The sequence below is a fragment of the Solanum dulcamara genome, chromosome 1, assembly GCF_947179165.1.
Source record: "Solanum dulcamara chromosome 1, daSolDulc1.2, whole genome shotgun sequence".
Taxonomy (NCBI): domain Eukaryota; kingdom Viridiplantae; phylum Streptophyta; class Magnoliopsida; order Solanales; family Solanaceae; genus Solanum; species Solanum dulcamara.
The window spans coordinates 73225105-73285005 of record NC_077237.1 but is presented as its reverse complement, the minus strand read 5'-3'; the positions used below and the strand labels follow the sequence as shown (position 1 = coordinate 73285005).

General features: G+C 34.7%; 1 protein-coding gene and 1 pseudogene across 1 annotated transcript; both read left to right on the top strand.

Moving 5' to 3' along the window:
- The first annotated feature begins 21630 nt into the window (after positions 1–21630).
- LOC129894053 (uncharacterized) lies at positions 21631–39474 on the top strand (annotated as a pseudogene).
- Positions 39475–42831: 3357 nt separating this feature from the next.
- LOC129899867 (probable inactive ATP-dependent zinc metalloprotease FTSHI 2, chloroplastic) lies at positions 42832–53980 on the top strand. The gene is made up of 11 exons (XM_055974889.1): positions 42832–44407; positions 45530–45702; positions 46102–46203; positions 46299–46463; positions 46620–46760; positions 47247–47405; positions 48554–48639; positions 49002–49080; positions 52702–52824; positions 53115–53171; positions 53300–53980. The coding sequence occupies exons 1-11, from the start codon at positions 43105–43107 to the stop codon at positions 53513–53515; spliced, it is 2604 nt and encodes an 867-aa protein (XP_055830864.1). The 5' UTR covers positions 42832–43104; the 3' UTR covers positions 53516–53980.
- The last annotated feature ends 5921 nt before the right edge of the window (positions 53981–59901 follow it).

Below are 59901 nucleotides of genomic sequence, written 5' to 3'. Positions count from 1 at the left end.
TTGAAATGTTGACTTTGGTCTAGAACGACCCTTCATTTTCTTTCTGAAGTTTTTGGTCTAATTTCGAAGCTCGTTGTGGAATTTGACTTTAAATGACACTTAGATGTGAGGTCTACTTTTTATTAAAATGACCTTGTATGATAATTTTGAATACGACATTGAGTCTGAAACATCAAATTTAGTGGGGATAGCATATCTGGTTTATTTTTATCGAGTTCTGAATGAATTTTTGAGGGTCCGTTTGGAGACTTTAAATAATGCAAATACCAGAAAAATCTAATATAAAACTGCAGATTTCTTAGATTTTTCTCTCAACTTTGAACCCTTATTTCTTGAGTTTTCAAGTCCAAATCTAGTGATTCAAGAGTCTATCTTCAAGAGAAATTCACGAGGAATTCGTTGGTTAGCTCAGAATCTTGAGAGGAGGGTTGCGACTGAGGTAAAATCTTGATTCTAGTTGCTGCAATATCCATTTTTGGAATTAATTTTTAAAGAATTTTGAAAATTTATTTCTTGGTTTATATAAATCCGATTTTAACAATTCAAGGGTCTAATTTCAAGAGATTTTTGTGAGAAATTTGCTGGTAAACTCGGAATCTTGTGGGGAGGCTTCGTGTGAGGTAAATTTAAGAATCTAGCTACTGTTTTGGCCATTTTCGAATTGAAATTGTGTGAAATTTTGAAAGATTGTATCTTGATCATTTAAACTCCGTTTTTAGTGATTTTTAGGCTAGATTGTGGGGGGTTTCTCAAGAAACGTCATGGTGTAATTTGTTTGGATAGGAAGGGTCTAGTTTTTTCAGAATTCGCTGATCAAGAAGCTGCTATTTTCATGTTTTAGTTTAAATTTTGTAAATTTGGTTGCATGCTCATCCCGCACAAATTTTCACCCTGAATTATATTATAGTATTGATTTGTAAGCTTGGAGTGACGTTTGGAGCCTATTGTTGGACTCAAATCCGAAATTCAGGTTGTGGGTCCCACATTTCCTATTTTAGATCCCCAAAATTAATCTATCTCCAAAAATTATAAAATTAGTGTCTATATGACCGTATCGATGTTGTGCTTCTATTTTTACAGTGTGGCAGTATTCTGAGACCGCTCGGAAGGAAAAGGCTCTGACGCTGTGATTTGGAGCTCGCTTGTTCAGCCTACAAGTAGATTATGATTTTCCTTTCTTTAGATTGAGCTGGAATGTGTGAAAGCATGTTGAAATAGTTAGAATTTGGGTTGGGTAGCTTAACGGTATATCTTTGGTGTTAGAAATCATGTTTTAGACTTATTATCGGATTTTTCGAGTATTTGGAAGTATGCGTGTCTTACCGTTATTGTTAGTATTATAAAAAGAGTTGAATGAGAATGTTGTTGATATTGTGGAGTACGTTGGCCTTAGTATAGGTTGTAAACCTACTTTAATTTCCTCGATGTCGCTTCAGTGGGCTTAGATCCTTGTAGAATAGAGTAGCGTGCTAGTGCCTGGTAGTTGTTCTTAGCTAGGCGATACCCTTGCTCTTAATAACACCCTCATCATGACTCTGAGATGCGTCGACAATACTAGACTTCGTGATTGTTTGACTTCGGCTCTAGTTCAAGTTCTGGCGACATATTAGTTGACACATTGGGGAGGAGATTCTCGATATTGTTGTTGTCTAGTTGGAAAAAAGAATATTCGGCAACATGGAATAAATTATGTGTGAACATCTGGGTACCTAGTCCCGACCCCAGTATGAATTATTTTCGAGCATCTGGGTACCTAGTCTCGACCTTCTTTTGGAATCATCGGAGAGCATTCGGGTACCCAACCCCAGCCTCTACCGGCTTGCTAATATAAAGAGCATCAGGGTACCAAGTCTCGGCCTTGGCCATGTTGGACATTCGGGTGAGTATCTGGGTCTCAGTCCCGGCCTCGACCCCTAAGGCACTCCCTTGTTCGTTGACTCCTGGAGATTCTGGGTTTGGAAATGATGCAGTTCTTCATTCTTGACCTCGCTGATTCTTAGTTCCCAACCTTGATAGTTGTAGCTATTTTGTGTACTCAATGGGCTTATGGGGGTTCATCCGGATTTTTATTTAACTTGCGCATGAATGTCCCTACTGGGCTTATAGGGGCGCAGTGGGATATAGTTAGCTATAGTTCTCGTAGATAGTACTTTTTTCACTTTAGATGCTTATGTTGATTGATATTTTGGCTTATTCTTCTTTTTTCATATTGTTTTTACCTTTTTTGCTAAGTCGGCCTATGATGCCTACTGGGTACCTGTTGTCTTGATACTCATACTATACTTTATATCTACTTTCGTGATGTAGGACCGAGCATCAGCTACCGCCTTGGATAGATCGAGCCTATTGCAGTCAGCTTCGGAGACTAGGGTGAGCATTGGTGTTTTTGGATTATTTTTGTCTCCTTCAGTATGGATGACCCATCTTTTGCCTTTTGAGACTACCCAGTTGTTGTATATATAGTTTCGGTCTATTTTTGGGACTTGTACTCATCTTTTAGTTTATAGCAGCTCTGTACTTTTGACTTCCAAGTTCTGGGAGGGATTTTTAGTTGTTTATATCATGCTTTGGTTTACTTCTCTTATTCTTTTTGCTTATCTTTATAATTGTCACTCTTGTTTAGTTTCTGCCCTCAAACCTATTACTTGAAGTTCTAGGTTGATGGATTGACTTACTTATTGTTAGGTTATAGTAAGTATTATCATGACTTGAGAAATTGGGTCATGACACTATGTGAGGCCCCCATTGGTTCCGTTCTGAGGTGATCAACGGATGTGTATCATTAGGGGAGACATGCATCACAATATGTGATATTGCATTGCATTTTGTTGCATCATACATCTTTTGCCATTGTGGACGGTTTTACCCCGATATTCCCCTGATCTGTATTATTGATTGTGCTGATTTGCCTGCGAATTGAATTGTACTATTGTTGAGGTATATGAATATTGTGCTGTTAGAACTGTTAGATTGGACTAATTTCTGTGTAGGTTGTAGTCTGAGGGTTAGATGGTGTGGTAGGAGTACGTGTATTTTACTAAATTTACTTAGTCTTAGTTATTTACTTGCTGGGTACCGCGTTGCTGGTACTCACTCCTTGCTAACTACAATTATGTAGGTTCTGAGCCCGAACAGTGATCCAACTTTTTTTATTTTTGTCCCAGGCTTCTAAGGTGATTCTAGAGGTAGCTATTGATGTCGACCATCTTTTTTATTCCTCTTTACTTATTACTCTGTTCTATTCGAGAGACAAAGATTGAGACTTGTATTTATTTTGTATCTTGTAATTAAAAGGCGTGTACATGTGACAACTAGTCTGTCATATGACAACTAGTCAGTGGGGAATTTTGTAGTTTACTAAGTTATCACTTTATCTATATTTATTTATCTAAACTGTCTTCTGCTTTTACCTTTCGCATTTATTGGGTTTAGGCTAACTTGTTCGGTGGGAAAGGACAAATGTCATCACACCCGAATTTTGAATTGTGACAGTTAGTGTACTTCTTGGTGTACGTGTTGGCGGATTTAATTTGGTGTTTTAACCATTATTGGTGAATACACCTTTATAATGATTAAAAACATGATTGTTTTTGGTGTACGTGTTGGAGGATTCAATAATTTTATAAATCATACCTATGTAGTGATGAGGTTGATAAATTTTTTGATTATATTATGATTTATGTGTTTATGATTCGTGTTTTTTTGGATTACATACTGATGAACAATTGGTGTATAACGATTTATAGTCATGATTTATTTTTGGTGTATGTGTTGGTTCATTTTTTGGTGTACGTGTTGGTGTATTTAATATTTATATAAATAATATCTATGTACTAATGATGCTAATAGTTAATTAAATTACTATAAGGTCCATATGATGAATGATTGTTGATTTGGTGAATATACTTTTATAATGGTTAAATAAATGGTGTTTTTTTGGGTGTATGTGTTGTTAAACTTTAAATATAACAAATATGTAATTATCAATTTGATATGCTTTTGATTATATATTTTTATAATGGTTAAATTCATGATTTTTAGTTAGTGTACTTTTTGGTGTATGTGTTGGGGTTCGTGTTGGTGGATTTAACTTTATATTTAATCATTATCGGTGAATACACCTTTATGGATGGTTAAAAATATGATTTTTTGTTGTACGTGTTGGTGGATTCAATAATGTTATAAACAATACCTATGTAGTGATGAGGTTGATAAATTTTTTATTATATTATGGTTTATGTATTTATGATTGGTGTTTTTTTGGATTATATACTGATGAACATGTCACGATCCAAAATGAGTCATGAGTGGAACTCACAGTTAACCTCCTAGGTGGGAGAACCAACGATACAAACCTCAACTTACATTAACGATTCAACTTATAAAACACGGCAATAATGCAGAAGCTCAAACCTTATTAAAGTAAGAAATAACAAAAGCCACTAAAATCTATTACGTAACGTTCCCCAAAATCTGAAAGTCATCACGTAAAGGACATCTAAATTCTAAAACTAAATCTAGAAATATCAAACACTAGAATAAATAAATAACATAATGTGTCGAAAAACTAAGGACACCATGCCATGACCGAGAGAATCCATCACGAGCTAGAAGGGTAGCTCACCCTGCAATCTGATGAACTGGAGACTAACTAAAGCTGAGGTCGAGTCGAAGTCGATGAAACACTCGTTGCACTCCACAAAATAAAATAAAGAAGAATACAAGTAGGGGTCAGTACAGGACAACATGTACTGAGTAGGTATCATCGGCTGACTCAAAATAGAAATCAATAGTCATAAAGTAATAATGGAAAATGAGTTATTGGAGATTGGTAGAATTAAGTCATTTTAATTTGTTTTCCTTTAGTATTACTATGCCGGAACGTTACACCTGATCCAAATATATCGTGCCAGAATATAACACCCGATCCAAATATACCATGTCGGAACGTGACATCCGATCCAAATATAATTAATTCTTTATTATTACATTCCACTTCATTAACAATATGTCATCAAGCCTTCTTTATTTAAGGCACCATTTTATATAAGGCAAGTTCAAGATTATGGATTTCACAGTCTTGGATTTTTCAGACCAATCACAACAACATACCAACCATTCAAAACACAACAATTAAATGCATAGTAAACTTCACATACTACTCAATGACTATCTATTGCTATTAAGAATCCATCTATGATATAGAATAAAACCATAACCTACCTCAACCGAAGAACCGAGGTCAAACAAGCTAATTCACCAATGGTTTTCCTTTCTTCTATTCCTCAAAACGTTTCCAATCTATCAAGTATATAATATTCGTAAGCAAACGAATCCATAGACACCAATATTATATATATGTTTAAACTAGACCCAACAACTCATCCAATTCTATAATCAAATTCCTAAATTCCAAGTCTAGAGCTAAGTCTTAATTTCTACAAATAGCATAATTTTAATGATTATCATATAATACAATATACCTAATATTTAATTACCTATCTTATATATCAAGATGTAACCTGTATGAACTAAAAAAAAAAAAAAAGAAAAAAATAATAATAAGATGGTAATACAGAACCCAATATATATATATATATATATAAGGCAGACGTTCCAAATTCATTACATATGTAATGGTGATGAATGAATATTAATACAAAAGTAAGACTAAGTTACCATTTGGGGTCAATCATTAGCTAATGATGACAATAATTTTTTTAATCAATTTCCAACCAAAACAATTTACCCCAATATTCTCCCTTCTCCTTTCACCTCATAATACACACATTTATACCTATTCAAATGACTACCACTAATAAGTGCATACAGAAAGCAAAATTTGGCTACAATTTCTTACCGTTGTTCCTTCTTGTCCGCCGCACAGAGTTCCTTCCCCTTTTCCTTCTTTTTTTTTCTCTAATCTTTGTGTATTACAATCCATAAACCCTATCTTTTTATTTTAATAATTGGTATAGAGTATTAAATAAATTATTAACTTAGCCACTAATTAAATTAGTTATTTAAATTTACTCCTTAACTAATTAACCAAAGTTATCCAAAAGTCCAAAATACTCATTAAAAATTTACAGAATGAAGCTTTTAATAAATAAAAGGTCCTAGTACTCAAAACGACCTAATGGGTTATTACAGAACAATTGGTGTATAACGATTTATAGTCATGGTTTATTTTTGGTGTTGGTTCATTTTTTGGTATATGGAGTATTCAATAATTATATAAATAATACATATGTACTAATGATGTTGATATTTTTTTTGATTATAATAAGGATCATATGATATATGATTGTTGATTTGGTGAATATACTTTTATAATGGTTAAATAAATGATTTTTTTGTGTACGTGTTGTTAAACTTCAAATATAACACAAATGTAATTACCAATTTGATATGTTTTTGATTATATATTGGTTAATGTGTCTTTGTAACACTAACTTGCAATGTGATGCAGGTAAATATGTAAATTATAAGATTGAAGGAGTAATATTTGATGCAAACACCAAATACGAAGGATTGATTACCACTATTGCTTTTCAATTAGGTGTGGACACGAACATATTTGAGTTGGTTGAGCCTAGGGCTCTTTCTAGTTGGAGTAGTTTCCATGGTGTATTTCTTTTTAATCCTTTAAAAAAAACTAAAAATCTGATAAACTATGATGAACTTGTAAAGAAAGAGAATTGTTGACACCCAATTTTGACCCTCCACAACCTAAACTTATTATCGAGCTTCAATTTTAAACAATTTGAAGTAATTATTTTTTTTTAAAAAATAATCTAAAAAAGAAAAATATTTTCAAGTTATTTTTTCAGTTTCTTTAATGTTGGAATGATATATGTATATATATATATATATATATATATATATATATATATATATATATATATATATATATATATATATATATATATAATTATTATCTTTTATTAATATTCAAAAATCATCTCAAAAAGATTTTTATTTTTAACTAAATATTATGTTAATTAGGTTAGTAAAGAGAGAGAAATGTTGACACCCAATTTTTATCCTTCACAACATAAAATAGTTATCGAGCTTCTTCAATTTTAAACAGTTTGAAGTAATTAGTTTTAAAAACAAATCTAAAAAAGAAAAATATTATCAAGTTATTTTTTCAGTTTCTTTAATGTTGGAATGATATATATATATATATATATATATAAAATTATTATCTTTTATGAATATTCGAAAATTATCTCAAAAAGATTTTTATTTTTAACTAAATATTATGTTAATTAGGTTAGTTTAGTTATGGTTATATTTTTAGTTAATTATTTTAAAATTAAGTTAATTATTTTATTTTGTTAAAATTAAGAAGATCGTTAACTAAGTAGTAAATTCATCTTATTTAAATTGTAGCCGAATCCATTAATTAAATTTGTTTGGTTAAATTAGTAATTCGATTAGCTATAATTGAAATCATTTGGCCATTTTTTTAATTAATCTAACCCATTTTGACTCATGTTAAAGTACTTTTTAGCCACTTTCTATAACAACAATTCAAATTCTCATATACCCATTACAGAAACCCAAACCCATTTCTAAACACCTCCTAACATACACTAACTGACCCTAATTTTTCTTTGCCCAATTTTCATCACACCATACATGTGGCAACAACAATCAATTATACAACACCATTTACTACAATTCATTACCTACAAACATTACAATTGACCAACACCTGTACAATTTCTTATAAAACAAATACCAACCCATATGCCCTATTCTTTTTTCCTTTACAGCTATACAACTAACAAAAATACCAATTTCTCCATTTATTCAATAATACCCAACGTACCCTGCTTGTAATTTTCAGCAACCTATCCCATTCCCATCAAAACAATTCCACATACATAGACTATATTGCATAAAGCAGATCAGACACCACTCTCTCGATTTTCTTCTCTTCATTATCTTCCCAGTCGTTGCTGCCACCCCTAAACCACACAAATCTCTTTTCCTTTCTCCATTTTCAGCCAAATCTAAGCTAGAACAACACTAAACACATCTCCAAACAACTCACTTCTCCATCGAAATCAAACCAAACAAATCACCAACCTTTTTCCTTTTCTGTTTCTTCAGGCCACGAGACCTCCTCCCCAACGTTCAGCTCCTTAAAGATAAGAAAAACCCTGATATTCTCTATTATTCCTCACAAAGTCTTCAAGGAAGTTTGTCCTTTCAGTTAGAACGAAGCAACCCCTCTCTTGTGGTAATTACACCAGATTCGGTTTTGAAACTGTGTAGCTGTTAGTAATTTTGGCATATCTCATTGTATAGAGCTTTGTTTTTAGTAAATAAATATTTTTTGGAAAGCTAAAATACGTACCTACAAGTCCTATATTTATGTTGGAGCCTATATCTACTGTTATTGTGTCAAAAAATAGGACGCAACATAGGATAAGTTCTGTCCAGATTCTTGATTTAAAACTTCCACATTCACAACTGTTAGTGTTTTGATTATATCTTTTTGTACAAAATGTATTATGTGCTGATTCATATTTTTTTGCACATTTAAGACATATATATACAACTTTCATGAAGGACACAAAGTCAAGTTTTTCATTTGAATTTTCACAATTTAGGTACAACATGAGGTATTTGGCTGGCTGGATTTACTGTTTTTGTAGCATAATCTTGTTTACATCTTTTTGTGTAGTTATTAGGAATTATTTTATAGGTGTATGTCTTTGGTGCTATGCATTTCACTGTTTCTTGATGTGATATTTTTACTAATGAATTGATATTATATTAGGTGAAATTCATTACTAACTTTTGAGGCATTTTTTTGTTTGTTATGTTTTTCGTTTCTGTCAAAAGTTAACTTAACCATTAGTTTATCCTTATTATTGTTATTTCATCACTGCTCGTTAGTTATATGAATCTTGTTATTATTATCTTCACTATTGTTATTATTATTTTTTATTTTATTATCATTGTTGTTGATATATTGACCCATTTTGTTTGGGACTGATTTTAGATTTTTATTTACTTATTGAATTCCTCTTCTTATTAGCTATTGTTTGTGAATGTCCATTGATGATCATCACCTTTTTCATTATTTTTTCTTGTTTTGATTTATTTTATTTAGTAATGTTATTGCTGTATATTTTGTTTTATATGATTTCTTTTAAGTTAGTGGGATTGATTATACACAATTTATGTTTTGATTTATTATATTTAGTGATGTTGTTGCTCTATGTTTTATTTTATATGATTTCTTTTAGGTTAGTGGGATTGTTTATACACACTTTATGTTTTGATATATTTTATTTAGTAATGTTGCTGCTGTATGTTTTGTTTTTATATGACTTCTTTTAAGTTAGTGGGATTAATTATACACACTTTATCTCTAGAATTTTAAATAAGTTTTGTTGTTAGGTGTTAATACTTAGTTATTTTTATTATCTTAGGATATTGATTACTACTTGGATAGTGCATATTATTTTATATCATTTTTGTTAGTTTTGAATATTAGCATTTTTAGCAGATTTAAAATTGGCCATGAAAAAATATCTCCTCCGATTTTTGAGGCCTTTCCATTTTAAAAGACAAAATTTTTAGTTTAAGTTTACATTATACATTATATCTTGTAAGTTAGAAGTGCCTGATAAAGAAATTACCGTCGATTTTCAAGGCCTCCGATGTTCATAAGACAGGTTTTATATTTTTAATTATTATTATTGTTATTGTTGTTGTTGTTATTATTATTCATATTTATTCATTACTAACATTTTACCAAGTGTTTGTACAGGTACTTAGAGATACCTTTTGAAAATGATATTCAAAAAAAGTTTGAATTCTATGTTTATATCTTATTCTTACAATTGTACAAAAAAATAAAGCATAGTGAAAACTTTACTTTAGGGCATCGGGAAAAAGTATCATCTATTTGTAATCCTAGCCGATTTCCTACCAAATTTCACAGCTTCCTACACTTAACAATTTTCAACCCAACCGACCCCATCTTTTTTATTTCCTACAACCTACATGTCCAATACCCAATAACAACAACAACCATTGCAGACAACAATACATGGTCACTAGCCTACCAATTTTCAACTAGCTACAATATTATTTTTCAACACCTATATACTTATACATTATTATTTTTCCACAACTAGCCTACCAATTTTCAACTAGCTACATTATTATTTTTCAACACCTATATACCTACCTATACATTATTATTTTTTCAACAACTAGCCTACCAATTTTTTTAACACCTATGCACTATTAATTTTCAACACATATATAGTACCAAATTTTTCAACACGTATAAATTATTATTTTTCAAACTAACCTACACCTCAATTCCTACGTATCCAATTCCCACTAACCCATTCCTTACAATACACAACAATATCAATTTTCTTTTGCAACAAAACTCAATTTCAATTACCATTTCTATTTCAATTCACCGTCCTTAATTCCCATAAATTCAACAGCATACCCATCTACTCCCACATACATACACCCCTTCATGCGTCCTCCTCAACCTACACACTTAGATAAAATTTAGGCCATAAATATTTACATAAAGAAAATAATTGATTTAACTATTTAATCAGTTAATTCACATTTTTAGACAATATTAAATAATCTTTTTCCTTTAAAATATTTTTCATAATTTATTCCCTCATTGATATTATATGTTTAAAAATGTTATTTGAGAATACTTTTTTTCTTCTATAAAAGAAGTGTTTTTCTTTTCACACATTACAAAATGTGTTTTTCTTTTCATATAGTAAAAGAGTTTTCGTTTCTCATATTAATAAAGGGCAATTATTTAATATTGCATAAAAGCTATTTTTTAATATAAATTTATATCGTATTTCTCATTTTTTTCATACACCTAGTTGACAATAATATACATTATTTACTTGATACATACCTTTTTATACATATATTTTTATACAGTTTTAGTACATATTTCTTTACATATATATGTGTTATACTTGCAAATAATAATTTCCCCCTCTTTGATAAATTAAGTCTAGCGGGGTACCACATTTTGTGGATTTTGACGGGTGCCTAACACCTTCCCTTTGGAATAATGTAAACCCTTACCTAGAATTTAAATTGATTTTTCACAGATTGAAATGTGAGTCATACATGTCATGCATCAAATAGGTTTCCTTAATATATTAGGTGGCGACTCTATACAATAATTAATCCTTTTAGAGTTTATAAGTTGTGCTATATCTAACCTCGATAAAAATAGGGCATAACAAGAATTTCTTTACAAATATAAAAAAATATTATTAAAGTTGGTAAAAACTGCATTGATGCATGACATGTATGAATCATCAGGTAAGACGGGATCATTAGAATACGAAACTGCCTAAAAAAGTAAACTGTATCAACAAGAGCAATCGCAACTTATTCATCGAGAAGCCACTCACGTCACACTGAGTAGAAATCATCTGCGAGAAGGTCTTCTGGTAATAAGAGGAGAGATAAACTCTTTACCTTTGATATATCCCATGTAAAAGCTATAATTGAAACTACATTAATAGGCTGCTATTAATGAATATAAAAATAAAGAGAGAGAAAAGAGTTTTATTCTGTAATGACCTATCCCCGTTGTTAGGAATGGGGCAATGAGAAAGGATTTCGGGCTAGAAAACTTCAGATAGTAACTTCAGAAAACTTTAGCCTAGGCCAGATTTAGATGAATTCTAAGTCAGGTGAAGTCTAGGGAAAGCATGTGAATTATGGGAGGTCAAATCTCTAATTTGATTGGACAATATAATAGCCAATACGATATGAAGCATTTACGGCTTCGCGGAATCGCATTCGGGCGAGTAAAACTCCCGAAATTAAAGTTGCCGTGAATGGTATATTTTAATACGTCTTTAGAAGGGGTGTGTTGTGAAATGGGGGCTTGGAGAAAAAACTTGGAGCTTACTGTTACCGCATATCCCGCCAGATCGGGATTATTCCAGCCAGAGCGGAATGGGTTTTGCCAGAGCGGGGCAGTCGCGACAAACCCCAGAAATGGTTTTTTTTTGCAAAAATAGTTTCTAGAACGACAAGAGGGGGCGATTTCTATTGATTTTCATGTTTAAGATAAGAATTTTACTCCCTAAATTTATCCTTTGATTCGTAGAACCTAGAAGTTATAGGTGAAAATCATTAGGGGAGATTTTGAACTGAAAACTAATGGTGAGAAATAGCCCTATGATGGGGTTAGGATCATGGGTTTTGCCTAGGGTGTGAATTGTTTATATTTTATGGTAGTTAGGCCATTGTGTTGATCATTTATACGTATTTACTGTTTTCAAAACCAAGAACAAGAAGAACAAACTTGGAAAAGGGAGGGCTATTGCATTGTAAGGTTGTTGAAGCTTGAATTTGAGGTAGGTGATGGTCTAGTTTTTTGTATATGTTTCATATACTTGTTAAATTGCTTCATGATATGCATGTATGTATATGAATAGGGAAACATGCTAGATTATGTGTGAAATGATCATTTGCTGGCCTGTTTTTGTGATGAACCTGTTCTTGATGACATAAATACTGTAAATACTAAATGTATTTATGATTGTGGTATGCTTGGATCAGGTATCACATTCTGACACATATTTGGATTAGGTGTCACATTCTGACATAATATATTTGGATCGGGTGTCACGTTTCGACTCAAAGTTGATTGTTTGTAGGTCTCTTGAGAGGATTTGTGTGAATTATAGAATGTGGAAGATATTGAGTTGTGATATTGCTGAATATAGTTGAACTTGAGATTAATTGACTTATTCTATATATGTATATGCCTATTGTGTTGAATTTACTTATCTATGATCCACATACTGGCTAACCGCATGATCCTACCAGTACACCGTAGTTTGTGTACTTAAACTACTCTTGCTCTGTCTTTTGTTGAGTATATGGCATATTCAGCCGGCTGTAGAGAGACCTCGGTTAGAAGAGTAAGCTTGTTCGAGTTCAAGGGTGAGTTGTTTGTTTCAAGCTGCCGTGAAGTCTTCTCTGTTCTTGTCCCCTATTAAGTTTTTCAGGACATAAATTTTCAAACACTATCTTAGTTTTTATGACTACATTTGGGAGTGCTTCCCTTTTTATTATTCAGATGTTTTTTTTAGAGTTTTTGGTACGGACGACTTTCAGTTCCTAGGGTGTTTTCAAAATTCATTTTGGTTGATTAAATTATTTTATTGAGTTTATGGAAACTCAGTCTTATTCTGATTTTAATCCTGCTTCCGCAAGTCTTTAACTGTTTATCTTGTAAGTTTGATAATTTGGGCTGTAGAAATGCTTCTACCACTAGAGGATTCGTGTGAGTGTTAGTCACGACGGATCGGGATCATGACATATTCTTATTGGGAATCCAAAAAATCATTAAGTATCAAATCTCTAAAAATTAGCACATAAATCAATAAAAAATGAGAAAAAATGAAATTAATAAAAATATATAAAAATAATTTTAAGGTGGGTAAAAACTAGATTGATGGTAATAAGAGGAGAGATAAACTTTTTACCTTTGATATAACCAATATAAAAGATATAATTGAGACTACATTAATAGGTTGTTATTAATGAATATAAACATAAAGAGAGAGAAAAGAGTTTTATTCTGATTGGAAATTCAAAGAATCATTAATTATCAAATCCCTAAAAATTAGCACTTAAATCAATAAAAAATGAAAAATATTAATAAAAATATACAAAAATAATTTCAAAAATTAATTTATTGTTAAGTTTGTAATTAAAACCTTGGTTTTGTAAATAAAAGAAAATAAATGTATATATTGTTAATAAGGATCTTAAACTGCATATTCTTGTAATTTTTTATTTTACACTGGGTAGTCACGAGTACAATACTCAAAGTGACCACAACACTCAAAAGAAATAACACTCTTTTGATTTCCACCTTACTAAATTATCGCTCATAGTCTATTTTTCTTCATAAACGTTTCTCTTATATATAATCTATGAAAACTTCAGAACTCTCTAAATATTTTTCTCTTTGTGAATTGGTGTGTCTTAAATGAGAAGCTAAAAAACTCCTTTTATTGGTGAAATTTACATTTCACCGTTCACAATTTGTCAAAGAAATTGGGTCAAAAGAAATTGTGTCAATTTCCACCGAAGGTTTGCATTGCTGCACTTTGTTGACAAAAGATGAGTGGGCTGCAGTTGCACTTTGATGACAAAAGAAAAATATAGTGGATGGACCCCACAAATCTCCCCCTTAAGTCCTATTTACTAGAAGGAGGTATATTCGTCTTATTAAAGAGAGATCATGCCAACAAGTTATTTGCACAGCTCGAACTTGTCCCTTGTTATCACTTTGGTCATCATATTTGTGGGATTCTCATTTATATAGATCTTTTCAACCTGCATATATTCATCTTTTATCTTTTCTCGAATTCAGTGGTATCTCATGTCTATATGTTTCGTCCTTGCATGGTACTAGAGTTCTTGCTCAAGTCTATTGCACTATGATTATCACAATACACAACATACTCCTTTTGATACAAACCAAGTTCTTGAAGAAATTGCTTAAGCCATATCATCTCCTTGCCAGCTTCAGTAGCCGCAATATACTCAACTTCAGTTGTAGACAGTGCAACACACTTCTGTAACTTTGAGTGCCATGATATAGCTTCTCGTGAAGAAGTAAACAAATATCCAGTAGTGTATTTTCTATTATCAAGATCACCTGCCATATCAAAATCTGTATAGCCCTTCAAGATTGCATTTGATCCTCCAAATCACAAGCATTTATCTGAGCTTTTTCTCAGATACTTGAGTATCCACTTTACAACTTTCCAGTGTTGTTTTTCTGGATTGTCGAAAAATCTGCAGACAAAACCAACTGCATGAGCAATATCAGGTCTAGTGCATACCATTGCACATATTAGACTTCTGACGATGGAGGGAACTTTGATCGCGCTCTCTTTTTCCTCCCTAGCTATAGGACATATTTTCTTGCTCAACTTCATATGACCAACAAGAGGTGTACTAACAGGCTTAGCATTTTTGAAGCACTCTAGTACATGTTCAATGTACTTCTTTTGTGACAAGTAAATCTTCCTCTCTTCTCTGAGATGAGTAATTCTCATGCACAAAATTTGTTTGGCATGACCCAAGTCTTATATAATAAAAGATTTACACAACTCTTTCTTCATCTCGTCAATCTTGAAAATATTGTTGCCACAGTCAACATATCATCCATATATAGTAAGAGGATGATAAAATCGTTGTTAGAAAATTTTTATACAAACATATATTGATCTGAAGAAAGCTTCTTGTAGCCTTGCTCCCCCATTCAAACTTTTTGTACCACTTTCTAGAAACTTGCTTTAGCCCGTACAGACTCTTTTTGAGTTTGCACTCAATTTTTTTTACCATTTACTTTGAAGCCCTTCGGTTGTTCCATATAAATTTCCTTTTCTAGTTCACCGTGAAGGAAAATTATCTTCATATCCATCTGCTCAATTTCTAAATTAAGACTAGCAACCAAATCAAGAACTGTATGAATGGAGGACATTTTTATGATAGGAGAAAATATTTCGTCAAAGTCAATACCCTTTCTTTGACCAAATCCCTTAACAACCAATCTAGCTTTGTATCTTGGCTTCACGCTGTGTTCTTTAACTTTAACTTTGAATACCCACTTGTTCTTCAAAGCTCTCATGCCTTTACGCAATTTCACCAACTCATAAGAGTGGTTCTCATGTAAAGATTTCATTTTATCTTACATGACCTCAATCCATTAATTATTATGCTTATCTTCAATGGACTCCTCATAACACTCAGGTTCACCCCCGTTAGTGAATAACACATACTCATTGGGTGAATAACGAGAGGAAGGAATACATTGTCTTGTGAACCTCCTAAGAGGAATATTTGATTCTTCCACAACTTCATGAGCAGGAGCATTATCAATAACAACATCATTGTTATCATCAATATCAATATGTTGATTAGGGACTTGATTCTGAGCATCACCATGATCTTCAAGCCTACCAACGTCATGCACACTTGTATGAGGAACTTGACCAAGATGGAATACTCCATATGAAATTGAAGATTTTAGCTTCTCCACTATGTCAATATCCTCAATGGTTTGATTTTCCATAAAAAAAATATCGTGGCTTCTCACAAGCTTCTTTCAATTGGATCATATAGCCTATAACCAAATTCATCAAGGCCACATTCAATGAAGATGCACTGCCTAGTCTTGGCATCTAACTTTAACCTCTCATTTTTTGGCATATATACGAAAGATTTGCAACCAAATACTTTCAAATAGTCATAGGAAACATCCTTTCCATACCAAACTCTATTTGGAATATTACTTTGTAAAGTAACTGCGGGAGATAAGTTAATAATATGTGCAGAGTTCAATAAGGCCTCACCCTAAAAGGTGTTCGGCAACTTTACTTCAGAAAGCAAACATCTAATTCTTTCCATCAAGGTCATGTTCATCCTCTCAGCCAACCCATGATGCTGAGGAGTCTTCTAGTGTCTAATATCTTGATGCTTGCAGTATTCGTCAAATGGTCCACAATATTCACCACCATTATTAGTACGAATATATTTCAATTTCTTTCTAGTTTCTCTTTCAACTAAAGCCTGAAAATGCTTAAAAACACCCAACACTTGGTCTTTGGTCTTCAAGACATAGATCTAAAGCTTCCTTGAGCAGTCATCAATAAAAGTGACAAAGAAGAGTGCACCACCTAAAGTTCCTGTCTTAATTGGACCACATAAATTAGAGTGCACCAACTCAAGCAACTCTATCTTTCTTGAAGGAGGGTTAGACTTAAAGGAAACTCTATTTTGTTTTCCAGCCAAGTATTGCTCATACTTTTCTAATTTAGCACTTTAGAAATATGATAACAATTTCTTTTTGGCTAGAACATTAAGTCCTTTCTCACTGATGTGGCTAAGCCTCTTGTGCCATAACATTGAAGAGTTATCGCTCTCAACTACATTTACCATATTGGCACAAGTAGAAGTCGTAGTTCAGTATAAACCACAATGTTTGTTACTACAAGCCACAACCAAGAAACCCTTAATGAGTTTCCACTTTCCACCGCCATTGATACTAACATATCTTTCATCATCTAGAACACCAATAAAAATTAGATGCGGACGAACATCATGTGCATATTTTACATTGTTCAAAATTAGTTTAGTTTCCATACTAGTTTTCAAACAAATTATACTAACACCAACCACCCTAGATACAGTCTCATTGCCCATAATCAAGGTTCCAAAGTCAATAGGAGTATAGGAAGAGAAAAGATCCTTATTTGATGTCATGTGAGATGCGGCACCAGTGTCCATAACCCAGCTTAACTCATACAAGCAATATTTATCAGATTTGCATCAAGGACTGTAACAAGATCTTTGGTGGATATGGTGGCTAGACAATTTTCATTTTCATCTTCTTTATTATCCTCTCTGTCTTTGTTATCTCTTTTTAATTTTTGGCAGAACTTCTTTGTGTGCCCTTTCATGCCATAATGATAGCACTCAATATCCTTAAGTCTGCGTTTGAATTTTCTCCTGCTATGTTCTCTATTTTGAGAACCACAATTTTTATTTCTCTTCCTTGGAACCAGTTACTAGGATATCTGATGGAGAAGAACCTTGAGATTTTCTTCTCATCTCTTCATTCAAAACACTAATCTTGGGGGAATCCATAGAGATTACACCATCCAGAGAAAAAATTGACAATGATGTTCTAAATATTTCCCAAGAATTTGGTATGGAACCAAGTAGAAGCATGCCTCGAAAGACCCTCAGCTCAATAGAAGCATAGAAAAAGGTCAGACAAGAATATTAAAAGTAGGTAAGTAGATAACAAAAGCGGTTCAAACAATATTATAATCAAAGCATAAAAAAACAGTAGATATTGGTAGATAATAACATAAATACCATAAATAACATAAGATAACATAACATACATAATAGAATACAAGAAATCATAGTGCATTAATACGCCTACGGATAAGGGGGAATAATGCCACTATGTACTAGCCTTCTACCCTAATGTGTGTCCTCCACACCCTTCTATCTAAGGTCATGTCCTCGGTAAGACATAAATGCACCATGTCCTGTCTGATCACCTCTCCCCAATATTTCTTCGGCCTACCCCTACCTCTTCTAAAACCATCCATGGCCAACCTCTCACATGTCCGCACTGGTGTCTCTGGGACTCTCCTCTTCACATGCCCAAACCATCTCAGTCGCGTTTCACGCATCTTGTCTTCCACCGGGCCACTCCTACCTTGTCTCGAATAGCCTCATTTCTAATTCTGTCGCTCCTGGTATGCCCACACATCCATCTCAACATTCTCATCTCGGCAACTTTCATCTTTTGCACGTGGGAGACCTTAACTGGCCAACACTCCACCCCATATAACATAGCTGGTCTAACCACCACTTTGTAGAACTTGCCCTTAGGTTGTGGTGGCACCTTTTTGTCATATAACATACCGGAGGCGAGCCTCCATTTCATCCATCCTGCCCCAATACGATGTGTGATATCCTCGTCGATCTCCCTGCTGCCTTGCATGATAGAACCCAGGTACTTAAAACTACTTCTCTTTTGGATGGCTTGGTCCTCGAGCCTAACTTCCGCACCAACCTCCTGAGGAGTCTCACTGAACTGGCACTCTAGGTACTCTGTCTTGGTCCTACTCAGCTTAAACCCTTTAGACTCCAAGGTGCGTCTCCAATCTTCTAGATTAGCATTAACTCCACTGTGAGTCTCATCGATGAGGACTATGTCGTCCGCAAAAAGCATACACCATGGCACCTCACCTTGAATTTATCGCGTTAATACATCCATTACCAAGGCAAATAGAAACGGACTAAGAGCTGATCCTTGATGCAACCCCATCACAACTGGAAAGTGTTCTGAGTCCCCTCCTACTGTCCTTACCCTGGTTTTGGCACCCTCGTACATGTCCTTGATCACCCTTATGTACGCTATAGGTACACCTTTAGCCTCCAAACATCTCCATAGTATCTCTCGTGGGACTTTATCATAAGCCTTTTCTAAGTCGATGAATACCATATGCAAGTCTCTCTTCCTCTCCCTATATTGCTCTATTAGTCTCCTCATAAGATGGATGGCTTCCGTAGTTGAGCGTCCCGACATAAATCCGAACTGGTTCTCTGAAATAGACACGTCTCTTCTCACCCTCATCTCCACTACTCTTTCCCACACTTTCATAGTATGGCTTAGAAGCTTGATACCTCTATAGTTGTCGCAACTCTAGCTATCTCCCTTGTTTTTGTATAGAGAGATCATGATACTCGACCTCCATTCTACGGGCATCGTTGCCGTTGTAAAGATGACATTAAATAACCTAGTCAGCCATTCCAAACCTACCGAGCCCGCACTCTTCCAAAATTCTCCAGGGATCTTGTCAGGTCTGGTCGCTCTTCCCCAGCGCATCCTATGAACGACACCTTTAACCTCATCGACCGTAATACTCCTACAACCCCCAATATCGTGACTACTTCTTGTATGTTCCAAATCTCCCAACACAATTTCTCTGTCCCCTTTGTCATTCAAAAATTAATGGAAGTATGACTGTCATCTTTGTTTGATAAGGGTCTCCTCTACCAATACTTTTCCGTTCTCGTCTTTAATGAACTTCACTTGGTCCACATCGCGTGCCCTTCTCTCCTGGGCCCTGGCTAGCCTGAATAATTTCCTATCCCCGCCTTTCTCTTTTAGTTCAGCATAAAGGCGTTCAAAAGCTATCGTTTTTGCCGTTGCAACCGCCGACTTTGCTTTCTTCCTCGCTATCTTATACAGTTCCCCATTCGTCCACTTCTCCACCTCATCCTTGCTCTCTATCAACTTAGCATACGCCACCTTCTTTGCTTCCACTTTCCCTTGTACTTCTCTATTCCACCACTATTCCCCTCGATGTCGACTACGACTACCTGTCGAGACTCCTAATACTTCCCTTGCTACAGCCCTAATACAACTAGCTGTCTTATCCCACATATCGTTCGCATCCCCACTACTATCCCAGGCCCCCATATCCTTCAATTTCTCTACCATCTCTAGGGCACTAACCGTCATCAAACTCCCCTATCTGATCCTAGGTCGTTCTTCCCCGACCCTCCTCGTCCTCGTCATCTTGATCCCTAAATCCATCACTAAGAGCTTATGTAGGGTTGTAAGGTTGTCGGTCGGGATGACTTTACAGTCTTTGCACAAACCTTTATCATCCTTCCTAAGGAGTAAAAAATCTATCTGAGTTTTAGCCACTGAACTACAAAAGGTTACCAAATGGTCCTCCTTTTTTGGGAAACTCGAGTTGGCTATCAACAACCCGAAAGCTCTTGCAAAATCCAAAAGTGAGATTCCTCCTCCATTTCTATCCCCGAAGCCAAAGCCCCCATGCACATCATCGTACCCTCCTGAAATAGACCTGATGTGCCCATTGAAATCACCTCCCACGAAAAGCTTCTCAGTAGGTGGTATGCCTCATACTAACTCATCCAAATCCTCCCAAAAGCGCCTCTTATCCTCCTCGCGTAAGACCACTTGCGGCGCATAAGCACTAATAATGTTCATCGTGATCGCTTGAACGACCATTTTAATCGACATCATCCTATCATTGACTCTTCTAACCTCCACCACTTGATCCCTTAAATCACTGTCTATTAAAATGCCTACCCCATTCCTATACTTCGATTTACCAGAAAACCAAAGCTTATACCCGTCTACCTCCTTAGCCTTAGAGCCTACCCATTTTATCTCTTGGACACAGGCTATATTAATCTTCATCTTCTTTAGAATCTTAACCAGTTCTATGGATTTACCCGTTAACGTCCCAATGTTCCAAGAACCTATTCTCAGTCTAGACGCTCCTTTAACCCACTTACCTCTCCCTACCCTCGTTCCCGTCCATGAGCGAGAACATGACCCTAGTCTACCATCACTATCCAAAGCCACGAAAATGCGTATGAACTAATAAATTATTCAGGGGTCTAAAGTCGACAAAATATAACTACAAGTGTATGAACAAAGGATAAATATATAAAGATATAAAAACCGGGGATACCAACTCCGATAGAAATGAACCTGGTTGCCGCCAAAAAATACTTCTCACGTTGGAATATTGTTCACATCGGCATAAAGGGTTGAGTTGTAGCGGTTGTTCGTCACCGGGAATACAGATTTGTACACCTATAAAAAAAAAGGAGCTTCACCGGAAAAACTGAGAATCAGAGGTACCAACTCCAGTTGTAAGAGTTTGGTTCACACTGGGAAATACTGTTCACACCTAAAACAATGTTCACATCGAAAAACACTGTTCACGCCGAAAGACGAAAAATCACTAGATGATGCCGAAAAATCTCTCTGTTCTACTTGTGAGTGTGGGAGACTAGAGCGGTCGACGACGACAAGTGAATCTGTACATGATGACTTTTAGTAGCAGCTTAAAGAACAGATCTGGAGTACTTGCTAACTTGCTGGAAGGAACCTGCAAAAATCAAGGCACAAGCAGAAAGACAGAGCATAGAAATTGACAAATCCAACAATGTATGAGCCTCAGTAGTTGCTAGATTTGCAGGACAACAATGGCGGTTTCGTTGCCGGAGCTGACTCCAGGTCTTGGCTTTCCGGTGATGACCGCTCCCCTACTGTCCGGCGATCTGCTGCGAGTTGAGAGACTTGCTGCGACGGCAACAATAGAAGAGAACAACGAATCCTGGCCGTTGGATCAAAATAAGGAACAAATTTTCGAAAAATGGAGAAATGGGTATTGTAGTTAATTAACTGTTTTAACTAAAACAGAGCAAATTTATGGAGATTTCCATGAACACAAAAGCAAAAATAAAAGATCGAATTTTTGGAGAAAAAAAAGGAGCAAATTTTCGAAAATGGAGAAATGGGTATTGTAGATAATTAACTGTTTAACTAAAAGGAAGCAAATTCACGGAGATTTCAATGAATATAAAAGAAAAAAAATTTGGAAAAAAACAGATAAAAAGATCGAATTTTTGGAGGAAAAAGGAGCAAATTTTCGAAAATGGAGAAATGGGTATTGTAGATAATTAACTATTTAACTAAAATGAAGCAAATTTATGAAAATTTGAATGAACAAAAAAGCAAAAAAATGATAAAAAGTAGACAAAAAAAGATTGATTTTTTTGGAGGAAAAAAGAAGTTAAAAAAAGATTTAAAACTTTTTTCTTTGCCTCTTTCAGTCTTTTGAGACAAGAATAAAGTTGTGACTGAAAGTTTTCTGGCAAGTAAACACACGGCGGCGAAAGGGGGTGATTTTAGAGAGAGAAAGAGGAAGAGGAAGAGGAGAAAGTATACCACATTATTCACTATAATAAAGTATTAGATTGGTAATATTGATTTGTCTTAATATAGTTATCAAGTGCTCTTCTTATTAATATCACTTGATAATAAATAAGTATTTCATCGCTGTAAAGAGAGACAGAGAGTAACAGAATACTTTTGTTTCAATATAGTGAATGTTACGATTTCTATAAATTTTCTAGTTCTTCTTTACAAAAAATAAATTTAAGGGTGTTCGAGTTTAATTTAATTTTGAATCTAAAAGGTCTAGGAATTTAAACTAAACATTTTCTGTTTTTTGTATGTGTGACATTAAAAGTTTTCACATTTACATTAAATTATCTCCAACTACCTTAAGTACTAAATGTACTTGAAATTATTGTTAAATATTACAGCTAATGATCTGAAACAGATTATCGTATAAATACTGCTCAGAGTCTTCCTGCTCCTGGCCCTTTCGAAACAAATCACTACAGAGAATTTCTCTTTATCCTCCCTGTAAGAACGCTAAATCCTCACAAAATTATCATATAACTTAGCCCTTTGTTTCAAGGCAACATAGCTTACTGATCCATCTTTGATTGCTTCAGATTGAGCTTGTCCCATTAAATGAAGGAGAAAATAGACATGAATTAAACTTTTATACACTGTCATGAAATCAAAATATTAACATCACATAGAAAATAAAGCGAAGGTATAAAGATCCTGAAGGTTGTTGTTTATTTATTTTTTTGAAATTGAAAAAATAAATAAGTATCAACTTTTAGTTAGGCCACAAATATGCTTGAGTCGTTCCTATACCAATATATAGCTAGAACACCAATTGTTGCTCACAGCCCTCATAAGGCTCCAATCAGCTGGCAAAGCAGTCCTCTATCCACTGCTTAACAGTGTATGACATAAAAAGATATGAATGCTAAATCCATAAAAATATGAAGGAATTCAACACAAAATAAGATTAAAAATCAATTTTACATCATGATTAGGAGCCCATTTGGATTGACTTATAAGTTGCTTATAAGTTGTTTTCAGTTTTTAAGTGTTTGACTGACCAACTTAAAGTTATTTTGTGCTTAAAATAAGCACAAAAAATAATTAGGTCTATTTTGGCTTAGCTTATCTAAAGCAACTTATAAGCAGAAAATAATTTATAAGCCAAAAAAATAAGTTGGGCTACCCCAACTTATTTTTTTCAACTTATTGTTTTTAGTTTATAAGTTGTTTTTAACTTATGAAATGTTTAAAATAAGTTAAGCCAAACAAGCATTAATTCAAACGTTAGTTTTACATCTTAAATCACATCTACAAATGCAATATATAAAAAACTTTCAAACCAATTCCAATAGTAGTTTATCACAGAATCCTCATCACTCTTTAATAGTTTCAAACAATAATCAATATTGAAACTCATAATCTTGAAGAACAAAACTTCAAACATGTACTACTAATTCACAACTATAATAGGGAAAAAGAGGTAGAAAGCATACTTGGTCTCTTTGGCATTAACCTATTAGAAGTGATTTTTTTCTTGGCGAGGTAGATCTATAGATGCTAATAAGTTTAGGTTAGTATCAGTTGTAAACCTCTCCAGTGATGCGATGGATGTCGAGGCAGTGCGAGAACTAAAATACCTGGCGACACCATCCAACTTATTGTACGGTAGGATGAATAAGAATCAAACATTGTCCAGCAGAATTACTAAATCAGAATGAAAATTAAAGTTACATAACAAATAGAATAGAAATTAAATCAACTTATCCGAATTATTATCTTCTGATCCATAAAGGTCAAATTTCCACAGTTCAGTTTTCTTTGTCGCTTTCACTGTAACATGAAATATTTTGAGATGTTTTGTCTTTAAACTTTCTATTGTTGGCAAAACACAAAACAAAAGAGGACAGAAACCTATGCAGCGGTTACTGCGACAGTAGGATATGGTAAAAAATTAATCCAAAGCATATGACAATAGTAAGTACTTACCAATTTTACAACAATTTAAAAGATTTATTCTTCTCCTTAAGACAGTTTTACACGTTTAACATTAAGCAACGATAATGCATTTTAGAAACTTTAGTACATCTCTAATTTTTGCAAAACACCTATAGAGATATTATTCGTCTATCCAAAACTGCACATCCCAATTCAAAGTGTCCAAATATAATTGGCGCTGATTGGCTGAGCCAGCGTCATGTAACCTCCAACACCAACCTTGCTCTGCAGTTCTAATATATATATATATATATGTATCATTTAGTATGACGAAAACCATTTGTTGAGGATCTGTTTCCTCAAGAATATATTTGTAACGAATTGTCCCCATCGTTATGGATAGGCCAATGGGAAAGGAAATCGAGCTAGAAAACTTTCGAATAGTCACTTGGTGATATTGAGCATAGGCCAGACTTGAACGAAATCTGTCACGATCCTGATCTGTCGTGACTGACACCCACACTAACCCCCGGTGGGAGAACCATTCTCACAGCTCAAGCTATCAACACTTAATAAATATAATAATCTAAGATTTGTGGAAGCAAAATTAAATCAAGAATAATTTTGAGTCCCCATAAACTCAGAAAACAATCTAAACAACAATAGAAAAATATGAAAATATCTTAGGAACTGAAAGTCATCTACCAAAACTCTAAAACAAACAAGTTTAGAAAGGGAAATGCAATTCCCAAAAGAAATCATTAAGAATAAAAATTGTCAGAACATCTAAGTTCCGAAAGAAGGACTAGAATAAACGAGAAAGCCTACGACAGCATGACAAAATAGCTCATCCTTTGACCCAAACAAGATCACTACTCCTCTAGACTAGGCATGGCCGACACTAAGAAACCATCTCGGGCCTCTGAAAGAACCACTTGTTCTCATCACTCATTCGTTAATCAATGTAAGACTTAAGTGAAAATAAGAATACTTATGTGGGCTCACCATCATCAATATCAAATGAAAGAAATAATCCATAGAAGAAGCAGTTTCAAAGGAGAACTACTCCAATTACATTATCAAACTCTGTTCATTAAGCCTCCAACACTATCAGACGATGCCAATGACATGCCTATGGCTACCTCAAAAGAAACATAATACTCAACAATAATAAAAAGATGAAGAATTCCTATGAATTCAAGAAGGACTCACCAAATAGATGGAAAGTAATGATCTTTAATGATGCGCCTGTTGAGGATCTCTAATACCTGTATCTGCATCATAAAATAATGCATATCGAATGACATCAGTACATGGAATGTACAAGATGTAAAATGACAGGAAAGTAAGGACAGATATCAAGAAACTCCTCTAAGAAAGACTCGACTCAGAACTCAACATCATCTCAATATCAATATGTAATGCAAATTTAAAAATAATAATAATAAGCAATGCTTACTCAGTTGGGAGTTTCTCTAATCGAAAACCATCACTAATGAGCTAGTGATGATACAACGAAGTGATGTCGTTGCCACATTCACCCAATACCTTGACAGGATAAAGGACATCACCATCTTGAATCTAATCATCAAAGTCCTCTCTTTGGGACTTAAGAGGTATAACCTCTATCCTACGCTGGCTATGTAGTTCTGAGATTTGAGTCAATTAAACTCTTACCCAACTCAGTGCTCAATACTACTCCCAAAATATGTGCTCATATTAACCTCATCGTCTAGTCTTATTGGACTTTTATTTAAAATATCAAACTGATCTCATTACCTCTTCATCAATCATTATACTTCAAACCATCATTTACATCTCATCAAAACATCTTGCTCAAAACATCATCAAGAATCAAATTCATTTAAATCCAATTCTCTTGCTCTTTCAAAAGTCAATAAAATGCATATATAGTATTAATTCAAATCACTCTTTTTGTCAATGAATATTAAAAGCTAATATTTTTACTCAAAATACATGTAAAAATATTCATGAACATCAAATCAATTAGGGTTCATGAGAAAAGTAGCCACGAACAATAATTTCAATAATATGAGAGATACATATAATAATAATCTTAATGCATAAATATATCTAATTCAATAGAAGAAGAATTAACTTATTTAGAATTCAAGAATTAGGGTAAAACTCAACTATAACTCAATTATGATGAATTTAAATATTGGGCACATGGATGAACTCAATCCAATACTATGAATAGCCTTACATACCTGGAATTCAAAGTTTTACTCCAAATTGAAGAACTCAATAAGCATTCTTGAATCTCTAGCCTTTTCTCCTCATCGGAGTATTTTGTGTACTACCCATTGTATAAAAATCACCGAAATAGTATTTCTACACTACTAAAAACTAAAAATATATTTGAGAATGAGTAAAGAAATATATAGAGAGCTAGAGTTGATTAAGAAAACTTGGTGAATGAAATAAGAAAATAAGGTGGATATTTATAAGTGTGGATAAGGAACCTAACAATAAATAAAAAGAATTACAAAGGATGATCTTTAAAATTCAATGGAGGATTGTGATCTCATGGATGATGTCAAATAGAGGACTATTGATGTCATAGGTGATGTCAAATGAAGGACTATTTATGTCATGGGTGATGTCAAATGGATATAAATCTTTCCATGGTTAGTGAGATGAACCTTCTTTTAATAGAATACCTTTTTCAGAGCAGTGTTTGAACAAGATAACTTCCTAATTAAGATTTGGTGTCTTCATATGAATTATAGATATAGAAGTATACTTTCATTTCATTCAATAATCAACTAAATTAGAATATCCTACCATGCGATATGATGTTTTTCTACAAATACTCCATTTCATCACAACACCATGTCTTATAAAAAATAATTTATTTGACTTACGTATCTTTCGAAACGTAAGATATGGTCTACATAAAAGTTGTAGATAATTCTATTAGAATTATTCAAAAATTTGAATCACCTAATTTGGACTATTCTATAAAAAGTTATTTCTAAAATATAGAAGCAGTATCATTTTCATCGAGAATTGAAACACAACATACAACATTTTAGGGGGTGTTACACGAGGTCTCTCCGTAGCCGGCTGAATATACCATGTTCTCAAAAAAGATAGAGCGAGTGTAGTATCAGTACACAAAATCAATAGTATACTGGTAGGATCACGCAGTTATCTAGTACGCGGATTATAGACAAGTAATCTTGACACAACGAACAAACATATATAGAATAAGTTAACCATTTCCACCCAATCCAATAATAAAAAAATATCACAGTTCATACAAGTCCATATTATGCAATTTCACATAAAGGTCCTCTCATGGAACCTACAAACACTCAAGTTGTGTCAAAATGTGACACTCGATCCAAGGTTTCTATTGGAACGTGACACTCGATTCAAATGTGTGTCAAAACATGACAATCAATCCAATTTATATGTCAAAAAGTGACACTCAATCCCAACATACAACAAGCACAATTTCATTCATTATTTTATTATATCACAAAGAATATGTTTATCACAAAATAGGCCAACAGGTGATCATTCCGCATATAATCTAACATGTTTTCCTATTCATATACACATATGCATATCATGAAGTAATTTAAAAGGTATATAAAATACATACGAGAAATAAAACCATCACCTACCTCGAATTCAAACTTCAACCACTCTAAAATGCAAGAGTGGTTGAAGCATATGTACTTCGCGAAATCGTATTCAGGCGAGTAAGACTCCCGAAATTTGACTTGGTGTAAAGGGTATAATTTAATACATAGTTTTTTAAGACAAAACCCTCCCTCAAGATCACCCACCATAGATTATGGGTTCTAGATATCAATTCACAAGTTTAGGGAGTAATTTACTTACCTTTGCCATAAATTGCTATGGAAATCAATAGAAAAGCACCCTAGTCCATTTCTGGTGCGTAGAGAACAAAGTGGGAATAAAATAAACCGTTTGGGGGTTTCTTCCCGACTTATCGTGACTGCCTCGCTTTGGAGGGACCATCCCGCTTTGGCGGGGTTGCTCTAGTAGGAGAAATCCCACTCTGGTGGGGTGCACTAAAATAGTGAGCTCGAAGTTTGAGATCCAATCCCCTAATTCACAACACACCCCTTTCCAAAAATGTATTAAATTATACCCTTCACACCAAGTCAAATTTCGGGAGTCTTACTCGCCTGAATACGATTTCGCGAAGCCGTAATTACTTCGTATTATCTTAGCTATCAGCTTATCTAATTAAATTAGAAATGTGATCCCCCACCTTTCATAAGGACACCCTAGACCTCACCTGACTCAGAATTTGTCAAAGTCTGGCCTAGACTAAAAAAATTTGAAGTTACTACCCGAATTGTTTTAGCCCAAAAATCCTTTTTCGTTGGCCTATCCATAATGATGGGGACATGTCATTAAAAATCTAAGTCAGGTGAGGTCTAGGGTAATTCGATAATGTATCGAGACTTCAATTGTTAGTTTGATTATTTGGGTTGATAGCCAAGACGATCCGGAGCCAGTACGGCTTTACATAATCTTATTCGGCGAGTTAAACTCTCTAAATTAAACTTGGCGCGAAAAATAGATGTTAGAACGTCATGGGATGAGGGTGTGTTGTAAAATGAGAGTCTTGGGACTCAAATATGGGTATTTTGTCTCCTTGCATCCCGCCAGGGTGGGGCCTCTATAATGGGATGGTCCCGCTGTGGTAGGATAGTCGTTATTAAAATTGGGAAAAAGTCCCAAACTGTTTCTAGTCATCCACTTCATTCTTTAGAGACCAGAAGTGATCTAAGGAAATTTCTTACAATTTTCTACCATATTTTGTGCTAAAGGTAATTTAATAACTCCCTAACTTGTAACACCCCAATTTTTTTAAGGTAAGATCTGAACCATTCTTCATATACGTATAAACCCTAACACGATGATTTCTAATTGTATATATATTTTAGGATCAATTCCTAAATCTTTGAAGTATATTAGAGGTGATTTAGGGTCATAAGAAACCTCTAGTATTAAGTCGAGTTCAAAGATCCTTTATCGATAAAGTTTTCGTATAAGATCTTAGAAGGGTCAATTTTAAATAACCATATCTCTCATAATATTAAGAATTCGGTGGCCCGGGACCTATTAAATTAAAGATATATGTGTCTTATTTTCAATTCCACCAAATTTACCTCATTTGTAGTTTGAAGTAAAAAGTTATGGTTGTTTTACTGAATCATGTCTGGACCGGACAATTCGACGAGTTCACCTGCCTTTTTGGCAACTCGTCGAATGGTTCGGCTTCTTGCCAATTGAGCTCTCCGAATACACTCAAAAACCTCTAGAAATTGTTATTTTAGGCGATATAAAGTTCCCTTTTTGTAACTCACCAAATAGTTTGGTGAGAAGACCTCCAACTCGCTGATATGGCCGACGAGACTCACTAAAAGGTCATTTTTTTAAATCTTTATGGTTTTCCTACGTTCTTAAAAGGATATTATTGATCTTTTACCCTTAATTAACTTTCCTAAGCCTATCTTATATCCTTATAACCTCCCAATTTATTCCAATCTCTTAGACAAATCAAATTCACACGTTCTAAGTTATTTCAAAATGAGAAAAACTATGGTTCCAAGAGCATTCATCGAGTTCTTCAAAGTTTTTCAAAAATCTAATTCTTCCAAGTATATAAGACATATCATAACGTGGATTGACTTCGTCCACGTGCCTGATTTGAGTTGAGTTTCGAGGTTCCATGAATTGAGTTATTGAGTATTTATAATTTTTATTAAGTTTTGTGTATAAATTTCATGATGTTCTTGTGTATATTTTAATATTCTTTGATGACTTTCTTGTGTTGAGTTTTGTTGAGAGTATCGATTCATGTTTGCATTCACATGAACCCTAATTGAGATTTTATTTTTTATTTTATGTATCGGTGGAGTTTTTAAAGAGTGATTTGTGAACGTTTTTGCATTAATTATTTTATGCACTATTTTTAGTTTAAAGAATGAGTATTTTCATCTTTGATTGAGAAAGAGTTTGAATATGAGTTGAGTTTGAGAATTCACTTAATTATTATTTTGAGCTTGAATTTGAGAAATCCCTTAATTATCATTTTAAGCATGAGTATTTTGAGTATAAATGAGTTGAGCATTATTACATTAAAATATCTATTTTGAGGTTGAGTTTAGGAGTTAAATTATGCTTTAGATGCATTCATTGAGTTTTATCCATTTAAAACGTAGAATAGATGAGTTAAAAAGAGTTGAGTTTTGAGCTAAGTCCAAAAAAGGACTAAATGAATTAATTGAGTATTTTTACTCACTTGAGATATAAGAATAATAATTATATTTTTAGGAATAGTATTGAGCACCGATTTGTGTAATAGTTCAGATAACTCAAATCCCATAAACTACGTAGCCAACATTGGATAGGACTATATCGTTCATTTGGGCGACTCCTCATTGTCCCCAAAGAGGACTTTTATTGGATCCAGAGATGACTTTGTGTAAATACCTATCCCTGTCATTAGGAACAGGCCAATGGGGAAGGTTTTCGGGCCAGAAAACTTCGGGTTGCAACTTCGAAAAATTTAGCTTAGGTTAGACTTGGACAAATTTTGAGTCATCTGAAGTCTAGGGTGACCATGTGAATGGAGGGAGAGCGAATCTCTGATTTATTTCGATAAAATAATAGCTAAGATGATACAGAACAGTTATGGCTTTGCGGAATCGCATTCGGGCGAGTAAAACTTCCAAAATTGGATTCGGCGTGAAGGATATATTTTAATACGTCTTGGGAAGGGTGTGTGTTGTGAAATAGGGAATTGGGGATCATAATCCCAGCTCTCTATTTCCTTATAACCTGCCAGAGAAGGATTTATCCCGCCAAAGCGGGATCGGTTCTGCCAAAGCAGGGCAGTCGCGATGTAAGTCGGGAAAAATTTAGAAACGATCATTTTTCTATAAAAACAATTTCTAAGACTTCAGGAGATGACTTATGGTGATTTTTATCAATTTTCCATGGATTTTCACACTTAAGGTAAGGATTTTACTCCCTAAATTCATCCTTTGGTTCATAGCACCTAAAAACTATGGTTGGTAATCATTGGGGGAGGGTTAGAATTGAAAACTAATGGTGGAAAAATATCCTTAGGTAGGGTTAGGATCATGGGTTTGGCCTAGGATGAGAATTGTGTTATTTTTCATGATAGTTAGGCCACTGCGTTGATCTTTTATATGTATTTACTATTTTCTAGACCAAGAACGAGAGAAACGAACACGAAAAGGGAAAGCTCTTGTATTGTAAGGTTGTTGAAGCATGAATTTGAGGCATGTGATTATCTTGTTTCCCGTATGTGTTTCATATACTTGTTAAATTGCTTCATGATATGCATATGTGTATATGAATAAGGAGACATGCTAGATTATATGTGAAATAATCACATGCTTGCCTGTTTTTTATGATGAACCTATTTTTGGTGATATATTGTTGTAAATACTGAATGTATTTGTGATTGGTATATTTGTATCGGGTGTCATGTTCGACACATAAAATGGATCGGGTGCTATGTTCCAATACATAGTTAGATTGAGTGTCACATTCCAACACATATTTGGATCGAGTTTCACATTTTGACATAAAATTGATTGTTTATAGGTCCCTTGCGAGGACTCTTGTGTGAAGTTATAGCATGTTAAAGATATTGAGTTATGATCTTGCTTAATATAGTTGAACATGAGATTGATTGACTTAATCTATATGTATATGCTTATTGTGTTGAGTTTACTTATCTATGATCCACTTACTGGCTAATCACGTGATCCTACCAGTATACAATTATTTTTGTAAACAGATCCTACTCTTGTTCTGCTTTTTATTGTGTACAGAGCATATTTAGCCAGCTGCGGAAAGGCCTCGCCTAGAGGAGTAGTGAGCTATTCATTCATGCTGCCGTGGACTTTCTCATTTATCTTAGTCCTTCGTCTGGGACTCAGATGTTCAGACAACTGTTTTAGTATAATGACTTCTTTTTGGGAGTGTTTCCCTTTTCCTATACTAATATTTGGTTAGAGTTTTAGTACGGACGACTTTCAGTTCCTATGATATGTTTACTTTTGCATATTTTGGGTTGATAACTAGTTTATTAGAACTCAACATTTATTCTTGATTTAAACCCGCTTCCGCATCTTTAAGCTTGCGCATACTTTGCGATTATTGTTGTTGGGTTGTTTAGAATTGTTCTTCCACCGGAGACTTATAGTGGGTGCTAGTCACGGAGGGTCAGGGTCGTGACAAAGTTGGTATCAGAGCCTAGTTTCATTGATCTCGTCGTACCAAAATAAGTCTAGTAGAGTCTTGCAGAACAGTACAGATACATCTGTACTTTTCTTCGAGAGGCTACAAGATTTTAGAAAATATTTCATTATCTTCTTTCCTTCATCCTATAACCTAATATTTGGTGATCTAAATTGATATATAACCTCATTCACTCTCTTGTCCGTAGATGGTCAACATTCGTTATAATGGTGTAAGTCCCATAGCTCCAGTAGAGATAGAAAAAGATCCAACTGTTCGAGGGCGTGGAAGAGGAAGAGGAAGGCGAGGGAGACGAAGTAGGGGCAGAGGGAGAGCAGCACCCATTGGGGTGGAAGTTCCTATTGAGGAGTTGCCAGTAGGTGTGTCACGCCCCGAGAGGGTACCCTAGGTATGGCCGGCCTTAGAAACCATCTCTAGCCTCCGAGAGAACCACTTGGCCTCATCATTCATTCATTACCGAAAGACTTAAGTGAAAATAAGAATACTTATGTGGGCTCGCCATCATCAACATCAAAGGAAAGAAATAATCCTTAGAAGAAGTAGTTTCAAAGGAGAAATACTCCAATTACATTATCAAACTCTGTCTATTAATCCTCTAACACTATCACACGGTGTCAATGACATATCCATGACTACCTCAAAAAAAACATAATACTCAACAATAATAAGATGATAAAGAATTCCTCTGAATACATGAATGACTCACCAAATAGCTGAAAAATAATGATTTTCAACGATGCGCTTGTTGAGGATCTTTAACACTTGTATCTGCATCATAAAATGATACAGGTCGAATGAGTCAGTACGTAGAATATACGAGTATGTAAAATGATAAAAAAATAAGGACGGATATCAAAAAAATCCTCTCAGGAGACTCAGCTCAGAACTCAACATTATCTCAATATCAATATGTAATGCAAGTTTAAAAATAATAATAATAATAAGCAATGCTTACTCAGTTGAGAGTTTCTCTAAACGACAACCATCACCGGGTTCCTCAAACTCAAACTTCCAGTCTTCCATGTACTGAAAATGAAGATGTTTATGAGTTTATTCTTGATTGTTATGAGAGGTTGCATAATCTGGGTATAGTTCACCAACATGGAGTAGATTTTGTGACTTTTCAGCTGCAAGGTGAGGCCAAGCAGTAGTGGAAAGCTTATGTGGAGTATCGTATGCCTGTATTTCTCCCACTCACTTGGATTCAGTTCCATGTTTTGTTCCTAGAAAAGTATGTGCTCCATACTTTGAGGGACATAAAGAAGGATGTGTTTATGGCCATTGAGCAGGGAGGGTTAGTAGTAGCTGTGTATGAGGCCAAGTTTTATGCATTATCTCGGTATGCTACCCAGCTGGTCACTATAGAGGAGGAGATGATCAAGTTGTTTGTGAAGAAGTTGAACCCTGAGTTACAAGAACTATTCGTCCATATGACTCCGTCTAGCAGAAGTTTCAACTAAGTCACGGACTTTGTTAAGAAGGTTGAAGGTGTGAGAAGAGATGGGCAAGCCAAAGATTTTTCTAAGAAGCCCAAGTGCACATGAAATTTTCAGTGATCCTATTCCATAGGGTCAGACAGGCTGGTGATTACAGCTCGGCCAATTTAGTCAATGCTGCTCGTTTCTTCTAGCAGTTTATCAGGTACTTCATAGAACCATCCAGCCCATGAGGGATAGGAAGCATCATTCCCAGGTAGCTTCCCGTCTTTTGATTGCGACTATTTTAATTGTAGAAAGCTGAGACATATACGAAGGGAGTGACCTCTTCCCTGCGGGATAGTTTTAGAGCACCAAAAGGCCAGAGCAGTGGTCCTAGCGGATGGGGGGAGCAATGGTAGAAAAAATCCATAGGTTGGGCAAGGAGGAAATTTGAGAGGCCATGGGGGTTTAGGTAATAGTAGTACAAGTCAATGAGAAGCCCAGCCAAGTAGGGAGGTAGCCTGTTAGGATGATCGGGCTTATTTTTTTGCATTCTCAAGCAAGACTAAAGTAGAGGAGTCTGACATAGTTATCACGAGTACTATTCTTGCCTGTGATCGAATGACTACTATTTTGTTTGATCCATATTCCACTTATTCTTATGTTTCTGTGAAATATTCCTTGGGTTTTGATGCACTATGTGATATATTAGTTACCCCTGTTCATATTTCTACCCTTGTTGGAGAGTAAGTCATAGTCATCCATGTGTATCATGCTTGTTCTGTTGTGTTTATGGGATACCAGACTTGGGTTGACTTAGTGATCTTAGACATGACAGATTTTGATGTGATGTTAGGCATGACTTGGTTGTTCCCCTATTTTGTTGTACTTAATTTCAATGCAAAAACTGTGGCTCTAGAGATCCCGGAGAAGGAAATGTTAGAGTGGGAAGGGGTGTACAAGCCTTAGCCAGCTAAGGTCATATCCTTTCTCCAGGCTAGAAAAATAGTAGGGCAGGGTTGTTTTGCCTATTTGGACCATATCCAGAATGTGGATGTAGAGTCTCCTTCTACTGAGTCTATTCCAGTAGTGTATGAATTTCTAGAAGTATTTTCTTCAGACTTGCCTGGTATGCCTTCCGACCGAGATATAGATTTCTACATTAAATTAGAGCCAAGTACCCTCCCAATTTCCATTCCTCCATATTGTATGGCTCCGGAAAAGTTGAGAGAGATTAAGTCTCAGATCTAGGAACTTCTTGACAAGGAGTTTATTCATCCTAGTGCTTCCCCTTGAGGTGCTCTAGTGTTGTTTGTCAAGAAAAGGAATAGTAGTATGAGAATTTGCATTGACTACCGACAACTGAATAAGGTTACCATCAGAAATAAATACCTTTTACCTCGTATTGATGACCTTTTTGATTAGTTCCAAGGTAGTTCAATCTTCTGAAAGATTGATCTCTGGTCCGGGTATTATCAGTTGAAAATCAGGCTTGAGGATGTGCCCAAAACGGCTTTTAGAACTAGGTACGAGCACTATGAATTTTTGGTGATGTCTTTTGGGTAGACCAATGCACTTGCAGCCTTCGTGAGTTTGATAAATGAGGCATTCAATCCATTCCTAGATTCATCCCTAATAGTGTTTATAGATGACATATTGGTATATTCAAAGAGTGAACAGGAACATGCAGATCATCTTCAAATTATTTTAGGTGTTTTGGAAAGACAAAAGTTGCATGCAAAATTATCTAAATGTGAATTTTGGCTGCCTTCAGTTGCTTTTTTAGGCCATGTTGTTTCAAAAGAAGGGGTAATGGTAGACCCACAAAATATTGAGGCAGTTGAGAACTGGGCTAGGCCTAGTTCCGTGACCAAGGTTAGAAGTTTTGTGGGACTAGCAGTTATTATTATTGGTTCATGAAAAACTTTGATTTTATTGCTACTCATTTGAACAGGTTGACTAAAAAGGATGTGCCATTCGAGTGGACTGAAAAGTGTGAAGAGAGCTTCCAAAAGCTCAAGAATCTTCTGACCACAACATCAATTTTGACTCTATCGGTCGAAGGTAAAGACTTTATTGTTTATTTTGATGTTTCACATTCCGATTTGGGTGTTGTGTTTTTGAAGGATAAGAATGTTGTAGCATATGTTTCATGATAATTGAAGGTGCATGAGAAGAACTACTCGACTCATGACTTGGAGTTGGCAGTAGTAGTGTTTGCGCTGAAAATCTAGAGACATTATCTATATAGCGTTAAGCGTGAGGTGTTTACTGATAACCGTAGCTTACAACATGTGTTCACCTAGAAGGACTTGAATTTGAGACAATGAAGGTGGATGGATTTGCTTAAAGATTATGATATCACCATCTAGTACCATCCAATAAGGCTAATATTATGGTAGACGCATTAAGCTGAAAACCAATTAGCATGGGCAGTCTAGCCTTTTTGGGAGCCCCTAAGCGGCCTCTAGCTAAAGAAATTCAGGCCTTAAAGGCCAACTCATAAGGCTAGGCATCTCAGAGAAAGGTGGGATAATGACCGGAGTTGATCTAAGGCCTAATTTTATAAAAGAGATCAAGACCAAGAAGTTTGAAGATATTAACTTAAATGAAATTAGACGAAAAAAGTTGATAGGCAAGGCTCAAGACTCAACATTTGATGCAGGTGAGGTGCTTTATTTTAGGGGAAGGATTTGTGTTCCCTGGGTAAATGGACTAATTTACTCGGGAGTGACTAAGATTTATCAAGACTTGAAATAGTTATATTGGTGGCCTGATATGAAGAAAGACATTGATGAATATGTAGCCAAGTGTCAGAACTGCCAACAGGTGAAATATGAGCACCACAGACCTACCGGTTTGCTTCAAAGAATATCCATTCCTGAATGAAAGTGGGAGATAATAGCCATGGACTTCATGGTAGGACTTTCCAAGACTTTGGGAAAGTATGATTCCATTTGGGTGGTGGTTGACAGGTTAACAAAGTCCTCACTTTATCCCAATTAAAGTGGACTACAATGTACAATAACTGGCTAGAATTTATTTAAAAGAGATAGTAAGGCTGCAAGGGGTGCCTCTTTCTATTATTTCAGACCGTGGTACGCAGTTCACTTCTAAATTTTGGGGTAAGTTGCATGAAGAGTTGGGTACTCGACTCACTTTCAGCACAACTTTCTATCCACAGACAGACGATCAGTTAGAAAGGACTATCCAAGTGCCAGAAGATATGTTAAGGGCATGCGTGATAGACTTTGGGGGACACTGGGATAAGTTTTTGCCCTTGTGTGAGTTCTCCTACAATAATAACTACCACTCCAGTATTTATATAGCACCATTCGAAGCCCTGTATGGGAGGGGATGCAGATCTCCCATAGGGTAGTTTGAGGCTGGGGAAGTGGAGCCGTTGGGGGTAGACTTAGTGACGAATGCTCTAGATAAAGTAAGAAGTATCCAAGCTAAGCTTCTAGCGGCTCAAAGACGTCAGAAAGAGTATGTTGACCGATAAGTAAGGTATCTGACATTCGAGGCTGGTGAGCAAGTACTTCTAAAAGTGTCACCCATAAAAGGGGTAATGAGGTTTGGCAAGAAGGGAAAACTCAGTCCTCGCTATATTGACCCTTTTAAAATTCTTGACTGTGTAGGGCCAATGGTGTACAGATTGGCCTTACCACCTAGTTTATCTAGGGTACACCCGGTGTTCTATGTGTCCATACTGAAAAAGTACCATGGGGATGGGGACTAAATCATTAAATAAAACTCGGTGTTGTTAGACAAGGAACTCCACTATGAGGAGGAGCCAATTGCAATCCTTGATCGAGATATACAAAAGTTGAAGTCTAAAGAGATTAATATGGTTAAAGTATAATGGAAACGTTTTTCGGTAGAGGAAGCTACTTGAGAGAGTGAAAAAGACATGCGAGACAAGTATCATCAACTGTTTGCCGAAATAGGTACTACTTTATCTCTACTTTAGCCTTGTTTTTCCCTAGTTAGTCACTCAGAGACAAGTGATGGATAAATTGGTATCTATTATAACGACTTGCACCCATCGTTAGGAATAGGCCAATGGGAAAGGTTTTCAAGCTAGAAAACTTTGGGTAGTAACTTCAAAAAATTTAGCCTAGGCCAGACTTGGACGAATTCTGAGTTAGATGAAGTCTAGGGTGACCATGTGAATATTGGGAGAGCGAATCTCTAATTTATTTGGATAAGCTGATAGCCAAGATGATACGAAATATTTTTGACTTCACAGAATCGCATTTGGGCGAGTAAAACTTCCAAATTCAGATTCGATGTGAAGGGTATATTTTAATACATCTTGAGAATGGGGTGTGTTTTAAAATGGGGGGTTGAAGCTCAAACTCCGAACTCTCTATTTCTATACAATCCACCAGAGCAGGATGGATTCCGCCAGAGTGGGACAATCACGACTTAAGTCAGAAAACCCCCTAGAAATGGTCTTTTTCTGCAAAAACAGTATCTAAGACTTCAAGAGGTGACTTAGGGAAATTTTCATCAATTTCCCATAGATTTGCACGTTTAAGGTAAGGATTTTACTCTCTAAATTCATCATTTGATTCCTAGAACTTAGAAACTATGATTGGTAATTATTGAGAGAGGTTAGAACTGAAAACTAATGGTGGAAAATAGTCTTAGGGTGGGGTTAGGATCATGGGTTTGGCCTAGGATGAGAATTGTGTTATTTTTCATGATAGTTAGGCCATTGTATTGATCCTTTATATGTTTTTATTATTTTCTAGACCAAGAATGAGAGGAACGAACCCGAAAAGGGAAAACTATTGCATTATAAGGTTGTTGAAGCGTGAATTTGAGGTAGGTGATGGTCTTATTTTCCATATGTATTTCATTTACTTGTTAAATTGCTTCATGATATGCATATGTGTATATGAATAGGGAGACATGCTAGATTATATGTGAAATGATCATTTGTTGTCCTTTTTTTTTGATGAACCTGTTCTTGTGATATAATGCTGTAAATACTGAATATATTTGTGATATGGTATGTTTGTATCGGATGTCACATTTTGACACATAAACTGGATCGGGTATCACTTCTGACACATATTTGGATCGAATATTATGTTCCGATATAAGTTGATTGTTTGTACGTCCCTTGCGTGAAGTTATAGCATGTTGAAGATATTGAGTTGTGATCTTGCTTAATATTGTTGAACATGTGATTGGTTGACTTATTCTATATGTATATGCTTATTGTGTTGAGTTTGCTTGTTTATGATCCACTTACTGGTTAACCGCATGATCTTACCAGTACACCATTATTTTTGTGTACTAATACTGCTCTTGCTCTGCCTTTTGTTGAGTACAGGGTATATTCAGCCGACTGCGGAGAGACTTCGCCTAGAGGAGTATAAATCTTGTTCAAGTCCAAGGGTGATCTATTCTGTCATGTTGCCGTGGACTTTCTCATTTGTCTAAGTCCTTCGTTTGGGACTCAAATATTCTAACAACTGCTTTAGTATTGTGACTTCTTTTTGGGAGTGTTTTCCCTTTCCTATATTGATATTTAGTTAGAGTTTTTGGTATGAACGACTTTCAGTTTCTAGGATGTGTTTACTTCCGCATATTTTGGGTTGATAACTAGACGTTTTCTGAGTTTTTGGGAACTCAGTATTTATTCTTGATTTAAACCTGCTTTCGCATCTTTAAGCTTGTGTATACTTTGCGATTGTTATTGTTGGGTTGTTTAGAATGATTCTCCCACTAGAGAGTTAGAGTGGGTACCAATCACGGCGGGTCGGGGTCGTGGCACTTTGCGTCCCTTATCCTAGCAAAGTATTGAATAGTTGTGACAATGACAATAGATCGTTGTATCATCACTAGCTCATAAATGATGGTTGTCAGTTAGAGAAACTTCCCAAGCAGTACAGTGTTATATTTTTATATACTGAGTTATATTTACTTATTCATATCTTTTAAAGCATTCTTTTACACATATTGCATTCTTTATTGAGTAGAGCTATTTTCAGAGTTGATTTCTATGAGTTGAGTTGAGTTGAATTGAGTATCTTTGAGTAAGTTTCCTTTCATCTATTTTATAGACCGTACATTTCATGTACTGACGTCATTTGACACTACATCATTTTATGATATAGACACAGGTGATAGAGATCCTTAACAGGCACATCGTTGGAAATCAGAATTCCATCCAACTTTTGGTGAGACCTCTTTACATTCAGAATCACTCTTGAGTCTTCATCTTCCAGTCTTTATTTACCAATTTAAGGTAGACGTGGGCCTGTCTCGGTACCTATTTTAGAGTTAGTTTTATAGGCTTCATGACTAGTTACAAACATAGTTTATTCGATTATTTTCAGAGTGCATGTTTTTAAAACATTGAGTTATATTCTATATATATTTGAGTATTGAGATTTTATTTCGAGAAGTTAAGTTTGCATATACTATTTGTGCCCATCTGAAATCCTTTTCATGAGTTAAGTCTTCTGCTGAGTGAGTTAGCCAAGTGATACAAGAGCTTTAAATATAACTAATAATACAAGAACGAATGATTACAAGTGATGTAAGAACAAATAAATACAAGTGATACAAGAGCGAATGAATATAAGTAATACAACGTATGAATACAACAAGTATAGTTGACTGACTCCTAAAAAATATAAAAATACAGAATAACGAGAGGAAGAGAGGGGGGATATAATCTAAAATACGTATGAATTCAATAAATACAATCGCCTCACACCTAAAAAAAATATAAAAATACAGAGAGAGTGATGAAAATATAGAATACATAGAAAGAGAGGGGGTGAGATAGGGAGAAAGAAAGAGAGTGGGGTGAGAGAGGGAGAGATAATACAACCTACATGTACATATGAATACAATAAATACAGTCTCTTGATACCACAAAAATATAAAAAACACAGAGAAAAATGAGTACAAATACAAAATCTAGAGAGATTTGTGAAAATATAAAATACAAAGAGGGAAAGGGAGAGAAGGTAGAGAGGCGAGTGAGAAAGGGAGAGAGAAAGAGAGGAAGAGAAAGAAAAAGACAAGGAGAGAGGTGGATAAATTGTTTTTGCTGGTATATAATAACCATGAATTTAAATACCCAAACTATAATTATAGATCTCTAATTATGACCAAATCATGTCATTTTTTAAATGAGAAAATTTCAAAAACAGTCAATTTTAAGATGAAAATTAGACTCCTTAGCTACACTTTCTTTAATTATAATTCGTACCTACATTTTAGTTTGCTATAAAATGTATCAAATATATTTAACAACGAAAATAAGGTACAAATACAAATATAAAAGAATTGACTGAAGTTAAGGACATTATTTTTTAGGATAATTTCAGAGACCTCCCTTAAGTTTCGCTCTATAACACTCACATCCTTAAGAATCGAATGTCCTCTTCTATCCAAACTTCCACATTTTTGTTCAGTTTCTCTTCTTTTTTCTTGGTGAAAATAGCGGGTTATCACAAATAAAATTAATTACCAGTGATTAGTTCACTTTACTTTGAAAAGACCTTTAATTTTTGTTTGGTAATTAAAAGAACACGTGTATTTATATATAATATATTATAGTACTAATTTATTTGTGTTGATTAAGTACTGATTTATTCGTGTTGATTTATTTTTATAATGTTTATTAAATACATTATTTTTAATAATATGCATTAATGTGAAAAATTCATATAAATAAGGACAAACTTGTCAAATTATAATTAATTTATATTTATTTTAAATTGATTTAAAGAATGGTTACAGAAAATCAAAATAAGGGAGTAAGCGTAATATTGTAAACCACAGAGGAGGTGAGTGTTATAGAGCAAAACCTGAAGGGAGATCTCTGAAATTATCCCTTTTAAATAAGGTAATTGAGCTAAAATCACTCCCCAATGTATCTAAATCTTTCATAAAGAAATGAGACTCTCATATCTCATTACTACAAACGTTAATTCTAAAGATTCTAACCGCATACACGAATTCTTAAATGCAAATCCTTAAATCAGTCAAAATTCCTCACTTGTTCTTCATCCCCAATTATACAAGTTATTTAGGATTTAATAAAACCTCATTTTGTTAATGTCAATGATACAAAATCTTCTTTAATTGTGTCATAATTGTGTTTGATATATGTATTTATCGATTTCGAACAAATAATATGGATATATAATTTGATAAATATGTTAAAGTATGCATATTGCTTTCTTTACTATCGTTGTTCAATGAATATATGTTTTTTTTTTATCTTTTCTTCGTCATTGGTTTTGTTATTTTATAACTTAACTTAGACTGTATTCATATTCAACTTAGAATATAAGTACAAAGTCTGAGCGTAAATTTGAGAAAAATTACCTTTGATTCAAAAGAATTGAGTTTGAACTTCAATTTGGAGCTTCAAATTTAGGGTTCTTCAATTTTTGTTTGGTGAGAATGAATGTCAGGTGGGTGGGTTATAATAAGGGATTGGGTGAGGTGAAGGCCGTTGGGGGAATCTAATAAAAAAAAATAAATAAAGAATCGAATTTATTAAACATGTTAACGCGCTCATACATGCTGCCTGAAACGCGTCTGGTTGTTGGTGTAGGAAGGGAAAAATAAATTCACTTATGAATAGTATGAGTGTGTAATAGGTCGCCTTAATAGTTAAAACGTGTAATGACTTTTCGATACAACTTCAGAGATAATCTATGCCTTTTCCCTAATTTATAAACATATATATATATATATATATATATATATATATATATTTTTTTTTTTTTTAACCTAATTATAAACATATGTTTCTTTTTAAATTTACTCAACTTTAATTTGTTATTGGGCCATCGGCGCCTTGCTTAACTTCGTTGGTTCTATTCCAGGCGACCCGCCACCATATCTGCTCCGCTTCTTCTCTCCACTCTTCATTCGTAAACTTGAGCCTACAAATATAGTTCTTGCAGACATTCATTGGTGTATATTTCTGGATAAGTGCGATAAATTCAATGATTGCTGACACCCAAAATTCTCATCTTGAAGCTGTTTGATAAAATTCATAAAAAGGTGTCTCAATGTAATCACCCTCAACCCTTTATTCAAATGGCTTGTAGTTCTATTCTCAATTCTCCATTTTTGCCTTCTTTCCCCCAAACCAACAAACCCCATTATCGGAAAAATACAACTCCGCTAGTCATTTCCTGCAATTCTCACAAACCCAGAAACGAAGAAGACAAGAAAATTAGGATAAATCAATTGGGTTTACTTAATCTTTCTGTTACACTCACTGTAATATCAGCTTCACTTGTACGACCCGCAAATGCAGCAAAAGTGTCTGAAAAGAGGAAAAAGTCTGAAGCTTTAACGCCACAAGAGTTGAAAAAATGGTCACAAGGTCTACCAACTGTGAGAAATAGGCTACCTTATACAGAAATATTGGATTTGAAAAGGGAAGGGAAACTTAAGCATATAATTAAACCACCTAATGTAGGGTTAAAGCAACGACCTGAGGTAGTTTTAGCTGTTCTAGAGGATTCTAAGCTTGTTAGAATTGTGTTACCTTCTGTCGACAGTGATCCAAGATTTTGGGCTGAATGGGATGAGTTAAAAGTCGATGGACTTTGTATGAATGCTTATACTCCACCATTGAAAAAACCCGAGCTTCCTTCACCTTATTTGGGGTTCTTGTCAAATATTCCAGCTTGGTTGTTTTCTTTTGTGAAGGCCAAGCCACAGTCAAAAAAGGCGTTGGAGTTGAAGAGGATGAGAGAAGAATTGAAGAGAAGGCAAAAACAGGAGTTGGCGAAGATACAAAATGAGAGGGAGAGGATGGCGAAGGCAATGAAAATGCAGAAGAAAATGGAAGAGAGTAAAAGAAAAAGAGAGTTGAAGAGAGCGAGGTATGAGGAGTCATTGCGTCAAGCGAGTAGAAGTTCTCAGGATATGGCGATGGTGTGGGAAAGCTTAGCTAGTGATTCAAATGTTGCCACTGCTCTTGGTTTGGTTTTCTTCTACATATTTTATAGAACTGTTGTATTTAGCTATAGGAGGCAGAAAAAGGATTATGACGATAGGTTGAAGATAGAGAAAGCAGATGCTGAGGAGAAAAAGAAGATGAGGGAATTGGAGAGGGAAATGGAAGGGATTGAGGGTGTTGATGATGACGAAGAAGAAGGAAGGAAAGGGGAGGAAAATCCTTATATGAAGATGGCTATGCAATTCATGAAGTCAGGTGCTCGTGTTCAAAGAGCACGCAATAAGAAACTTCCCCAGTATTTAGAGAGAGGTGTCGATGTTAAGTTCTCTGATGTTGCTGGGCTTGGAAAAATTAGGGAGGAGCTTGAGGAAATTGTTAAGTTCTTCACCCACGGGGAGATGTATCGCAGGCGAGGAGTCAAAATACCAGGTTAGATATATGCAGATAGTGATTTTTAGGGGTCTTCTTGAATGTTGGTTCCTATTTGAGTTTGTTGTTTGATCCATATTTTCTTTAAACAGGAATTCCTTTTCTTTCTATTTCTGATCAGCATGAATTATGCCACATCAATTGCTCTAGACTTCTTAGTTATTTGTTCTGGGTACTAATGTATATTCCTACACTAGCCACTATACTGTTTCCTTATGAAATCGTGTGTTTAAGTGGATTAAATAGAGACAAAGTTATAGGCTTCTTCAACCGTGATATTCCAGCTTTAGCAGGTCCAAGGTTCTTTAGTCCATTACTAGCTAGGTCACCTATGGATCTTTCTTTTCCAGTAAGTTTACTATTGTTCTGTCCTTTGGCAGTAGACACTTCCTATCTCCATGACCCTAATAACAATAACAGCAACAAATATCACCAGTCTATGAGTAACTTTTATAGTGCGAAATGTATTTGCACACCTTCATTTTATGATAAAATGATCTTGCTTTAGTAAACTGTCTTGTAGATATTTCTCTGGTAATTTACATTTACTTGCATTTCACTTCTCCGTGTTTGTTAACATAATCACATGCAAGAATCGAACTCTTTCTGACTTAAATATAACATAATATGTTTGATATTTACTTCTGTAACTTTAATTGAAAGAACCTCTCTCTCTGTCCGTCTCTCTACCCTCAAAGTTTTTGATTACTGATTCTTGTTGTTATTCATTACATCAATTTATACAAATAGCATTGCCAGTGGGGACTTTGCTACTTTCGTGTATTTTAAAGCTATTTCCCTGCAATTTTCTTTTTCCCAGTTCTTTCCTGCGTTATTTCACTTCCCAAATATTGACAACTTTGTGTGCCCGTAAGATTTACTATGCACCTATATGTTTTTTTTGTTTTTTTTAAAAATAATGGTGGTAACTGGGTCCTCTTGCGTGTACCTCTACTATTCACAAGGTACCGCTATCTTTCATTAGCGCAGGTACCTAGTAACTCCTGTTTCACTTTGCCACTGATTCTCTCAGCTTTTTTGTCTCCTTGTTTGGCACATTATCTTGGTGCTGCTTTATTCTTGTCTTATACAATGACATATCTATTGAGCAAATGCTTTCAGGGGGGATATTGCTTTGTGGTCCACCTGGAGTGGGGAAGACTTTGTTGGCAAAGGCAGTGGCTGGTGAGGCAGGGGTGAACTTCTTCTCCATTTCTGCGTCTCAGTTCGTTGAGATATATGTTGGTGTGGGGGCTTCCCGTGTTCGAGCTCTCTACCAAGAGGCGAGGGATAATGTAAGTTAATTTTCCATCTTCTCTACTATCCACACCATCGTTCAGATTCATTTGTGTTTCTATCTTCTCAACTATCCATGCCATCGTTCAGAGTCGTTTGTTTATAAGCGCTTGGCGTTAGAGTTGCCTGTTCTTATTCCACCTGTACTGTGAATTATGATTCTGCCATTTCCCTCCTATTCTGCATGAACTGTTTGCTTTTGTCTTTTCATATTGCAAACCTCAGCTAGTTTGGTGTTGAGTAGTAGTTGATTGCTTGATTCTCTGTTGCTGAGTGGGCTGCTTCATATTCTTGTTTTTATATCTTGTCAAGCCATTTTTGTTTTTATTTAGAGTGGTTTTATATGTATCTTATAAAGTTTCAACAAGATATGAGCATTATTATGTGGTTTGGCATAGGCCCCATCAGTGGTGTTCATTGATGAGCTGGATGCAGTTGGCAGAGAACGTGGTTTGATCAAGGGGTCAGGTGGACAAGAACGTGATGCGACTTTGAATCAGGTTCCCTTGGCATTTTGAATGTATGAGAAACTGTCACTTCATCTTGTTGAGATCTCAGGTTACACTGATTTAGAATGTTCCCCCTTTTTCTCCAGCTTCTTGTATGCTTGGATGGTTTTGAAGGCAAAGGTGAAGTCATCACTATTGCTTCTACAAATAGACCAGATATATTGGACCCAGCACTTGTTCGACCAGGGAGGTTTGATCGAAAGATATACATCCCAAAACCTGGCCTTATTGGACGAATTGAAATTCTTAAGGTGCAAGTTGCCTGTGTAATTTGTCTGTTGAGAAGTTTAATCACTTTGGGGATGTACAACATCTAAAAGCTCTTTTCATGGGGATATATAACATCTTAGTAAGCTTATTGTATATTTTGCTTCATGCTTTTCTTACATTTCATTTCCTTGGATTAGGTGCACGCTCGTAAGAAGCCTATGGCTCCTGATGTGGACTATATGGCTGTTGCCAGTATGACTGATGGAATGGTTGGTGCAGAGTTAGCCAACATTGTTGAGGTTGCTGCTATAAATATGATGCGTGATGCAAGAACTGAGGTAATAGCTTTTGGGTTCGGTCTGGATTAAAAAAACTTTCTAACCCTGTAATTAAGCAATATATACCGATAGTAGTTGTTATTGACTGTACAGATGGCGCAGTCTTTAAGCAGTTTAAGGTCTTCTAAATCTGGGCTCTTATTTATTACACATGCGACATGAGAAAAACTTTCTTCATTGTTGCTTTCAATATGATGCCGCCCTTTTTAGTCAGAGAAGTGGGTGTGTTGATGTTGCTTAATGACCTCAAAATGTGTTTCTAAATATCATTGTAGAGGGAACCCCCCCGCCCCCCCCCCCCACCATTTGACTTCTGAATTTATTATGACAAAGATGAAACTCTGGTCTCCATCCATCACTGAAGTTCACTTGGCAAAGTACTTACCTAAAATGGGTCTTCCAGACCTGTACTTCACTTCTCCATGGTGTGCTCTTCTGCTACCAGACTCAGTAAACTTTGTATAACCTTGAGTTTGGACTTAGCAGATTACAACTGATGACTTAATACAAGCTGCACAAATTGAAGAACGAGGAATGCTTGACCGGAAGGAGAGAAGCCCTGAGATGTGGAAGCAAGTGGCTATTAATGAAGCAGCAATGGCTGTGGTGGCAGTGAACTTCCCAGATCTTAGAAATATTGAGTTTGTAATGCTCTTTACTCTTCTCTATTTTGTTACTGTCTGCTTTCTCATTGTTGTTTTATGGTATGACAATTTGGTGAAGTATCTTTACTGGGTTAGGCAATCGTGTTCATGTTTATCCTACTGCTTTGCTTTCCATTCAGTTCACTTTCCAATAGTACCCAAATATAAATTTGTTTCTAACAGATGCTTGTATCATATCTACGATAAAGGCTAAAGGTCTGTTGTTCCGCTTGACATTTTGTTTAGGATAACTCCTAGGGAACCTGTACAAAGTTTTGGCATCTTTCCTAATTATTCAGTGTTGGTGGCGTATCATGCCATTATATTATCTTGTCAAGAATTAGCAAGTTCTGGTGTTATGTTTATTGTTGAGATATTAAAAACCATGAGAAAAGTGCAATGTGTGATTGCTATCATCTTGCACACAGTAGTTGCCTGTTTGAAATTTTGACGAAGTAGTTGCAATCAAAGCTCAAATGTTAAATTTATTATATTTTCCCTATACAATATGCGTGGATACTAGTTTTATAATTTAGATTAATAATTAAAATCTCAATCTGAGTTAACCATTTGTTGAAGGGAAGCAATACCCGTCTTGTAGAATACGACTGGTTAGAAAGGAGCTTTAGTGGAGTTGGTCAGTTAGGAGAGACTTGATGAAAGATCAATCAGTGTATGTCCTTCCTGCATTCTGATTTCTCATGCTTTTTATGAAAATTTCAATGTAACTTAACCATGTATTAAACAAAGTAAGCTGTACCCATTTAATAGAATATGACTTGTTACAAAGGAGCTTTGAAGTGGACTGACTGCTGGTACAGGTAGCAAGTAGAACTTGGGTTAATTAGGAGAAATTTGATGAAAGAGCAATCAGTGTTTGTCCTCCTTCCTGAATTCTGATTTCTCATGCCTTTTGCTTGACAAAATACGGGAAAAAGACTCGTGCCATTTGCTAAAGCAAATATCTTTTTCTTTTTCTTCCAAAGTGCATTGAGTTCTTATTTTCATACTTCTTTAAAAAGGTGTTATCAGAATTGTTTCAATTGATGATTTGGTTAAACCCATTGTTACTTTAATAATACAGCACAAACATTCTTCATAGTTCCTTTTATGATGGCTGTTTTTTTGTTAATGTTTCTTTTTGAGAAGCTCACTATTGCTCCAAGGGCTGGGAGAGAGCTGGGTTATGTGAGGATGAAAATGGATCACGTCAAATTTAAGGAAGGAATGTTGAGGCACGGTTTCTATCCCCTTCATATTGCATTTATTTTTCTTTATTCTCTTAAAATTAAGTATTGGAAATCTAATGCAACAAGATATGCTAGTGTATATGTAATGGAACTAAGAAGTGAGGGTATTTCAAACTGCTACTCATGTATTTCCTTGAGTGATATGAGGAAATATATCTGTAGACACCACATAGAAAGAAGTATTTGCCTTTTGAATACCTCACTGTCTGTTGGTCTTACTTCCCATATAAGCAATTTGGAAAACGCGATCCACCTCTTGCTTTTCGACCCTCTACTGTCAGATGTCAAAGAAAAAAAATTCCAGATTATAGTCATCTGTAACTTTTTGACGCTTCATTTTAATGCAGCCGACAGTCGCTCTTGGATCACATCACTGTTCAGATAGCACCACGTGCTGCTGATGAGCTCTGGTATGGAGAGCACCAGGTAAGATTGCAGACACTTTAAATTTTTAGTTTTGCATCATTTGTCACCTAACGTTTAAATAGCTTGAAAGGGATCCATGCTTCTTTTGTTGGAGTCTTAAAAATTATTATGAAATATAGTCTAATAGGTATCATGAAGCAAATCCATAGGCATCGGGACACAGACACATATCTCGTGCTCAACATGGAATAGACATACAACAAAAATATGCACAAGGCACATTACATGTAGTTTTGGAATAAATTTATTGATAAAATATGTAATTGGCCCAATTAACTCGGGAGACAGATTTCAGATGCTAATTTAACAGTATGCTACATTGTTCTCATAGCCTGATTACTGGGCGAAACATTTCTTCTGCATATTTGGAGAGACGTTATAAATGTCACTTGAGTATGTTAAATGATTAATGAGACATAATATTACATCTGGAAACAGTGGAAAAGGAGACATCTGTATAAATGGTTTCAGTACAACCCCATGTACTGTTTTGTGATATAATACAAAGTTACCTACTTCAAAAAAATAATATTACATCCCTTTTTGTAGGAAATTGGGACCTAAAGATACATTTATGGTTTAAGCCTTCAAGGTAGGATTTAAATAAAGTGAAGAGCAAAAAGAATAGAGGGTGGATCAGTGGATTGTTTCCAAATTCTTTTCAGGATACATTAACATTTTCCACTTTCTTCTTCTAGATAGAAATAAGTCCACCTAGTGTCCGGTACCTGGAAATGCTCGCTACCAAGATTTTTATCATTCCCAGGGCATCCTTATCCATCCCACCGCAACCCTTAGTGGTGAAAATAAGTAATACTATAGTGTTCTCAGCAAAACATCTCATCCAAAAATTAGAATTTTCTCAAAAAAATGGAGAATTCAGAACCATCTTCACCAAATCAATCAATTACACCTAAATCAAAAAATTAGTTGGTTCGATGATATGAATCCTCTGTATTTTATTCCGCTCTATTCAGACCAATTACAACCATCCTCGTTAGGTTCTAATTGTAGCTCTTAAAGGAAAAGGAAAAGCATGCTTCTTGTATTCTCATTCCCCAGTAACCTCCCCCCCCCCTCCCCAAAGGCTAACCGAAAACCACCATAAGTAGTGCCACTTCTTAATAGAAATTTTGAATAAATTATACATATATATATATATATATATATATATATATATATACACACTAATCACCCAGACCCACGGTGTGGGATTTCATTGGGTTGTTGTTGTTGTTGTTGTTGTAGTATATATACACTAATCTAACATAGACTTGTTTCATACAACTTATTTGAACCTGAGGTTTGCTTTGTGATACTATCATGGAAACCATGCTGCTTTGGAATTTGAGACTCACACCCAAATGTTAATGCATGTATATGCACACATATTCCTCTTCCCAACTAGCCACCCACTGAGTGCAGTTGCCTCTTCATTCTAGGTGTCAACTTGTACTATTGCACATGAAATGTTTCACTTGCCCTTGTTTTTTTTTTTTTGAGAGAAAGTATGTTTCATTTGCCCTGTACTTATTCCAAGTTCCAATTACTTGCTGTTACGATGCATAACAATTAGTTATATTAGGATATGATTACAACATTAACAACAACATACATAGTGTAGTCCCACACATTGAGTTCTGGAGGGTAGAGTGTACGCAGACCTTATCTCTATCTCAAAGGTGAGGCAGTGAGGTTGTTTCCTTCTCTAATTTGAATGCATAGGAGCATATGTGTTTAATCAACTTTACTATTCTAAACATGTCATCTAGAGGATTTCTACTCTTTTCATTTCAGCTTGAAAAACCTCTGGAGATACTGTATATGGAAAACACTTTTGAACATCTGTCAAATGTCTCTTTCTAATATCAGAGTCGCATGAGATTAATGATATTGCTCAACTACACCCTTATAAATCGAATTGTAGGTGGTCGCTAGCAATATGTAACCCAATGTATGAGGTCGAGGTCGAATCCCACAGGGAACAATGTCTAGGCTATTGAAGAAATAAGAATTACAAGCTACTAGTTTGAATCCGATCGAAAGAGATGCAAGTATTTTTTAGGGGGTTTACGCTAACAAAACAAACACGAGAATTAGGGATATGGGATAGAGGATAACAAGGATAAAGGCCTTTTCAAGCAAGGATACCAATGAGATTCGGGAATGGGAAGTCAATCAAAATCTATACGATCCATTGCATATTAATCTCAAATAATCATGAGTCAAATCAAACTTGCCTTGGACTCTCAATTACCTACCTATATCTTTCTATCATAGGCAAATATTTCTCAACTAGTTTTCTCGAGTCTAGCTAAGTATCAACTAAAACAATCCAATTATGGACAATGTAAAGATTCTACTATTTCTAGCTCAAATCCAATAACTGAGTAATTACACCTCAAGTTAGCACCAATAAATCTTTCCCAACCTCAATTAACTCTTTCAAGCTCAACCAAAGTAAATGGGTAAGTCCTAACAGTGATAAGATCCTTTGGAAAGCAATTAAAGCATGAAATTGATTAGATAATCAAAGACCCATTTCATATAATGAGAAAATATTCAATTAACTACAAAAGCACAAGATCAAAATCAACAACCCTTCAATTGTTTATCACTAACACAAAATCCAAACCACCAAATAACAACTACACCTAGAATTTAAGCATTACAAAGCAAAGATTTGAAGTAAGGGTGAAAAATAATTACAATCAAGCATTCAATCTTCACTCCCATGGTGTTTGTTGAGGAAACTTGCTCTCAAAGATATCCTTAGGTTAGAATTATCCAAACATCAATCAGAATGATCCCCAAAATGGTTGTGCATGAGTGTATATTGTGAATTGGCATTAAAATGTGAAGTTCCAAAACTCCCCTGAACGCCTGGCATATCTTCTCCGCGAGGTTTGACCACGTTCTGCGGGTTGGCGTTGATGGGAGGTCCGCGTTCGCAGATGAGTTGACCGCGTTCGCGGTTCTTGATTGACTTGCTCTCCGCGTTTGCGGATGAGTTGACCGCTTTCGTGGTACACAGTGACCAAGTCTCAGCGTTTGCAGGTCTGTTGACCGCATTCGCGGAAGACAAATGCTCTGCCAGATTTAACTTTCTGTTTCAGCTCCCAATTGCCTCGATTTCACTTGTTTTCTTCTTAAATCCAGTAATTTTCATCAACACTCCCTGTAGGCCACAAGTTCATAAAACAATCACCATTCAAAGGATAATTAGCTTCAATCTCTACATTAACAACACAAAGCTATAAGAAAAGAGATAAATGAGTCCAAAATCCCCGATTCATCAACTAACAGATGAATTATAAGACCTGTCTATGTAAATGTATGGGCAGGTGTTCCTTCATGTGTACTTACTGTGTACAATGTTATCACGTGACTCTATACACCCTTTTTGAAGTTTCCATGCATTAGTTATTTGCATCTCTATCCCTACCCCCATTCTTACCCTTTCCTAGTCAAGAGTTACCATGATATCTTTTCTAGCACGTTGAATAATAGCAGTGAACACAGCATTTGTATCAAACTGTACCTAGGAAGTTAATATGTTTTTTCATGACATAAAGTCCATTTGGACGACGATTTATAACTAATACATATAAAATATTTCAGTTCAGTACAATATGGGCTGAGACTGCAGATAATGCGAGATCAGCAGCTCGGACTTTGGTTCTTGGTGGTCTATCTGATAAACATTATGGTTTGTCTGACTTCTGGGTTGCAGATAGGATAAATGTAAGATTTCACCAACTTCACCCCTCACTTAAGATATTTAACCATTTCTCCTTCCCCATTCATCAAGGTTTTAAAGTTAATTTTTAGCAAAAGTACATCTTTCCTCCAGAAGTAAAAATACTTCATTGGTATGCCACTGCTTGAGTTTCAAATATGCTTCTAAAATAATAAAAAAATTCCCGTCTCTTTCTTTTGAGTTGCACTCCCCTTGGTACTTCACTCCATCTATATTTTCTGCATTGATGTGTCTTGTGTGCCACCTGAATTCCAAAATATATTTTGTTTGTCAGGACATTGATTCCGAGGCACTTCGCATCTTACATATGTGCTATGATCGTGCAAAAGAGGTATCAGTAGAACTCATTCCTCCTCTCTAACCCCCAGTCTGAGCGGAAAGAAAAGTGAAGATAGTGTGAGTTTTGAAATTGTATGCTACTTTGGTTTTCATTAATGCAATCTTGAAATGACTGTACAGATCCTTCATCAAAACCGAAACCTTATGGATGCAGTAGTTGATATACTAGTTGAGAAAAAAAGTCTTACTAAGGAGGGATTCTTTAAACTAGTTGAACTACATGGGTCCCTCCAACCAATGCCTCCCAGTGTAGTTGATCTCAGGTCTGCTAAACGCTTGGAGTTCCAGGATACGCTCACAAAGCAGAAGGAAATTGTTTCTCAAGGACGCAATTGAGCAAGCTGTTTGCTATTGTGATGTGATCATTACGTAACCATGAGCTGCTGCGCTCTTTTAGTCATGCTCACCTTCAGTTGGTGTGAATGGTGGCTCGAGTCTACTTTGTAGGGTACGGCTTCGTTCGATCTAATTTTGTCTTGAAGATCCTATTGAAGTTGTACAATCATGGAAGCAGAATTCTGCTACCTCAGATTGGATAGAGCAGAGGAGTGCAAGAGCTCTCTGAATGGATTTTGAAGCTTTCAAGCCCAAATGATGCAGTGAACTTCTTTTTGTTCTCATTGTTCTTGGTCATTTAGCTGGTTTTCCCTATTCAATTATGATATAGATTGCACAACAGAAAGGATATGTATAGGTCACACAATATTTATGCTAATGTTGCATAATATTCTCATTAAAATCAACTGTATAAGACTCTGAATAGCAGTTCTTCAAGTTGACAAATCTAAAAATTGTACTTAAGCCTTGGGCAAAGTTAACAAGTACTTGTCTAAGTTGTGTCTTAGTTGGAGGTAGCATGCATTAGACGGAATAATAGAGGGACGTCTTCGTTAGTCTGGACTTTGGTACTACCGTTATTTATATTTAAAAAATAACCATCAATTTTTAACTATGAAAATACTAGCACCATAGATTAATGGGAAAATTACGTGGATAAGCAAACATATACTAGTTAATTAGTTAACATAGCTATAGTTTGAATTAATTATGGCTCACGACAAACATCTAACTGTAATTACAGTTTGAGTTTTGTATAATTCGTGCGATTATACAGTAATTTTGTATATTTCGCGCGATTTATACAAATGTTGTACGCGAATCGAATTGTATAGCGAAATATACAAACACAATAAATTGTATAGCGAATTATATAAACATTGTGCATGAATTGTATAGTGAAATATACAAACGTTATATAAACAATGTGAATTGTATAGGGAATTATACAAACGTATACAAATGCCGCTATAACTATAGCTACGAATTATAATTAACAAACTATAGCTATGAAGCATAACTAAGATATTTTTAAGTGGCTATATTCGAAAATTCCCCTAAATTAATTTAGTCTCTCCTAAATTATAGCTCATTATTGCCTTTGAACTATTAATATTAAATAAGAAAAATAAAGGCCCAAATTATTGTTTTTACTATAATTTGAATAAAAAGAAAAGATGTTACTTTGAACAGAAGAAAATGATCCTACTAGTTCTCAAGTGTTACATATACCAATCTCTTATGTCGGCCACACATTCCATGTATTCTTTCCGATCTTGTATTCTATATAGAATTGCAAAGCATAAGCTAAACAAGTTTTACACCGTACACAAAAAGACTTATTTGTACCTTTGTGTGAAATTAAAAATGAATTTTTTTTTAAATTTGCTCCTACATATTATTGCGATCTATCTTTTATATATCTTCCGTTAACCTATTGGCTCATATATAAGGAAGAACCGCATTGTTATTAATTACCAACTCCTAAATTGAACGTTTGGTATATTATTAAGCATCTCATAGTGTAGTCTTGGGAAAAAAATAAAATGGAACCACTATTCCATTAGTTAATTAAATCAGCGTCAATATACTAAATGATATTGATTTGACCCCTGACAAATGATATTAATAAAAAGGATAATATACAAGTACCCCTTAATTATAACCAAAATCATCAGGACACATTTTAATTATACATGAGTTCTATTATCCTTCTGAATTATTTTAAAATGTAATAAACACACCCTTCATTGCTAAGGTGACACATAAAGTGTATTCACTCTCTTGGAGGCATGTGAAAGACGAAAAAGAAATTTAAAATCTGATTAATTTGGATACATGTCTATTTCAATTGAACATTTTCATTAGTAACTAATATACATAAGTAGTTAATATTAAAACTTAAGTTGATATCTTTTTAATTAAAATTTCTTTTTTTAAATTATGAAATAGAGCCCAATTTTATCATTGTTAGAAATATTTTTTTTTTACAACATACTTAAATTGTCGGTGATTTTTTTTCCAGATATTTCATCAATTTGTATAATATCGGAAGAATTTTTCTTCTTCTTTTTATTTTTTACTCAAATACTTAACATGAAATTCGAATTTTTTTTGCATATTAGAGATTTAGTTTAGACAATATATGGTGAGCACAATTTAAATTAAATTATTTTTTTTCAAAAGTATAATTTTTTAATTTTTTTTAGATAATCTGACGATTTAATGACATGGCGCTGACGTAAGGATGCTGTGAAGGTGAGTGTAAATCACCTCCCTTCATGTGATTGATTATATAGGTTTTAGGTGTGTTTTTTACACTTTAAAATAATTCAAGGAGGTAATAGGACCAATGTATAGTTAAGGTGTGTCCTAACAATTTTGGTTATAGTTGAGAGGGGGTACTTGTGTATTATTCCTTAATAAAATAATATTTTATCGTTCATTTGTTTATATACTCAGTCGATAAAATATATTTTTATAGAATTTGTTTTTATAAAATTAAATAACTAAAATGTTTGATTTAAAAGAAGTATAAAAAAAGAAGAAGATAAAAGTTAATAATGTACGCGTAGAATAGATATTTAAAAAATCAATTAGGCAAAGAGAGGGGGAGAATGACTATTTCTCGAAGTTGAGGAGGAAATTTAATTTTTATAGTAAAGTTGTGGGTTGTAAATAATTTTCACTCTTTTACAAAGGGATGACTTAGGGTGTGTTCCGTACGAAGAAAAATGTTTTTTTTTTGAAAAAAATATTTTTAAAGAAAATAAGTGAATTTCTTATTTAATTTTTTTGGTGGTCAATTTGTAAGTAAAAAATATTTTTAAAAAAATATTTATATATAATTTAGATAAATATTATAAAAAATATGGATGATGAAAATGGGGTAAAAATAAGTACGTTGAAAGTTATAATCAATGTGAAATTTCAACTAGGGTATATGTGAATCACTTTATAACGGTAGAAATATATGTGAACCACTTTTATAACGAGAGATATATCAATTCTAAATAAAAAAATTGAAAGACATATTGTACTCTCTTTCTTAATTTTAATGTAAAACATAAATTTATATGTGAAAATTTCACTCATTCATGTTTTAGTAAATATCAGCTCGGAATCACAATTGTAAAAACATATATAGTGAATTTATTAGTGCTAACGAATTTTATAAATTGAATTTATCAAATTTAAAACATGAATCCGCCTCAATTTATTTGTGTGGAGATGTCACAACAAACATTCTTCTAGACTCGTTAAGTGATGTAAAATTAACTATGCAAGCAATCTAATTAGGTCCCCTTTGTCCAAAGATTTTGTGACAAAGTGGATGAAATGGAGGCTCGCCTTCGGAGTGCTGTGTGACAAGAAAGTGTCATCAAAACTCAAAGGCAAATTCTACAAAGTGGTGGTTAGACCGTCTCTATTGTACGGGGCGGAGTGTTGGCCAATCAAGAAACTTCATGTTCAGAAGATGAAAGTCGCAGAAATGCGAATGCTGCGGTAGATGTGTGGGCACACTAGGATGGATAGAATTAGAAATGAAGATATCCGAGACAAGGTGGGAGTGACATCGGTGGAGGATAAGATGCGGAAAGCGAGACTGAGATGGGTTGGGCATGTGAAGAGGAGAGACACAGATGCTCCAGTGCGGAGGTGCGAGAGGTTGGCTATGGATGATTTCAGGAGGGGCAAAGGGAGGCCGAAGAAGTATTGAGAAAAGGTGATTAGACATGATATGACACAGTTGCAGCTCACCGAGGACATGACCTTAGATAGGAGGTTGTGGAGGACTCAGACTAAGATAGTGGGCTAGGTGGCTTATCTTTTCTCCATAGTAGTCGTAGTTTTGCTCATTTGTTTATTAATATTTGATTTCTACATTTGATTACTGCTTATATTTGTTAGTCCGGTTTACTTTGGGTATCATATTTATCTATAGTAGTTAATGCTCCTTTCTTTCCGGTCTTTCCTATCCTGACTTTCTCGCTCTCATTTCTCATATTTTATATTGTTTTGGATATGCTTGGCTCTACTGACCTATGTCTTGTTTTCCTTGTTTCTCCTCTCTTGTTCTTCTCTCTTAAGCCGATGGTCTTTCGAAAACAGCCGCCCTACCTTTCAAGGTGGGTTAGGTCTGCGTACACTTTACCCTCCCCAGACCCCACATGGTGGGACTATACTGGGCTTGTTGCTGTTGTTGTTGTTGTCCAAAGATTTTGTCTACGACAATAACATCTGGTTATTGTTTTAAATAAGTTTTTGTCTCAATATATAGCCGGCTTTTTAAACTTGTCAAAATATTTCGTTTAGACATTAGAACTAAGTTGAACATCTCAACTTCTAATAAAGTACCGTCACATAGTCCGAAGTAAGGTTAGTGACGGGAAGCAGAAAAAAATCATTGGCTTATCAAACTTCACCGTCGAGAAAGGAAAGAAGACTTCCATCTCCAAGTTTAACTCAGACGTAACTCCCTTTTTTGGGGGGTGTGTGAAGCAGTGTCAAACCAAAATACCCTACAAGGCGTGATGCCACCAACAGTCGATTTATTAGACTGTTCCCCTTAATTGAATCTCCAGGCCTGCCAATTCAGTTCAAATTTCAGAAAAAGCTTTTGCACGTATTTTCATTGGTCTATTATGTAGTTAAATTAACCACATAAACTATGTCATTTCCTTTAATTATATGCATCAACTTCAAGTAAAAATTGTTGGGGTTTTTATGAATAAAACGAATTTGTATAATTAAAGGAGATTATATATTTTATGATGTTAATTTAACTACATAACAATGAGAACAAAGAAAATCCAAAATTGAACCGAAAATGCCTAATTAGAACATTTTATTATAAGTTGAGATATTCAATTAGAACAATACTTAGCTCAAGCATATAAATGAAATATTCCGACAAGCTTAAAGGTTGACTATGTATTTAAAACTACCTTTTTTTTGAAAACTTTAAACTTAAAATATAAAATATAAATTTTATTTAAAAAAACAACTTTATTTCAAGCGTTTTTCAAGTTTTCACTCAAAAAATTTGAATAGTATTTTTATGTCCAGACAGAATTTCAATTTTTAACTCAACTTCAAATTATCATTTTTAAAAATATAAATTAATTTATGTCCAAGTGATGGATCACAATAATTTTAAAAGAAGAGAACAAATATAGTCCACATGTCCGTACATAACGACCTTTTTTGTTGATTGAAAGTGTCATGCCACAAAGAGATGAGTCTGAACTGGCACTTGCTTGGTTTATATGAAAAGGGTGAAAACAATAAAACAAAAAAAACTAAAAAGAAAATTGGCGTATGTTTTATTGTTTGATCCTCAATATATGGGTCCATTGGAGTATATGCACTTAGTTGGTTGTGATAATTAAGTATACACAGGATGAGCATTTTCCTTCAAAATTTTAAAATCCAAAGCCAAAATTGAATTGTCATTTTCAAAACTACTTTTCATTGTTCTTCACTGTCCCCTTTAAAATCTCATGAATCTTTTAGTGGCACAATGCCATTAGTTTAGCGTTTGGAGAATGACATGTTTGATTGAAAGCGCGATAAATCAAGATAGAGTTTAACAATTTATCATAATATCGTCAATAAGAATTTTCACTAAAAGGATTCGAAAAATAAAAATACAGTATTTGAATCCTCTCAACCACTAAATCAACATCTGATCTTATATTTGAAAATTCTAATCTACATATATACATAAAGAAATTAAAAAAATACCTTATACATAGAATATGATTTTTCGTCGAGTGAATTTAGGTATTGAACCCTAGCCCTCGCTACCCTTTGGATTAGTATATTCTCTTTTTCGATGTCTTTATTGATTTGTTTCTTATTCCCTTAATTCTTTCTCCTAATCATCATCATCATCATCATTAACGACTCTACTATTTGTCGAGATTGGAAAGTGATATTATCGTTTTCTCAACTTTATCAGTTGTCTCTACAAACTACTTCTTCCGATCAATTTTACGTGTCATGATTATTTTGTAGTAATTGATTCCACATGCCTAAATTTTTACTCTAATAAGAGATTAATGCTAATGTGCTTGAATCTTCATGAACATAACCGTTGCTTTTTTTAACAAATTAATCTCATTAATTAGATCAGTAATTCATTTAAAGAACCAATCATACCTTATATTAAGATACTATCCATAAATAGCTGATATGCATTAACTATTCTACAGCTAAAGATGATGTATCAGATACATAACTAATGTATCAGCAAAACTGAAAAAATTTTAAAATCGACTTTGGTTTGAATTGATGCTCTATTTTTGGCTTGAATCTTCATGTACACAACCGTTTCTTTTTTAACCAATTAATCTCATTAATTAGATCATCAATTCATTTAA

What these genes read in the sequence shown, in the direction of transcription:
- LOC129899867 (XM_055974889.1), top strand. Translation starts at nt 43,105, where the DNA reads ATGGCTTGTAGTTCTATTCTCAATTCTCCATTTTTGCCTTCTTTCCCC. An exon ending in ACCAAGAGGCGAGGGATAAT is followed by an intron (nt 45,703 to 46,101) that starts GTAAGTTAATTT and finishes GGTTTGGCATAG; the next exon opens with GCCCCATCAGTGGTGTTCAT. An exon ending in GGGTTGCAGATAGGATAAAT is followed by an intron (nt 52,825 to 53,114) that starts GTAAGATTTCAC and finishes TTTGTTTGTCAG; the next exon opens with GACATTGATTCCGAGGCACT.